Source organism: Metopolophium dirhodum, chromosome 1 (genome assembly GCF_019925205.1).
Source record: "Metopolophium dirhodum isolate CAU chromosome 1, ASM1992520v1, whole genome shotgun sequence".
NCBI lineage: Eukaryota > Metazoa > Arthropoda > Insecta > Hemiptera > Aphididae > Metopolophium > Metopolophium dirhodum.
Genome location: NC_083560.1, coordinates 56,747,097 through 56,819,185, shown reverse-complemented (window position 1 = coordinate 56,819,185; position 72,089 = coordinate 56,747,097). Strand labels below are relative to the sequence as shown.

At 28.4% G+C, this 72,089-nt stretch overlaps 4 protein-coding genes and 3 non-coding genes across 10 annotated transcripts; 3 read left to right on the top strand and 4 right to left on the bottom strand.

The window, feature by feature from the left end:
* The first annotated feature begins 10,551 nt into the window (after positions 1-10,551).
* Positions 10,552-19,821, top strand: LOC132935319 (probable RNA helicase armi). Of its 4 annotated transcripts, none has more exons than XM_061001837.1 (16): positions 10,552-10,672; positions 11,020-11,228; positions 11,308-11,570; positions 11,653-11,815; positions 11,958-12,118; positions 12,415-12,558; positions 12,620-12,766; positions 13,578-13,695; positions 14,970-15,132; positions 15,463-15,979; positions 16,351-16,547; positions 16,717-16,884; positions 16,945-17,231; positions 17,314-17,559; positions 17,629-17,974; positions 19,694-19,821. In XM_061001837.1, the coding sequence occupies exons 2-15, from the start codon at positions 11,115-11,117 to the stop codon at positions 17,959-17,961; spliced, it is 3,021 nt and encodes a 1,006-aa protein (XP_060857820.1). In that variant the 5' UTR covers positions 10,552-10,672; positions 11,020-11,114; the 3' UTR covers positions 17,962-17,974; positions 19,694-19,821. The 4 variants fall into 4 exon arrangements, with proteins under 4 accessions (XP_060857820.1, XP_060857819.1, XP_060857818.1 ...); XM_061001836.1 differs by having other exon boundaries at positions 10,605-10,853; XM_061001835.1 differs by having other exon boundaries at positions 10,605-10,890.
* On the top strand, positions 19,390-23,202 carry LOC132935320 (E3 ubiquitin-protein ligase RNF185-like). The gene is made up of 6 exons (XM_061001838.1): positions 19,390-19,850; positions 20,159-20,319; positions 21,607-21,738; positions 22,235-22,289; positions 22,355-22,466; positions 22,555-23,202. The coding sequence occupies exons 2-6, from the start codon at positions 20,165-20,167 to the stop codon at positions 22,650-22,652; spliced, it is 552 nt and encodes a 183-aa protein (XP_060857821.1). The 5' UTR covers positions 19,390-19,850; positions 20,159-20,164; the 3' UTR covers positions 22,653-23,202.
* A 6,366-nt stretch (positions 23,203-29,568) lies between these two features.
* On the bottom strand, positions 29,569-37,757 carry LOC132935795 (uncharacterized). The gene is made up of 6 exons (XM_061002414.1): positions 36,607-37,757; positions 32,654-32,827; positions 32,378-32,519; positions 31,957-32,306; positions 30,171-30,366; positions 29,569-30,029 (listed from the first exon to the last, which is right to left on the bottom strand). The coding sequence occupies exons 1-6, from the start codon at positions 37,387-37,389 to the stop codon at positions 29,713-29,715; spliced, it is 1,962 nt and encodes a 653-aa protein (XP_060858397.1). The 5' UTR covers positions 37,390-37,757; the 3' UTR covers positions 29,569-29,712.
* A 9,879-nt stretch (positions 37,758-47,636) lies between these two features.
* Positions 47,637-47,830, bottom strand: LOC132937638 (U2 spliceosomal RNA). The gene has a single exon (XR_009663750.1). It is a non-coding gene; the product is annotated as a U2 spliceosomal RNA (small nuclear RNA).
* A 5,607-nt stretch (positions 47,831-53,437) lies between these two features.
* Positions 53,438-53,630, bottom strand: LOC132937644 (U2 spliceosomal RNA). Its single transcript, XR_009663752.1, has one exon. It is a non-coding gene; the product is annotated as a U2 spliceosomal RNA (small nuclear RNA).
* A 4,838-nt stretch (positions 53,631-58,468) lies between these two features.
* LOC132937637 (U2 spliceosomal RNA) lies at positions 58,469-58,662 on the top strand. Its single transcript, XR_009663749.1, has one exon. It is a non-coding gene; the product is annotated as a U2 spliceosomal RNA (small nuclear RNA).
* A 4,541-nt stretch (positions 58,663-63,203) lies between these two features.
* Positions 63,204-71,017, bottom strand: LOC132936469 (NHL repeat-containing protein 2-like). Its single transcript, XM_061003203.1, has 12 exons — positions 70,846-71,017; positions 70,471-70,757; positions 70,194-70,360; positions 68,621-68,780; positions 68,163-68,542; positions 67,899-68,063; positions 67,475-67,806; positions 66,566-66,836; positions 66,161-66,418; positions 65,385-65,510; positions 65,058-65,253; positions 63,204-64,535 (listed from the first exon to the last, which is right to left on the bottom strand). Exons 2-12 carry the CDS (start codon positions 70,709-70,711, stop codon positions 64,003-64,005), a joined length of 2,829 nt encoding a protein of 942 aa, XP_060859186.1. The 5' UTR covers positions 70,712-70,757; positions 70,846-71,017; the 3' UTR covers positions 63,204-64,002.
* Positions 71,018-72,089: the final 1,072 nt, after the last annotated feature.

The window sequence follows — 72,089 nt, the reverse complement described above, 5'->3', positions numbered from 1 at the left end:
TTAATATAAAATACGAAAACAGGAATACATCAATGGCGCCTGGCCATCTGTCCAGTAAGATGAAATTAATTTTCCTGGCCTAAGTCGGATAATACGAAATACAAAAAGAAATAGCCTAATCAATTTATATAATAATAAAAAAAACCTTAAGAGTTTTTCTGTTCATACGATAAATAAAGGAGAAGAAGCACAAACGCCGATATAGAATTGTGTATGTGCTAAGAAATTTCATATTTAGTGCTTGTTGATTTTACAATTCAAATGGTTTTTCAGGTCGAGTTTCGATCAACGGAAAATATTACAGAAAGATTATTATGTTGTTATAAATTTAAAGACCGGGTTTTGCATAAAATGCATGTTGCTATTTTCAACATCATAATATTATACAAGCATGGAGTGTCCATAAATCATTACTTGATTGATTAAGTATCAAAATTGTACACTGCATATTTTTGCATATTCTGACGTTAGTGCATGGTCTGCATATTTTTGCATATATTAACAAAAAAGCATAAATATACACTTAACGGTCCAAAAAAGTGTATAGCACAAAAAAAAAAAGATTAAAATATGTATACTTTAAACGTTTAACTATCAAATATTATATGTTTCTAAGAATTAAATTTGTCTAACTCGTAAGTACCTATACTTACTAAAATTTTATTTACTAATTTTGAAATCTATAAATGAATAATGATAAAAAACTAAATTACAATTTAACAAATTACATTTTTGTTAAATTACATAGCATGCATATTTTACAATTTAAAAAGCATATCAATCCGTTCTTTAGTTATAACTAATATCTGACTGTATAGCACAAGTATAGACAGTCGAGGTGTCTGCGTCGATTCACGGGGATCACATTTTTATGGGCGCGGTCCGTTTCTAATGTTTCTATATTATATTATTATTATTTATTATATAAACAGCCCCGGTGAGTACTATTATTATATTATGCACCTACTACCTTCAGTATATTATTATTATTGTTTTATTTTTGCTTACCCATATACAGGTTGGCCATTGGGCATGATACTTAAAAAAGAGTATCACGATACATATGCATTATTTAGTATTTTAGTGTATCTAGATTCTAGATATAAGATATTATACCTGTTGAAAAATACATTATACTCCACATTTTATACTTAAAATTACTTTTTAGTTTTTATTAACTATTATACGTCTATATTCTATATTATACATAATTTTGTCAATTTTTAAAAATAATATAGTTGAAATATATTTACTTATAAAGTCACAAATATAAAACGCAATACGTTAATACACATACATAATAACTAATATACATTATTCCTACATTACTATTAATATATATCATAATATATATTGTCATAAACTCATAACTCTTAATTTATAGGTACTTATATTATACATACGGTAAAAATTAAAATGGAAATTAAATTTGTTATTGTTTGTTTTTTTAAATTAAATGTTATATTTATTAATGAAAACTCGATTATCCTTCAGAAAAATTAATTTTTCAAACATTTTTCTGATAGATTAGATCTATATATAGGACATAGGCTATTTATTAAATTATTCTATAGCTGTATAACCCAACTTCGAGGGGAAAATAAAAATTACCAACGAACAGAATGATGCCAGTGACAACCTGAAAATTAAATAATTATATAACTGTCAGTTTTTTTCTGTATAACCGTTGTCAATCTGCAGAATTAAACAAAACAATTGAATTTTTGTATTTTAAGGACAAAATGCCATGCGTAGGGGTAAAAAGTAGCCTGGACCACTCATTGCCTATAATAGTCCTTTACCTGTCTGTGCGGAAATCCCGTCAAAATCGGTTAAGGAAACTTCAATTTTATTTATTTGTATGGATTATGGAATATACATATTATTATATTACATTATATTTCTGACATTTGTGTGTTATATTCATATTGCATATTGTATATTGTATGCGTATACATATTATATTATATTAAATTATATATTATATTTCGTTATGGCAGTAGGCATATTAATAGTATGCGTAGCAATGTATAAAGTATAATGTATTATAAATTATAATATATTAATATATGTAGATTGTAGAGGAGAAAAAGGACGGAAAGAATAAGTTGAGTAAAGGACAGGTGAAGAAAAATCTGGAAAGCGACGGGCAAAGAGAAATAATAATGGCGGCAGTAATGCAAAAAAAAAAATAGAGAAATAAAAGTTCTAACGGCGCGATAATAATAGTGAGTACATATATTAAATATAGTATGTATATATATACATATCCGAGCTTTGTGTGATGGTAGGGGGTGTATTTTGGGGTGGATAGAATGGTTAGTGGGTCGAGGGAAGTATAAATAATAAATATAAACGGATGATGGTAGGGACGAAAAAAAAACCAACGATTATGATTATTAGCCGCGTGAGTTGGGATGTGTGTTATAGAAGAGGCGGATAGAAAAAGCGAGGAGAACACGTCAAAAACATAAGGAGAGGGGTCCATTTCGGAGGTATATATATTATAATGTGCACGCAAAACAACGACAATATTGTTGCTGGCGCTTTGCCGATGAAGGTTTATTATTATTATTATTATTATTATTATTATTGTCATTATAAATTATAATAATCCTTTATGCGGGCTTTATGTATTTATATTTTCATAAAGGTTTAATATTAATAATAAAAAAGTCGTTTTATTGAAATAATAATTCGAACAACATTTGCGGTTCAACCAGCAATCAACATTACCTCTTCCGATGAAATTAAATAAAATTACCTACTTTAAAAATATAATAATAAACATACTTGTTTTCATAAAAACGTGTTTTTCTAACGTCACTTTTAAGAGCAGTAATAAAGCTTCAATCTTCAACGCTGAGGTTTCTGGTACCAAATTGCATCTATAGATGGTACTTTGGGAGGTAAAAAGTAAAAAGTTTCCAGTATTTTTCAAAATAATCAGGAGAAACGTATTGTTATTATTGTAATTTTTATTGTCATATGATATTTGAACAAGCATTATATTCAAACTTAACAACAAAATATAAACTTAAATAAAATAAAGTTGAAATAAAATAAAATAGGATACAATAATTGTATTTAATTATTAATCAAAACATAATATGGTAATATGGTAGCTTCTAAAGTAAGTAGTATGGTAACTTTTCTATAAGAGAATGTCAAGTGATTTAAGCTAGGTTAAAACTGCTTAAAGACTTAGTGGATTTCGTTGAATGGTTTGGTTAGGTCAACAGTACTATACAGCAGAGCGGCTTCTCCGGTTTTTTTTTATTGTATCTTTATATTAACGTCAAATAGTTTTTATAAAAATATTTTGGGCCAAATATACAGTTATGCAGAAAATATACGTTATTTTTTATCTATATTTTCATTTTATACATTTAGGAAGTATAAATTTGACTAAGACTTGAAACTGCGGTACCTACAAGCTCTTTCTCAAATTCAATGTCTGACAATTAACTATCTACCTATAACCAAGATTAAATAAACCTAATATATATTATTTTCATTTGGTGATTAACTTTTCAACTATGATGAAATTGATTATACTGTGTATCTGTGTGTGCATTGTTTTATTTATCTAGTGTTTTGAAAACTATTTTTTGTGGTAGTAAAAATGTAAAATGGATCAAAAGATCCCATGTTGCACCGATTTCTAATTTCTCCAATTTTGGAAACTCAACACTTGCAGATGGTCGAATATAGGTACGGTCGAATATAGTGTTTAAACTGTTTAAGGAGTATGCAGTAATTTTTCTCATTGCCCAGTAGCTTTTTTTCGAATAACGTTCAAGAGAAAAATATTATTAATGAGTGAACCGTAAACGCCATCTGTCCAATACCATTTTACATAGTACCAAAGTACCATACAACAATTTCTTGTTTAAACAACAATTAGGTAGGTTTATATTATTATTATTATTATTATTATTATTATTATATTATATTATTACCTATCTAATTGTATATATAATAATATTTTGTTGTTAAAAAGTAAGAAACATTTTTTAGTGACCACTGTATTATTGCAGCCCTCAACCAACCTTCATTGGACTTGGTGATAAAAGTAAATACGTAACCAATAACTGTATGAATTTCAATCACGATATTCATTGTTTACTTTATTTAAAATTCATTAATCTGAACAATTACAATAAATCACTCATCCCCTTTAATTTAGTGGTAATGCACTACAGCAACAACAATTTTATACTCAAGCCACCTTTATATTAAATATACTTACACTTATACATAAACATTGTGTTATGAAAATAAAACAAATTTGATAATTCCCAATAATTAAATTAATGTCTATGTGCCCTTTCAGTCCAAAAATTTTGGACACCACACAGCTATGATTTCAACAGTCTTGTCTTTCTATGCACGACTATAAATAGCTCTTGTCTTGAGTGTATAAAAATGTACTTTCAATTTACAATTTAAAAATGCTAATAACTTGTTTTAAAAATAAAATTTCAAACTATTCGTACGTGGACACAATATTGTTACCTTTAAATTTGGTAACAGGTCAAATATTGCTCTGATATTAAAATCAACATATTAAAATAAATTATTTTGAACGTAACATTTTCTATGTTATGCATACCAAAAAAATAATATCAATTTCATTAAAACGCGGGTTTGCGTAAAAGTTCCAATTTGTCATTGTTTTTCTCGGTTATTTTGAAAAATACTATAAATATTTAGTTTTGACCTCTTAAAAGTACCAACTAGATTCAATTTTCTATCTAAAATCACCCTTAAAGTTGGAGATCGAAGAATTTTTATTTTATATCGTGTACTTACACTGTACTTACAGATATTCACAAAAAAAAATAGAAATACTTACATCATTGTAGAATCAAAAGATTTATTGTTCCGCTCAGAATCTGCATAATTATGCCTAGTCAAAAACCTTGACAATTTATTACCAGGTTCCTCATAAGTTGTTAATACTAAAAACAAAAAAAAAATAGAGAAAATTAATGTTCAGGTATTAGAAAAATATGTTCAGTTTGTGTATCATCTTACCCCATGTCAAAACAGGAAAAATTACTTTTTTTAATAATTGTTTCGTTTTTTCCTTTAAACTGAAAAAAATTAATTTTTAGGAACTCACATTTATATTTAATATACAAATAAAAAGTTTTTTATTAAAAATATCAACACGAGTATATTACTATACTATACTGTTGTATTGTTTAAATTGTATTTTATTATTTATTGTTGTTTATTGCGTTGACGAGTCGGAGTTGTCGGTACCAGGGTTGCAACAACTAGCCGCTACTCTTTCTTCAGTTTTTATGTCGGCGGCTACCGTACAACCTTATAATAATATCATAATATTAAAATATGATGTAAACCGTTCAACGTAGTTACCACCATCGCAATCGTGACATATGTTCCTGTTACAAATATTCTGATATTTCGTGGTAAGACTACAACTCAGGTTTGTAGCATTATTAACATTATACTAAATTTTTTTTCAATCATCAATATTATAAAAATATTATTTGATTTATTCCATTTGGACCAGGCTTGCAAACGTTTTAATAAGGTTATATTTGACAAAAAACGATTGAAATTTGTAAACGTAATTGTAACGGAAACGGGAAAGCGATAATCAAAAATAATTAAATACCGCAAAACAAAACAACAATTATTAACAAAATATATTATATATCATTAAGCAAAACATTTGATAACGATATTCCTCATTCAGAAACTGACCAAGTGTTAAACAATACAAATAAAAGAGAAGTGTTGCTTGTTTAATGTAGGAGTGCATATTCCTGGTCCTATACGTTTACCTAGTTCGCAAGGTTCACCACAGCCTTATGTTTTTGTTGGTGATGAGGCATTTGCCCTTTACAGAAATCTATTAAGGCCGTATCCACAACTCATCGACGAACGTAGAATTTTTAATTACCGTTTGTCCAGAGCTATACGCACTGTGGAATGTGTTTTTGGAGTACTTGCCAACAAATGGCGAGTATTACATACTACTATTTTAGAAGTCCCGAATTTGTCGACGATATAGAAAAATCCTGTTGTGTCTTACATAATTTTGTCCGAAAAAGAGATGGATATAATTTTGAAGATATGGAAAGTGAATGCAACTTAGACGACATCGAGGTAAGAGGAACGGGTTCTCGGTCCAATGGGATTGAAATACGAGAAGCGTATGTGGAATATTTTGTACAAGGTGCCGTGCCATTTCAAAATCGCGTACTTTAATCTATAAGTATAGTAGGTATGCTAAATAGTTAGTATTTTTATTTATAGTTAATTTTAATTTTGGTTGTTCGTTATTACTTTAATTTTATTTTTATGTATGATTTACAATTTTGATTAAATAAGTAAAGCCCACTTGGTAATTATTACTAAATAATTTAACTGCTCAATATTTGTTATTATTTTAAATAATTAATTAAATGACCAAAATACTTTAATTATTAATCATTATAATACGTACCATGCGAAGAAAAATAAAACTAATATTAATACATTTATTTGTGTGTATTATTTTAGATTCTGAGCGAAGCGATGATGAATGTATTGATTTTACAATGATGTGTGTTTTTTTTTTAATTTTTTTTTTTTTGTGTCTGTCATCGCCTTTTAGGACAGTAAAAGTGCTTGGATTTTCTTCAACAGTAACTTTTCTGATAGGAAAGTGAATCTAGTTGGTACTTTGGGGAGTCAAAAGTAAAAATTTACCAATTACCAGTAGTTTTCAAAAGTGCCGTGAAAAACCAAAGAAAAGTTTAAAAAAAATTTACATATAAATATGTACTATTATATATTATATTTATTTATACAACATAATAGTAGGTACCTATAACTTAATAACCTATAGTACCATAATTTACAGTTGACATGCTCGTAATGAAAAATTAATTATATCTAAGTAGTAAGTATACCTGTATTATGTGAGGCATTTTTACATTTTATATTTAAAATTTTATATTACCTACTTACCTGACCTACCAACCTATTTCTATACGCTGTACCAAAAGAAAAGACATCAGATTTTCATATATTTTATAAGCCTCGGTAGAATAGATTTGATCAAAAAATTTTTATAAATTTTATAAATTATATTTTAAAACATCAGTTTTTTTACAAACAAACAACAGTGTAATTTTGTGTTATGAAAGTTACTAGAAATTTTAGGCTCCACTATTGGAATTCTTATTTTTGAATGCAAATGATATTTGAAAAAATGAACCGCGGTTATGAATCGCGGCTATGTGTGAACGGACTAATTCAAAACAATGCGTTTTGACCATTTGGGCGGTCGAACTGCACGCGGGTAAACCGCGACATGTTGCGGTCGATTTTTCAATTGTGGCAGTTTCCGCGGCTGAACCGCGTAAGTGTGATTGCATTTCAAGCGGTTTCATTTAAAATCAAACAATTTGAATTTGTTGGGCGGTTCAACCGCTTTGTGTGGCCCGTCCCTTATTGACTATTGTTAGTTTCATGATGAATACTATAAATACAAAAATATCATATTTTTATTCTTGGATATCACAGCTGAAAAAATAAATATTCAAAATCGCCTCTGCCCTCCGGCATAACCTAATAAACTTGTTAATCAATCATAATCCGTTTTCAAAAAGAAAATCCGTCAAACCAAATTCCTTAAGTTTTGTCTAGCTCATTGGTCTACAAGTCACTTTTTTTTCATTGACTGGAGCCTCGTTATTGTTATTTATTATCATTTATCAATTATTGATAAAGTTGTTGGTAAATATGAAATAATAATATGTATTATTAGTTATTAGTATTTGGTATTTTGGGCATGACTGCCAATACGTTATTCAGTTTTATTGAGACCATGTCTACATTTTATTTTGCTATTGGCTATATTTGGATTTATTTTATACATTAATAAAGTAATAAATTACCTAACCTAACCTATTAGGTATAATAAGATTTTATTGGATTTTATTTTCAAGAAAATAATTATTGAATTTACAAAACTACCAAAAGCTGTAGTAAATTAAACATATTATACTTCCTGAAGTTAGATTGTAATTTCGAAAAAAGGGTTGAATTCGTAAGCTCCTAGAATATACTTTGTAGAAACCACTTTTTTTTATATAAGCCCAAAATAAATACAAATGTAATGTAATTATTTCATGAGATTTTTTAAAAAAAAATCCAAATTTTATGGTTCTTTAAAATTGAAAATTGAGCGATGAATGTATTGATTTTACAATGATATGTGTTTTTTTTTTTGTGTCTGTCATCACCTTTTAGGACAGTAAAAGTGCTTGGATTTTCTTCAACAGTAACTTTTCTGATAGGAAAGTGAATCTAGTTGGTACTTTGGGGAGTCAAAAGTAAAAATTTACCAGTAGTTTTCAAAAGTGCCGTGAAAAACCAAAGAAAAGTTAAAAAAAAATTTACGCAAAATCTGTTTTCGAGAAAATTTTGGTTTTTGGTGCAACTCTAAAACAAATTACCGTAGGTACCTACATGAAATTTTGACTGAATGTTTATATTAGCATTTTCTATACACCATAACATTTTCCAAATATTTTGACATATTTTGAGCTGTTTACGGACATTTTCAGTTTCCATTTTTTAAATTTTTTTTTCTATAAATATCAATAAAATTTTATCTGTTGGGTAAAAAGCTTGAAAATTTAATAAAAGGCTCCTAGGTTATTGTTTCAAAGGCAGATGAAAAAAATTAAAAATCCTTAGTCACAGTTTTTATTTATAAGCATTTAAAGTTCAAATTTTGACAAAATACGGAAAATTCACGAAAATTAGCAAATTATTTTGAGTTGAGAATTCATAAAAATTTTCTTTTTACATCTAAGATTTGAAAATGTAATACAAGATTATTCATAAGTTTGTCTACCTTTATCAAAAAAAAAAATGTCTTCAAGAAAGTCAAATTAAATTTTTATGAGCGTTTGAAATTCATATTTTTACAACATTTGATATTTACTCGATATCTCATGTAACAATTTTCTTATTTTGTTGTAATCAACAAACGTATGATTGTAGATACTTGAAAATTTCACTGAATGTTTATATTAGCATTTTCTATACACCATTACATTTTGAAAATATTTTGACTCTTTTTGAGCTGTTTACGGACATTGTCAGTTTTCAATTTTTTTAGTTTTTTTTTCTATAAATAACAATAAAATTTTATTTATTGGGTAAGAAAGCGTAATTTAATATAAGGCTCCTTATTAAAAAATATTAAAAATACATAGACACAATTTTTTTTTATAAGCATTTAAAGTTCAAATTTTAACAAAATGTATCAAATTTATAATTTAATAATTATTTTGTAGTTAAAAATGTATAAAATATTCAACTTTTATAGCTAAGGATTGAAAATTGAAAACAAGGCTCCACGTAAATAGGTTATTTATAAATTACTTTATTTACAGTAATATCATCAAGTATACTTGGTAATATCATAGGCTGACTGACTGTTTTCGCTCAGAATCGTTTTTCTTATACAATTATATTATATCATTGAATTCAAATGTAACACCATCCATTACAGTAACCCACTTGTAACCTACTGTACAGCAGAGCGACATCCACTTACCCACCTTTTAAAAAATTGTTCTTTTTTACCGATTACCAGCAACCCTAGCGTACTCAGCGCAGTCTGTGGCAGTCACAGATATATATATTAAAATATATATCTCTGTATATAATATGCAGCTCTCTCGTGCGACTCATTTCGGGACGTTATCACAAGCAGAATACCTGCCATAGGGGTTGGGGACAATTGTCCGAAAAATGATAAGGCAGTTTATACCACAATACCATACCAGCATATACCAGCATATTACAGTGACACCAATTTGAAAAAATATGGTACAGTGATGCCATGCTAGCGGCATTCGTCGCTACGCTCCTCGGCGCTGTCGCTCCGCGGCTCCGCAAATCGAAAATATCCCCCGACTTGCTGTGCAACACCACCTCAAGTTGGTCACAGGGTAACCACAGGTTAACCACCGTACAACCATTCTTATCGGTCTTTATTCGGACAACACTGGCAGCCACCGCTTCCATAGAGCACAGAACAAGTAATAATACTACAACCGTGGTCTGGTGGTCTCCTTAATTTAGTCCACTGACTAAGATGTACATAATAATATATATTAATAATAATATATTAATCCGTGTCTTCATGGTATTTGGTTATTGCGCTCATAGAAATAAGAAGTATGTTCTACACGAACCGTATTTTCGTCGTAGTTCGCGCATGTGCATCGCCTTGTATTTTTGTGCATACTGCATTGCATAAAAATTAATGTATACGCGTGCCGTCACCTACATAGTGTTTATTGTTGGTTACCTATATAAATTATACGTTGCCCCTTAAAAAAAATGTGTAGTCTTATCATAGAGCATACTTGTACGGTTATATCCATAGACCTTATGCTTAGTATAAGCAGGGGCACGATGTAGAGATCCATCTTCTATACATCGTGAGCGGTACAAGGTCTATATATCACAGAATATTCTGTGGTTATAATACCATAGAACAATGATAGCGCTCATTGTGCAGAGCGACATCGCATATGGCGGCAAAGCGCACATGGCTCTTGTATCATGGCCCACTATCTTTAATCGTGGTGTCATTATAGTTTAGTATTTCAGTATTTCACATCAGGTAATTTATTAGTTTCGGTTTTCTATTAGGAATTGTAGTTATTTATGTCACCAGTCAGTGATGTAAACATCAATAATTACTGCATTTTATTCCAGTGCCGTTAACGATATCAATATAATAGTATTATGTAGTTATAGTGGTTAATCAGTAGGTTCTTTCCCAGTAATCTGCGGATCGTCGCGTAAATAATAGATTATCAATGTTAAAACCCGAAAACCGTACGTTGTAAGTCTCTTGTACGGTGTGAGTGTGTGACTGTCAGACACTCGGACGTCATTCATAATCGTACACTGTGCTCGACGACGTCCTACTGTCCTAACCTGCGAATAATGTATTAACTTTTTCAGTGTGTTGCTGACACAAGGAATTGCTTAGCCACTGGTTGCCCAGAACGGCGCTTTAAATTGCCATACCACACCACGCTCCGGGTTCTCGTGGGATCATGGCGTCCGTGTTGAACAGCATCTGGAGTTGGGTGACCGGAAAACCCGAAGTGCCCGAGCTGCCAAAAAATATTGTTTTTGAAAAAGATGTGACTGCGGATAATGACTTTTGGGTGAGATTCATCGCCTTACAAAATACTTATTGGTATATTACCAATGTAATGTTCACTTCTTACAATATGATATGTTTAGATATCGTGCATTTTGAACCCGTCGTTGGATATCACATATGTAAATGGTATAGTGACAAAGATATTGGACACTGACAAATGTATCATTGACAACAAATACCATTATCAGCCAAAAACCGAGAAGGAAATTCGGAACTTCCCATATATAGAACTCAACAGTTCTGTCAGAGTATCTCTCTACAGGGAAAAGAACTCTAACAATGCGGAATGGAGGGTTGCAAGTTGTTTCCTATCCAAAGACGGCCCTCGTCATCAGCCCAATATGTATGTTCTGTAACTGCGTGTTTGAATAGTTCAATTACATACGACATATTTTGTTAATCATGCATTAATATAATAACCTTAGGATCAGAGCAAATGAATCTATCCGTGTTCTCCTCGATGACAATGAACCAACATACCGAGTTGATGATATTAGCGAAAATGATGATAACGAAGATCAAATGACTGTTGAAGTATTGGGTGACATGCCTAAAGTAATTGTTTTTGAACAGGAATCAATAATACAGGTATTAATATTTAATTTCTCTTTTATGAACCTGGTTATTATTAAATTTAAAAATCTTATTATTTTACTTATAATTAAGAAAAAAAAATATTTATGTTGATCCAAGATAGATATTAAAATTTATATTTCACTTTACATTTTAGATATTATTTAGAAATAACAGCTATGTTGAGGAGAAAATATTAAATGATTATCAAACTATGCAAGGAAATAAAGTACAATTGTCAATTGTTGATAAAAATAAATTGCCTATAACAATTGGAGTGCAGTCAGAATATATTTTTGACATTACTCTTAAAGGAAAGTATGTTATTATCCTTGTGCACATTTCTATTGTAACAACCATTAACCACAGTGGAGTAGCCTGGGAGCCTTGGGGGGCTAAAGCCCCTCTCCACATTGACTGTGTTGACCTTAGAATTTTATCAAGATTAATAAAAAAATAAAAAGTGTAAATAAAAGACATATTGTATTTGTATACTTAGCCTCCCCCCCAACATACAAAATTCCTGGCTACACCACTGATTAACCAAAAATAATAGTAAACAAATGTTGTTATAATATGTTCTCGTGGTAGTAACAGATAATTTCTTTTTCAAGGTATTTAGGAAAATCTACCGAAAAAGTTGAATTTATTTTTGAAGACATCACTTACAAAGTAGGCATAAACATTGATGTCACTGATTCAAGACTAATTCTTTCACAAAATTCAGATTTTTATTCTAAGAGAGAAATTGATATGCAGTAAGTATTAATGTTTCAAAAAAAAATGTATACAAGTTTTCACTATATTTTAACTATACAGGAGATTATTTGAACTGCAAAATGATCCAATAGTTCGTGGTGTTCATAAAGGCATTAGAGCACAGTTTCCATCAGTCCGTTTGGCAAATTGGAATATTCCATCTCAGTTAACAAAATGTTACTGGTCTGAAAATGGAAAATTCAATCAGTAATACAAATTTAATTTAATCTATTTTTCCTAAACTGATTTAAAAAATGTTCATTGTTAAATTGAGTTATAAGGTATATTTTAGTGCCTGACATTTTTAAGTTTGGTGGTCTTCAAGTTAAACTCTGGCCCAAAAATCTATATTTTTTGTAATGAAATAATATAAAAGTATCTCATATTTTGAAAACCTAGCAAATTATAAATTTTTTATTTTTTTTTTGATCTTTTTAAGCTCAACGATTAAGGTCATTCGCTTGCTAGTAGGGTTATGTAGTAGGGGTTGGAAAGGTAGGTCTTTAACTCGTGTGTTTGTTTGGCAGAATTTTGATTGGGCACCTGTAGGTTTCTGCCATGCCTGGTCGGCAGCATCTTTCCAAACAGATGTCTGCCCGGAGAGAAGTGCCACCAGTGACCAAGATTCGAACCGGCGATGGTGCACGTCGCATCTAACGTCTTAGTCCTCCGTCCCCCATGAAATTATAAATTGTAATATTTATAACAGGTATTTTGATTGTAAAATTGTGTTTATTTTTTAAAAAATATTACTTCAGACTCAGAGCTATTGTCTAGGAAGGGTTCACAAATACTATGGGCCACTTTAAATTCAGATCTCTTCACATAGATCTAATTATAATAATTTAGTTGAACATTTAAATTTTTGATTAATCATGTATGTCAACATACTCAAACATAATTACATATCATTTTCAGCTAATACAACTACTGAAATTTAAAAATAATAAAACCATTGTTTGAAGTTAATCTAACATAGCAGTGCTTACAAATTATTTTATTTTATTTTTTAATTTAGAAACAGTACTGAAGTTAAAAGTAATATTCAAAAATTATATCCAGCTGCTTTTGAAACTCTTACCTACCAAAATTACAAAGCAAAATATCATACTCTTTTATTCATGGAAGAAATAGAAGTAAGTAATAAGTATACTTATAAATTGCTTATTAAAATTAAAGTGTTTGTAATTATCAATTGATGTGTTGTACCATAATTTAAATATCAAGTTGATCTTAATATGTAGTAATTTGTTGCAAGCATTTATTTTGTATGCTATAACTCATTGTTCTAGTATATTATGCAATATAATTAATAAATTACTATTGCAATTTCTATTAATATATAAAAATTAATTACTTAATGAAAAATATCGAAAATATCATTAAAACTAACTATGTATTATTTCATTATTAACCAGTTTTCTTGTACTTGAATTAAACTTTTTGATAAAATACTAATACATCTATATTTTGGTATAAATCATATTTGATATGTTTAACTATTTGTTCAAAGCTTATAACTCAATTATATATAGAAAATAATAAATATACACTGATATAGGAAATTAACATTGCCACAGTTAGATAAAATAACAAAAATTTTCAATATCATAAAAAAATAAATTAATAAATACATCACTGATTTTATTACATGTTTCAAAATATATTTATTAAAATTATTTTCATATTATCATATTTGTATGTAATAATATACTTTAGAAGTTCAAGTGTTCTTTGCTTAAATATCTAATTTTGTAAAACATTTGAACATACAATTTCTATAAAAAAAAAATCACTTGAAAACTACTGGGAATTTTAAATTTTGACCTCCCCAATGTACCAATTAGAATCAGATACTGAAGTTGAAAATCTATTCATTTTTGGTGGCCCAAAAGGTGATGACAGACGCAAAAAAAAAACCACATTGTAAAACAAATACATTCATAGCTCTACTCAGAATCTAAAAATAATGAACAATTTTGATTAATTTTAAACATAAAATAAGTGTAAATATAATGAATTAATAAAAGATTATTACTAATTTAATGAGACTTGCGCATCATATTGACACTGCAACTCTTAGGTCTGCTTCTATGATCAATCTGGATTGCCTGAGAAACTAAACAATGGTGCCTGTAGGCTGTAGGGGAGAAAAGGAGCCCTCACCCACCCCCTGAGAATTTTTAACTGCATGTATCTACTTGTATATCAACATCACTATAACTAATATTAGATAATAAATTATAAGTAATTTTCATCTTGCCCTGGGCGGGATTTTATCCTGCAGACATACTTGAAACTAAAGTATAATATTATAATAATTTCTATTTTCTTAGTATTTATTTATTTACTTAAGTTGTAATCATTCTCACTATAATCTTCAAATTATATAATTTGTTATAAATTTTAGATTACTGCAGCTCTTCAAAAATATGCACAAGAAAGAATACATTTTGAGCATACAGGTGAATATCTAGTTCTGAAAATACCCAATCTTTCTGAGCAACGGCCTTCATTAATTACTGGTGATCGAGCTGCAGTTACAGATCCACCAAACTGTACTAAAAGACTAGGTAAATGTTTTTCTAAACAAACTAATATCTATTGACTTAAAAATGTATATATTATAGTAATAACTATAAATAGAATATTATGAACTTTTTTTTTTAGTACTTGTTGATTATAGTACTATTGATTAAAATACATACATAAATATATTATATTTGTGTATTTAATCAAAGATAGTACTAAGTGACTTAACTATTTAAAATAATTTCTAAAATCAATCAATTTTTATCATATTATTATATTATTAAGCTTTTGAGTCAGTAGAACTGATTAAATTTGATTAGAAATTGAACATTTTAATAGACATTACTTAAGGTGATTCAATTTGAAACTAGGTGAATGTGGAGTCTATGAAGGCATAATCCATAAGGTTTTGGCAGATGAAATATGGTTAAAATTTGATCCAGAGTTTCATAGTATGTGTGGCCATTGGGATTATAGTGTGAATTTTTTTAATGCCAGAAATATGTATCGAAAACTACACGAAGTAGTCAATGAAATGTGGAAAAAGAATAGACTAGGTGAATCATTTTTATTTCCATACAGGGATTCCTTAGAATACCAGCCATCGAAATTGAAGATTCTAAGCTATGATAAAATAAACCCAGACAACAGTTATGAGGATAATTTAAAAAAAGATGGCAATACTCTGTTACCACAGCCAAAGGTTGTGCAAAATATCAGATGGTTTAATAATAAATTGAACTCTGAACAAAAAATTGCTGTCATTAACATTATGAAAGGTGAAGGGAGACCAATGCCTTATATTATTTACGGACCCCCCGGAACCGGTAAAACAATAACAATGACAGAAAGCATCATCCAAGTGTATAAAGAATACCCAAAAAGCAAGTTAGTATTTTTAATTCTTTGTCGTTCAACTTATTGCGAACGTGACTGTTCTATGGTAAATACTGCTGAATAGTGACCCAACCAGAGTGATGTATCTTAGAAGCCTTGTAGAACTATATTTAAAGTATTTATATCAAATTGTATTCACTATTCAATGTTGATGTAAATTGAGATAATAATATTTATTATTTAAAAATAAAATAATAAAAGTACAAAATAAAAAATATTTTAGGTTTTTATGGGCCACCTGGAAAATTTCTGGTTGCTCTATTACTACTGATCAAACTGCTATAACTCACATGTCTTTTGGGATAATGGTTGGTTAACTTTTCATGCTTTCCTTAAACTCTCTCATATTTAAATGTTTTTAGATTGTTAATTTGTGCTCCAACCAATTCTGCTGTTGACATGTTACTGTCTAAACTTGTAAATTCTGGTTTATTTGATAAAACTGTTATGAAGCGTTTAGTCAGCTATAATCATTTTATTGGTTCATCTTATAACATGGATTATGATGAATATTGTGTTTTACCTGAACTTGAGAGTTCATATCACGGTGGTGAATCAGGTAACGGGAAATAATTATATATTTGATAATATAATATAATAGTAATTTATTAATTTAATGTTAAATCACTTGTATTATTTACATTAGATGAATCACTCCAGTGATAAAATTGATCTATATTGTAAAAATTTAAATAGTTATAATAATTAAAAAACTTACTTTTTTTTAGACACTAGGTTAATTAGAAAACGCAATATTCTCAAGTTACGATTAGTTCTTACCACTGAAGGTACAGCTGGACTACTGTATATGATGGGCTTAAATAGTGGAACCTTTACTCATATATTTATAGATGAAGCTGGGCAATCAACAGAACCAGATATATTATTACCACTTTGTATGTGTCTAGTAATTAGATTTTTAAAAAATATTTTTATTATTACAACTGACTTTACAGCATTTTTGGATCCATACAGAGATGGACAAGTTATATTGGCTGGCGATCCCAAGCAGTTGGGACCTGTTGTCATGTCATTATTAGCAAAGCACTCTGGTGGTCTGGGACTTTCTATGTTATATCGTTTTATTAATTACCCGTCATACCTGAGAGATACTGACATGTTTCCAGAACATAATGGTTATAACCCGAAACTTATTACACACTTAGTTCAGAATTATCGATCTTTGCCGGAAATTATGTTAAACTACAATAAATTATTTTATGAATCTTTATTAGTGTCAACTGTAAGTAATGACACCTCTTGATGTATTAGATATCAATATGATATTCATATAATGTTCACACTTTAAATGCTTCTTATTATAGATATTGAATGATAATGCACAGGAAAGAATATTATTAAACAATTTGAACGGAAATACTCACTGGGACATAGGTTGTAAAGGACCAGTTATTGTGCATGGTATCGTTGGCGAAGATTGCCAAGATCCCAATAGTCCTTCATGGTTTAATCCCCACGAAGCCTTCCAAGTATTATTGTACTTTACAAGGTTAATGAAATCTGGAATATCTGTTGATGACATTGGAATTATCACCCCATACTCTTCTCAAGTAAATAATGATAATGTTGTATTCCATACCAACTTTTATAATATTCTCTTTTTTCTGTGTGTGATACAGGTCTCCAAAATTAATGAGTTACTGAAAATGTACTATCCAGATATCAAATTACCAAAAGTAGGCTCGGTAGAAATGTTCCAAGGCCAAGAAAGGATGGTTATTATCATATCTATAGTCAGGAGCAAATCCACAGCAGGACGCGAAAAAGATAAGAAATTTAGTCTTGGTTTTCTTGTCGCCAATGAACGCACCAATGTCGCATTATCCAGGGCAAAATCGTTGCTCATAATAATTGGAGATCCAACTACAATGAAAATGAATAAAAATTGGAAGTTTGTACTTTCACAAGCAATCAAGAATGATAACTATATTGGGTGTAATGTCCCTGAATAAAGCATATTCTGTGGTAATGCTACCATATAATTTAAATTGTATTGTTAAACTACTTTTTATATAAAATCAATTCCCAATTTGTTTAGCTTATGCTATTACCATCCATAAGAGTCAGGGATTAAGTTTACCAAATGCTTTGTTAGATGTTGGCAACTCAACTTTCTCGTGTGGTCAAGCGTACGTGGCCCTCTCCAGGGTGACGAGCCTCCAGGGAGTTCACTTAATTAATTTTGATCCCTGTCAGGTGAAAGCCAAGAATAGTGCCATTGTTGAATATAACCGTCTAAGAGCTTTGTATAGGCCAGACAGGGCCTCGTAAAAGTGTATTGTCCTGGGCCTCGCAAATCCTGGCGCCGTGCCGCCGTCCCTATGTAAGACTAGGTACAAATTATTAGTTATTATTTGCTCATCAAAATACGTATTAGGTATGTAGTGTTTGAAATATACATCAAAATAATCTTAAAACGGTTTTAGCAAAATTAATTCAATTGATTCATGCCTCATGGGCCATGGCAATATTATAAAGAACGATTATTGACGAATTAAATTACTTATATATTATAATTGTTATTACCTAGTTAAAGGTTTTGTTAAACTATTCATGAAGTCATGAATAAATAGAGATATTTTAATTAAAAGTTTCATTATTTTTTAAAAATCTAAATTAGAGGTTAAATTGCTCTCCATTTGATTTACCAAAGCGATTTGCAATGAAAATAAAGTGCCTAGTCCATATATTTCACCATTTTTACCCCACGGTCCACACTTGTAGGTTAAGTGGACAAATTGTTGGCAACATTAAATGTAGGTATAAAAACCCTTTTGATTAAACGTCGTATATTATATATTCCTCGTTTCATTAATTTCAACATATCGATATCGTTATTTTTCATTTAAATATGTATGCAAATTAAAAATCAAATTTTAATTTTCAACAAATGCACTTCACTATAAAAATATAGTTAGCCATTCATTGCTCCACTTTGAATCTAAAAAACGTCGTCAACCGATTTAGAATTTTGCAATTTGTATGAAATAAGAAGTATGCGCCTTGTGTTTTAACTTTTTGTGCATACTGCATTACTGCCATAGGCCGAAATCCATTAAAATTTCAGGGTGGCTAACATTATTAACATCAATGTAAGTGGGGGGGTTTCGATTCTACAGAACTAAAAAAGGAGAGAGATTGACGGACTTAAATAAGAATAAATATATACGCAAGACGTCGCCTTATGTTTATTGTTGTTTGCCTTAAAATTATACATCGCCCCTTAAAAAATATGTGCACTCTTAACATTGAGCATACTTTATACTATGTAATTACTAATTTCTTGTAATTTATCGTCATAATGTCACATCGAACTTGTGCCTTGATATAAGGCTGATGGTACGTCGGTACATTAGTTGTTTATTCCAAGTCGAACTCATATAATTTTCCTCTACCATGATATACTGATATAAGCCGTTTATTTTCTAGTCTAGTGATAGCTGGTATAAACCGCTTTTTTCTCAGTGAAAGGTACCCAATATTTACTTTTTGTTACCTATATTACTACGGCGCATATATTATTATTATTTATTGGTTAGTACTTCGTAAACTTTAAAGCACTGGTGGCTGCCGGCTGGTGCAAATGGTGCATTGGCCATTGGTACCAACAGCTGGCTACAACGGCGGTATAATTCACTATTAAATACTACAAAATATTTATTTTTTTCAATTGCTCATAACTAGAGTCGTAACTCAGAACTCACCAGCCTGTTGCCGCCTGTCTGAGACCTGAGTGCATGTCCGGCGTAAACCATATTTTTCCAATTGAAATTATTACGGACCGTATGAAGTGAGAACAGGCTGTGCATAATATTTTCACACATTCTTCAACCCGTAACTCGTAAGTATTAAAAAAACCACATTATTACATTATCATTCTTTGTTGATCGTGTAGGACATGATGTACGTAAATAGTGTCTTAGGTTAATATAGACACATTAAAATAATAGAAACTATAGTTATAATATTGTGTACGCCAATTACCAACAATTAACAAACAGTTAATGTTAATTGGCTGAAATCATGTTATTGGTACGTGTGCGACTCGAGTGTCTAAACTTTAGACTCTTAAGTATGAAATATTACATAAGCCTGTTGTTACAATATTATTATATTTTTATATAAAATGTCTGTTTTTGAACCTTTTAGGATGCGATGGCTACCACAAGCAACGAGTCAGATTCTACGCAAAAGAACACAGGTAATGAAGAAAATGATGGCAAAGATGATCAGAATAACATGTTTGAGTGTAACATATGCTTGGAGAATGCAAAAGATGCGGTTGTCAGTGTCTGTGGCCATTTATTTTGGTTAGTACCATTGTTAAATTCAAATTATAGTGACAAGTACATCTGTTAGTTTATGTGTTTTGTATGTTACCTATTTATTTAAACAATTTATTTTTACTATTGGCTGTGAAAATAATACAATTAAAATCATAAATCATTATCTGCCATTTAGGGCATGGATTTTAAAGTAAAAATATTTGTTATTTTTGTAAAAATACATGAAATAAATATTTAACAAAATGTAATCATGTAATAAAAAAAATACTGTATAGAAAATCAAACTAACCAACAAGAACAACTAGTCATTAAATCAATGGTTTCCAAAAATTTTTTTCTATCGCAGCACTTTATTATATTATCTATTTATCAAAAATAAGTACTGTGATACACATCCACGAATACGGAGATATCATGGCACCTCTTTAAAATTTCATGACACACCCTTTGGAAAACACTAGAGTAATAGGTTGTATATTAAGCATATAGTAATATCAAAAATAGTGAACTTATTTCATTTTATTTATTATGAAGTTTTTTATCATGAACTACGACATTGAACATATTATTTCTCTTAGAATAATGAATATTGTGTATATTTTGTGAATAGTTCAATAAAAAAATACAAAATACTTAGGTAGGTAATTATTGGTAAAATGTTTAAGAAAATTAATTTAATTCAAAAAATGTGAACACATAAAAATTAATACATATTATTTTATTTATAGTGTTACGAACTAAGCTCATTTGTAATCTGCATTCAATAAAATAATGTATTAACATATAAATCAGCGTCCTATTCATGACCAAAATTAAGTGTTTTAAAAATAGTAATTGATAGTTACCTAATTTGATACATTTGTAGTTTTCATATAACTACAAAACATTTAATTAAGTATTCATAAATTTGATAATTAATTTATATTTCATATTATAAATATTTTATAAACTTTTATAAACTAAAATATCAAAAGTAAAGGATAAATTACATTCTCCTAATAATATGCTTTCTAAAAATTAAGAAAATAAAATAAATTTCATATTGATATTGTAGGTAATTGATTAATTAATATTAAGTATACCTAATTATAGTCGAATCGCGATAACTCGAAGTCAAATCGTGATTAAAATTTTCTTTGAGTTAATTAACTCAAATTAAACCACATCTAACCGCGAGAAGAGTAGTAAAAAATTGATGTTTGAGTTATTGCGACTCGACTGTATTAGAAATTAGTAAGTATTATTGTTCAATAATTTAATAAAATGTTAGCAATATTATTTAGTTCAAACCTAAAATGTTTTATGTTATAGCTGGCCATGCTTGCATCAATGGTTAGAAACTCGAACAGGTCGTCAAGTATGCCCTGTATGTAAAGCTGTTATAAATAAAGATAAAGTAATACCAATTTATGGACGTGGAAATTCCAAACAAGAAGATCCTAGGTATGGTTTACGCCAATTTAAATGCATTTTTTTAAAAATTAAAATTAATATTTGTTATTCATACTTCATATTGTATATTCTATAAGAATACAGTAATATACATAATAAATAAATTGCAGTATTGGGTAAGTTACTTTAGTTATCAACATTTTCACTTTCACATAATAAAAAAAAAATAATTCAGAAGTAAAAATAATAGGTACAAGGTTAAGTACCTATAAGCATTTCTTATATTATTATTTTTTTATTAATTTTTTTTTATCCTCAATACTGAAACAGTAACACATTATGTTTTAGAAATAACTTATTAAAAATAATTTCTATTACAGTTTTAATACTTTTTAATAAACAAACTCACAATTTTAAGTGATTGTATTAACTATTAAATATTTACATGCAATAGTTGTTTTAATTTCAACATGTTACTAGATACCTCATTTTGAAAATAATACATATGAATTCAGTGTTTACTATTAAATATATTTTTATGTTTCAGAAATAAAGTGCCACCTAGGCCTGCTGGTCAAAGAACTGAACCGGATGCTAATTCTGTGAGTTATCAACATACACATTTTTATTTCTCATGTTCATGTGGAACTGGTTTTAATTCTTCCAGGGTTTCCCTGGTTTTACCTTTGGAGATGGCGGTTTCCATTTGTCGTTTGGAATAGGAGCATTTCCTTTTGGATTCTTAACATCATTTAATTTTACTGATCGTCCTCGTGGAAGTAAGTACATAACAGTTACATTTTTTAATTCTTAATTTCAATAATGGTTTAAACTAGATGAATTTAATTAATTTCTAAATTTAATTAGTTCCAGTTGGTAGTCAACTACAACAAGATGATCAATACTTATCAAAACTTTTCTTATGGATTGCAGTAATATTTATTATTTGGCTTTTGTTAGCATGATTTACTCGATGAGTACATTCTTTTTTATTATTATTATTATTATTATTATTCTATCATTCAATGAACTACTATAGTAAGCACTCCACGAGGGCTTCTTTTTATATATTAATTTAATTTGCTATTTTATCCTAATCTGTTGACTGTATAAGTTTCAAAATATATACTTAAATTTGTATTGTTTGGAGTTTAGTCTGGAATCTTAACTGTTATTGTTAGTTATATTATTTTTTATGATATAAAAACTTTAAATGTAGTTTAATATAATAATTTTAACGGTTTGACGATTATATTGCCTATGATTTCATCAAGAATATTTTCAAAACCAGCAATAATTTGAACAGTTTTGTCTTTTGAGTTTTAAACTACTAAATTTTCAAATATTAATTTGTATATTGTATTATGTTGTAATATTATTGAAACAATTATTTTAAATGTCACAATTTAATTGTGTGTTTATGAATATTGTATTATTAATAGTTACCTATGGTTTATTTGTGACATGATGGTTTTGTTTTGACTTAATTAAAATATAATAAGTCTTTATGATTAACTATGTTAAAACATTATTTGTTATTATAATTAATTGTGTTCATCCCATCCATTATAAGATTATTTAACACACAGTCAATTATATATTTGAACTTTACCTAGCTACTTAATATTATTTTTTTTTCTTGTCGCCTAATTCAACCTTATGAGAATGTAATGTCTTACTAATATAAACATTATGAATTTTTAAATGCTCAAATCTTGCTTAAAAATTTAATATTTACTAATTATATATCAAAATAAACCTATGTAGTATGTGAGGTGCCCTTGAGAATATTCTTACTTTTAAATTTGATATTAAGTCAACTCACTCAACTATAAAAAAGAAGGATTCTTCTGAATGTAATATTAGTCATGTTATTTAAGTGTCAGTAAGACACAGTACATGGGGGTATAACAACATCTTAAGAATGACTTGTGATTAAATAAACCGAATAAGCATTAATGTTGAATACTTGAGAAATTAAAATCTAATCATGAGTATTATGAAATTAAAAAATATTATCTAATGAATATTAATTACTTTTGGTTAATAAATCATTATTAAAAACTGGAAAGATTTTATATTGGAGCCTGGAGGTGTGTATATTGAATCATTTTTTAATGATTTATAATATCAAGAAGTCACTAGGTGATTTATTGGAAAACACTCCATATATTTAAAACTTTATGTTCTCGAAAATATTGTTTTACATAATTTATGTCATTATAAAGCAGCGGTGTACACAGATATGTTCAATGGGAGGGGTTATATAAAACAATTATATATATGTATATTAATTATCAAAATGTTTTTTTAATTTTATTAATTTGCATGCAATACAATTGTTATTTTTCAAATGAAAGCTAGTATTTTTACTCTAAATCAATAAGCACATATTTATTTTTAATTTTGGTTGTGGTATACCAGCATTTTCATATAAATCATTTGCTTAAAAATGTACAATAAATAGAAATAGTTCTCATTTGAAAAAAAAGTTTGTATTGCCTAATGGAACTTTTTATATGATATAAACTATTCAAGTATTTTTGATATGGTCTTTAACTTTTAAGTATACTTAAAATTACCAAATATCAAACTTAATAAGATTGAAGGGGAAAATAGGGATGAGTATGCTTGGTGAATCACTGTATACATCATAACATTCATTGGTCTTTTAGAAATTTATTTAATGCCAATTATTTATTTCACACGTGTAAATGATCAAATTTAACAGTTGACAACCTTAAAATATTTTACTTTACAATACCATATATAAAATGTACCTTAAAATATTTTACTTTACAACACTATATATAAAATGTACTTTTTATAACAAACAAATTTTTGTGCAACCAAGGCCCAACTATGATACTAAGATTACAAAATGATTTTATTGAGAAATTTAACAAAGTAAAATTAATTTTGTAATATGATTATATTTTATTTGAGTAATTACAAATATAAAGTTTATATTACTTTGATAAGTACTTTTTTCTAGTGTGCTAAAATCCCGTTCTACGGAAAAATTCAACCAAGCAATGTTTCAAATGACACTGCTTTACTGTCTTGATGTATATACCAACTGATGACATGTGCTAGCTAGGGCGAACCATGCTGCCAGTCAGAATACTCTACACTGACTTCTATGAATATCTGAGCTAATAAATGCTTATAATATAAAAAATTCAGAAACCGATCTGTGGTGGGGTATCTCCTATAAAAATATTCTGTCTATTACCTTATGTCCTTATTACTTACTCTGTATTTAATTATGTATTTATAAATACAAACTTGCGCCAAGTTTTACCATATAATTATGAAGCAGTATAGTAGTATGACAACAATTTACAACTATAACCATTAGAGGGTACCCGGTAATTACTCGATAGCCGGGTACTCGATATCATATTTAAGACTCGGCTCTTACTCGGTACCGGCGTAATACCTACATTTTTACTCGACTCATATCCAATGCAAACGCTGATAGTCTATATATAAATATATGCATACCAATTAATAAACGGAGAAAAACTAAAATTCTAGGGTAATAAATTATAATTTATTTTGGTACATATTGGAATAACTGAACCGATTTACAATAGCCAGTTGATTATAAACAAATCATGTTTTTTTTCTACGAATTACAAAAATAAATCTCGTGTTTACTGTCTAATGTTTATATAGTTGATACTCGGTACTTCGACAGTAGTATAATACCCATTTTGTATTTACATTTCTACTCGGCCTATACTCGATACCTGGTTAGTACTATGAATTTTACTCAGCCAATACTCGATACCCGGTTAGTGTAACAAATTTTACTCGGCCAGTACTCTGTACCCGGTGTAATACCAGATTTTCTACTCAGAATATCTCTAATAACCATAATTGATAGGTTTTTTTAAAAATTGTAAACAATTAACTAAAATATTATGATTTGTAATGTCATATAGTACCTTGTACCTACTATAGTATCATAAAGACAATAATACTAATATTTTATTACAAAATAATATATTATAGCTAATAGCTACATCTTTACCAAGCATGTTCACAATTTATTCATGGTATATAACTATTTCATGAACTTACATGCACTAATACCCTTTCTATAGTAAATAGGTATTTTATTTATTATATATTTATAGGCATGAAAGTTATATTTTATTAAAAAAAAAAAAGAATAAAATAGTTAAAAATTAATTAATTTAATTTTTCATTTTATCGTCTATGGAATTCAATATTTTTATTGGTGTACGCCTTACTAATCCATGGATCAAAAACAAATAGTCACCTCCATTTTAATTTTGTAAATGTAATAAATAATAATACAATACATATAAATTTAAATTAACTAGTTGCTATAATAAATACTATACAACGGGATTCCACCAAGCTAGATGTTTTACTTGACATGCTTAACCTGGTGTAAAGTTTAAATAATTTCCTATTAGGCATTGATTATAATATGATGAAATTAGTTTTAATTTTGAATACCTAGTTCAAATGATAATTACTTCAAATACTAATGTTCTGTTATGTGTTTAATACTCACTATATGTAAATGTATCATTATAAATGTTAGTTTCATAGTTAATAGGTTTACTTCATTAATGATGTGAATACCATGTTTATTGTTCAATATCACTTAAATTAGTATCTCCAACATGAAAAGAATAATATTATGTCTAGACTTTTAGTTATTGTTTACTCTATCAAATAATAATTTATAATTTATACATTACTAGCTGATCCCGTGCACTTCGTTGCCCGTTAAATGTACCAACTCTATATGACTCAAACTTTGTTCAATTCGTTATTTAATATTCGGTGTATGGTGTTCGAAATGTATCTTATCTTTCTGTTTCCTGGAATAAAAATTCTGATTCGCAGCAGTATATTGTCAGGTAGGCAATTTACCTGTGGTAGGTCGCGGACCCAGTGCTGTTTGTACGTAAGTGTAGGATTTAACTCTAAATTATCGAAGTTATACCAAGTTAATTTTGATATTATAATATAATTCGAATTGATGCCAGCTTGTACCTGATCCACCCGAATAACCAATGGCAACCAATAATAAATAATTACTAATTTCTACTGTAGAGTGTAACCAATGGCAACTATTAATAAATAAAAATAAAATTTCCAATTTCCATCTTGAACCTCAATCTCCCTGTTTGAGCAGCTATTTAAAATGCGAATTTCGAAAATCCTTTCTTAGTGCGCCTATACATAGTAATAAGTACATTTACTGAAAATTTCATATCCATAGCTTCAGCAGTTCCGGCTAGGCGATGATGAATCACCCAGGACAAGTCTTTTTATATATATAGATTAATATTTTTTTTTTACAGAAAAGCTGATTTTGGTTGAAAATCAGTTCATTGAAGAATTTTAACAGTACATAAATTACTTCACGGTAATTTTTCAAATTATTATTATTTTTAATAAACATTATTTATTTTAATATTGCAGTTGAGTAATATGCAATTGTATTTACTTTTATAGATTAAAGATCAGAGGTAGTACATCAATATCTGAATGACAATATAAGAAAACATGTAATGTTTCTGAACAGAGACAGTGACTATGGATGTTTTTTGGAGAACTGGTCACCAACACAGCACCATAATGATAATGATTTATATTAAACAACATAATGGACTATATCCTAGAGTATGTTGCTCATACTATATTACGTATTAATATATTATATGTAATTAATTTAATTCACTTTCCTCAATGGTAATAAATAATCAGGTGGTACAGAGGCAATGGAATCAAAAAAGCACCTAACCACACAAACAATTAAAACAGTCGTGAGTGGCTTCTCCATCACCCATGCCCCCTATATCCCCCTAAATTCCTAAATATACACAAGGACCTCAAAATTCCAAATCTTTAAGACCACAATAAAAATACAGCCTTAAGTTTCTTCAAGTCTATTCACAAGTATGCTCAACCACCTAAACATAATACCACTAATCATTAAGTCACTAATCCATTATTATTTAAAATTCATATATCTACGAATATTTTTAAATTACAACAAAATTTTTAAAATTGTTATTCTTGGTTTTAATATGTAACTTTGCCCAAATTAGAATTAAAAAAATAACTGTGTTTATATATTTTTGTAAACATATTGTGTACATTTCAAGTGTCTACGGTTATTCATAACATTTTTTTTTTGATAAAGGTAGAAAAACTTATGAGAAATCTTGTATTAAGTTTTCAAATTGTTGATTTAAAAAGAAAATTTCTCATGAATTTCTAACTCAAAATAATTTGCACATTTTTGTGATTTTTACGTATTTTGTCAAAATTCGAACTTTAAATGCTTACAAAATAATTTGAACTATGTATTTTTAATATTTTTTAGTTGTAACAATTTATTAGGAGCCTTGTATTAAATTTTCAAGCTTTTTGACCCAACAAATAAAATTCAATTGACATTTGTAGAAAAAAAAAACTAAAAAAGTTAGAAACTGAAAATGTCCGTAAACTACTCACTTGGTGTATAGAAAATGCTAATATAAATATTCAGTAAACATTGCATGTATCTACGGTTATTTGTTTTTAAGTTCACAAAAAACCAAAAACCAAAATAATTTTTGTTTTTCCCTTTGCTTTTGAAAACTATTGAGTTAAAAATTTTGGATTCCCAAATGTACCAACTAGATTCACTTTCCCATCAAACAAGATACTGTTGAAAAAAATCAAAGCAGTGTTACTGCCCTAAACGGTGATGACACACTAAAATAAAAAACACATCATTGTAAAATCAATACGTTCATCACACAATTTTCCATTAATGGTAACTTTTTAAACTATTTTTCAAATTATTTATAGCCATGATGATTTAGCAAAACAATATAATTATGTACAATAATGTCAGATTTAATGTTGTTTCATATAATGGTATAATATTATAAAAAATGTTTTGTGTCTTAAGATAAGACGCAAGATGCATGAGTCTATGATGCGAGATGCATGTGACTCCCAAGTTGAGGTTTGGCCACAGTTGTTGTACAATAATAATTTTGTTTAATGATCTGGAAAATCAATATTTAAAATTTAAAGAATAGTTGTTTCCAAATGTATTTAAATTTTATATGTTACTTGAATTAATTAAAAGAGACTACTAATGAAATTTTTCTGCTATAAATGTTTATTTGAAGTATGATATGAAATTATTGTTCAATACGAAATTGCAACAAAACAACAATTAAGTGATTAACATTGTAGGCACACAAATTAAATCAGTTTCTAGTAATTATTAGTATTGATATTAAATAGGTATTATTTAAATGTATCTAAAAAGGGTAATATCTCTGACATATTATTTATATTAATAAATAATTTAGTATTGTAATTATATGTAATATTATAAGTAATAAAGAAACAAAATAATATATAATTTGATTATTTCAGTAATTCAGTCCTATTTAAATAGGGTCAAGTATATTTATAAGTTGAAAATTGTGTGATGCACTAACTCTATTTTTTTTTTATAATTTTGCAAATATGTTATACTTAAACTTTTGCACAAATTCAAAATAGTATTTGTAGAGATCCCATGACCGGTCGTCATAAATTTATATCCGCAAATGTTGCACCCATGGGGCTTATTACTTAAATATGAATCATGATAGTCAATTAATGTAAATAGAGCGAGAAGAGTGCTCAAAGTTCAAGTTGCTACAGAATCTTGTCTGGCAATGTTGCATTTGTAGTTAATGAACACAAATCACTGCTTGTCATATTATGTAATTCACAAATATATTATGAATGACTATTTAATAACTAAATGTTATTATTTACGATTATTTATCAGACTATTTTAACAGGAATGAAAGAATAAATACAATTAACAAAAACTAGTTAATTTAAAAATCTGTCTTTATTGTTATGTTCCTTTAAAATAATTTGATTCTTAAGAATGATTTTAATACTTATCAGTTACCTGTATAATCTTTTAATAAAATATAATACATTTATAGTATTCATAAACCTTTAATTTAAATCTTAAAATAATTGCTTGGCTAATGTGTAAGCACAACGTCTGTTAATTGCCTTGGTTTTCTTGTTAATAAATGTATACCTTAACCTTAGCTTTAAATTTTCCTCTGGTCCAAATCTATTACAAGTACTTTTATTGATAGTATCTTCTCCAACCAACATAGTTTTTTGACTTTGTTGAGGACCACGCCACATACGGAACTCATTAATTTTAAACTTGTCACCTTGTTCAACAAGCAACTGGTCCCTTAACAATAAACCAGTCTGTCTAAATCTAGTATATGGTGAAAAAGATGATGTGGAAAATCCTATTTGTAGATCATCTATAAACATAAACAAATTGATTAAACAATTAGGTTTGGACAACTCTGTATTTAAAGTACAATTGCAGCAAAATCACAAAAAATAGAGTTGATAATTTGTAAAGAAAATATCCAAATTACTGAAAAAAAAATTAAACTTACCATCGACAATTTTTTGACCATTAGGAAAATCAACTACCATAAACAGCTCTAACATATGTGCATAGTCTCCTCCATTGGCACTCGTATAAGGTGTAGTACACTCTAAAATTAAGTCTTTACTATGCACATGGCGAACTTCATCTATAGTACATTTATTCATATCAAACTTCTTTATTAAGCAAGCATTAGACACTACCTGAAAAAAATTACTTATTAAAATATACAGTTTTTAATACTGCCAAAAAATAAAAGGCAATCGTTTAAAATTATATAGGTAGAGATTTGTGATTTATTGCTCTAATTAAAATTTAGATTTGGACCCAATTATTGATCATCACTAAACTACTTATAATTAATATAATTTGTATAAAGTAAATTTAACTATGAAACATCTAATCAACATTTTTTTGGTTGTATGAATATGTATATAATATCAGTATAAATAAAGTATTTAATATTTTATTTATAAAAGAAATTTTATAGTTGAATATCATTATTTATCAACAATAGGACTAAGTAGCTGCAGGTGATGTCTTTGGCTTCATATTGTATGATATAGTAAATTTTACACTCAGAAGAATCCATACTTATTTGTTATTTTTCATATCAAAATGAATAAAATTGGACAGTTAATAAAATTTAAAAGTAAGAATATTATCTTAAGCTCCAAATAGGCATTTTATATTTTAATTGTAAAGCAAGTTATGAGCATTTTAAAATTTACAATGACAAAAAATAAAAGCAAAAATATCATAATAAGCCTATATATTTAACATTTTATTATTCAGCGCTAAACGCTAATAATTGTTTTTTATGTTTTTATTAATAACAAAGTACCTAGTTTTAAAATTGTTATTCATATTATCCAGCACAACGGTAGTAGCGCGAAACTAAGTTAAAAAAAAAATAGAGAAGCCGCTAACGTATATTACAGGAGTAGAAAAACCATTGAAAAACTGTGCTAATCCATCGGCTTGCTTTACATGGCAAACAGCTGAATATAAAAGGTCATGTAAGGTATCAATCAATCAGAAATATTGTGTAGATGCGTACTGGGAAACTCGTAAACAGATTGGTTGAATGACTTAAAAGTTACAACCAAAAAATGTTCAAGTACTTTTAAGTCTGATTTTTCATACGTATGTGACGAAAATATCGTAAATTATAATATAGTCCACCTGGTCCATTGCTTATCCATTCCACTATATATATATATATATACTCTCATTGCTGAGGCAATTAGTAATACAATATATACAATATAAATATTAAAAGTAATAATGACTTACAAATAATAAGGTATCAACAAAAAATGAGTGATAGCCCAACAAAAACACTCCCGTGTAAAAAAAACGCTTAGTATAAAAAAAAATGGTTCTAAAAGTTGCGATATCATTATAGAATAGTTACTATAGTTACTAGTTAACTATAGAATATCTTTTATGTTAAAATAGTCTGCTAAATAATTGAACTTAGATTGGTGATTTAAATTATAAAATACTGTTTTAAGAAAAATGATAACTATAGTTCAAATACTTAGCTATAAAATTATATCACAACTTTTAGAGCAGTTTTTTTTTTTATACAGTGTTTGTGTTGGATATTATATACATAAACATTCTAATACATTAACAGTTGGATAGTCAAATAAGTTAAAAGCATAACATCTTTAATACAAATAATAAGCTTTACAATAATTGTAGTCATAACAGAATATTTTGTAAATAATATTGTGTTATGTTTTATTTTTTATTTTCAAAAAAACAAATATAAATTAATTATTTACCTTGCACGGATCAAAAAATGTAACTAGTGGTTCATCCATCATGAACCACTTATCTTTGGCTGAGTCAGGACAGTCAACACTTTCAGAATTACAACCAACTACAATTTCTGTATTTGATCTCATATCAAATCCATAAACATTACTCCACCATGAACACAATGTTGAATCTGATGAACTGTCAGTATCACTAGACAGTGTTTCAGATTTCCCAGACTTGTTTAATTTTAGGCAATTATCACATTTTTTATATGTTCTTTTTTTAGTACTTTTACGTATACGACAATTTCCAAAAACTCGCCTTTGTTCTAATAACTGACCATATAGAGTAACGCACATAGGAATCATTAAACCTATACAAATTTATGAATAAAAATCTGAATATAAGGAAAAATACTTGGTAAAATATTATATTTATACAGACCATTTGAAACAAGAAAACGATCTCTAGCTTCAATAACCTGTTCCATTTGATCACCTTGACTTAAAACACAGTCTCCTAAACAATCAGCTAATATAACATCTACCTTCTTGAGTCTGTGTGGCAACTGTTTTAAGTCATGAACCTTAAAATACAAAATTATTTAAATAGGATTCAATAAAAAGCTGTAACACGTGTACATTTAACGTACTATAAGATGTATAATACTAGTAATAGGTCATATAAAAAATAAAATTAAAGTAATGACATTTTTCTTACATTGCTTTGAACTAAGGTGATCACAGTACTATACCGATTGTCTGTGATTATGCGACGAGCATATTCAATACAAGCTGACTGTTCTAAAGCAATTACTTTTTTGGCTTTTCCATCCCGAGCACATAACAATGGTAATAAGCCAATACCACAGCGGACAACTAAAACCACTTTATCCTGAAAAATAAATTCAAAACAATTTTAATACAACATAATTATGTGAAAAAAAACATGAGACAGTAGAAAAGTAGTAAAAATAATTCATATTTAATATTTTTTATTTTACTAACAAAAAATGTATATAATTATATTTTCGTTATTTTGAAATAAATATAAGGTCAGGTGGAGTAACAGCCTAACAGGGCTAGTGCCTATTGAGTTATAAAAATACAATTTTTCAATTTAAAAGTTGAATGAGTGTTGCATAATGTTATTTACACTGTAGGATATTAAAATTGCAGATATTCATTAGTTTATGGCACTTGTCCTGACCAAGAAAATAGGCTGTATAAACAGTATTAAAATAACCGGTTTTGCACTTACCAGGTAATTGGAAAAGTGCAACATTTTTTAATTATTTATCTTTAACTAAAATATTATTAAGACATTATTTTCAACACAAATTTTAATTCCTGTAACGTTCATTAATAGGTATTATCAAAACTATGTTCTTCATAGGAATATGTGCAGTTAAACTACGATTTTGCAAAACCGCTTCGCTGTAACTCCACTTAACCTTAATTCTATATTAACATCATGTCATCATAAGCTCATAACACATAAGAATTTTCAATATTCTTTATTAAAATAAAGCATATTAGGTACTTGTAGCATTAAAATTAAATATATTTCAAAATAATATGTTGGTTTATTTTTTATCCTGTCATTGGTATCGACTATCGGTGTTAGCATTTGGCCAACATTTAACTTAAACCACAATATAGCATTAAAATTCAATTATATTATATTTGAAAACAATAGGTTAGTTAATATGAGACACTAAAAAACTAAAATTTTTGTTTTTCTAGGCTCAGCTCATCAAATTATTCATAGGAACAAAAACCCGACCACGTGATACACACTAAGTTAAAAATCAAAGCAATACTTACTTACGACGGGTTAATAATCTATAAGTATTTAAATTAAGAAAAAAATATAAAAAATATGTTAACAAATAATAATACCTTAATTAAGGTTTTCGCACACTGCAACGGTGGCGGTAAGTTTCTATTGGCTTAGCGGTGCTGTTGCGGTAAATTGTGTAGGGCTGCATTTTACCTTTTTCGCTACCGCCGCAGTGTGTGCAGGGCTTTATATTTATATATGCTGAAAATTTTAAAAAGATAACAGCCATTCAACAAAACATTTATTTTAATTTATTCTATTATATACAGTGGGTGATTTAGCTTTAAGGAATCAGTCACCTAGGGCTGAACGCCTGAACATTTTACTAAATCAAATAAATTTGGTGGTTATGGTGTGCAATTCAACTTGAGGAATGTTCAATTACTGTTTAAGTTTGTACAACCCTTTTGATGTTATACAGGGTGTTCCAAAAATTATATAAATTGTACAATTTGAGTAATATTACAAGTTAGAATAAAATGGTTGACATCTAAGTTATGTTCAAATTTCCCTTAAACCTGTTGAAGCAAGTTGATTGGTATCATATTGATAGCGTCTATAATTTAACTTTTCAGTTCATCAAGGTCTCTTTGATGAAAGGGAGGGGGGGGGGGTTACATTAACATTATCTTTTATGTACCACAAAGAAACAAAAATGCATTGTATAGTCCGGAGATAAGGGTGGCTAAGATCTAAGTGGCCCTTCTACTGATTAAAATAGCTGGAACAATTTTTTTTTTTGTATTTCATTAAGTATTTTTACCCAATCTATAGGCATTTTAATTTTAACTTTTATTAGTTTACTTTTACATTTATCAGTAAAAGGTTCCTCATAAGTTGTTATTTCAATGGTTTAAAAATATCTAAAATACGGTCACAATATTTTTTTATAAATGTCTGATATTCAAATCTTGACTGTGTTGGATATTCAAATGTAAAAAAAAACAATTTAATAATTTTAAACACTTGACATCTTTTTTTCCAATTTAATTTTTCTTCCTCTGTCAAAATACTATGAGTTACATACCCATAATTAGATTGTCCAAGTTTCAATAATATCAAATAATTATAAACAGGGCTGGACTGGGCCAGCAAGGTTTTAATTAAAAATCAGAGAGCCGTTTAAAAGAATTGATTTATAGGCCAATTCAAAAAACCTAATACATTTTTTTTTAATGTTCCTATTTTCGATTATCAAACAAACAAGTTTAAATATCACTGATGTCTGCCATGTTAGTAATAATAATTTACATTTGACATTATATGAAGACAATTTGGAAGTTGAACCCAATCACATATTATCAGATCATGATTTTCCTGGGTCAGATAGTGAAGATTGAATAGCATTTTTGTTGTTTCAAAGTACTTTATCAATATCGTGTTTACATATAAGTAGGGTTCTGAACTTATTACACTAAAATTGTTAGAAATATGCATGCATATTGTACATATTAACTGAAATTTCGCAAAAATGTACTAACATTTTATAAAATAGCTTTAAAAAATATTGATTTATTAAATTTTAAGTTAATATCAAGTAACTAAATGTCGACAATCTGCATCTAGATAAATTTCACAAAGATTACAAAACAAAAAAACTCTGTTTTGACTCATATGTAGGTCCTACTACCTATTATATTTATATTGATTGACACCTAACCAGAAAAAAAAAATGTTAACTATTAAAATGTATTTACTTAAAATAAAACATGAAAATGCATAAATATACTAAAAGTAACAATTAAATTGACAAAATGTTTCAAAGACATATGTACAATTAGCCTAAAAAATAGAAAAATATGCAAAAAATATGCAATATACCCATGAAAAAATATAGAGGTACCTATGTTAAAAACAATATGTTTTTTAATTTCGTTTGCGCATCCCCACTTTTTTGTATGTTAAGTTCTGTATGTTATGCTTTGGGATATGCAACCAATGAGTGGCAGAGAACATAACACACAGTAAATAGTAGGTGATATGCACATCACAATGTTCATGATATACTTTGTCATGAATATGCCTACATTTTTGTATTTAAGTTTGTTGTCTGGAAAATAATTTCCATCTTACTTTTATTTCTTTCTACTTTGATTAATATTTTACAGCCATAATTAAAAAAATGCAAATGCAACAAACCCTGCACATGAGTGCATTCAAAATTTATATTTGGTATATAAATATTTACATGATAAAATATACAATATAATTTTACATTATATTGCACACAGATTAGTTGACGTCAATTTTCTTTTTTCTGTGTGAGTTTATGAAGAGTACATAGTAGTAATAGTACATTTATACACAATAAACTGAATAGAAATCCTATTTTATAAAATTACATCGGGACAGTCCAACCCCAATTATAAGAATAAGAATTGTAATCCAAACTTTTATTTATTCTACTGAAAAGTTGTAAAAATGCAGTTAGTGCCTTCCTTATTTTTTATGTCTATAATATGTGCAGATTGTAGGTATCATCTTTTTGTAAAATTAAAAAAAATCTATCTAATTAAATAAACATAGGTACATTAGAATAAGTAATAACTATATCTGGGCCTATACCTAACACACAAAGTTGAAAAGTAAATTTAGGTACATAGGTAGAACAAATAGGTGATTATAAAAAAAAAATACGAGAATGTACTATTACCTATACCAACCATCAGTATAATATCTATAATGTACATTTGTAAAATATACAAATTTAAAGACTGATATCACAACATTATAAGAAATACAAAATAATAATAATTTGTTTTAAATATTGTTGAAAAGTATATTAAAAACCATATAAGTAACTTAATCAAGATAATATAATTTATATTTACCTTAATATATCCTTGTGAACAATATTCTATACAGTTTTTGTAAGTAATAGTGCGTACATAGTCTTTGATTTCTGACTCGTGTATCCCATAGCGAGCATAACGATCATCATTAAAATCTGCAGCTGTCATCATACTCATTTTCTCTAAATCACCAGGGTCAGATTCACATTCTGAATCATATTCAGAATTTTCAAGGTTGTCCAGGAAAATATTATTGGTTGAAGCATTTTGATTTAAACCCGCCTCTGTACAAGCAGAGTCATTTGTAGAACCGGGCTGGTAATTTCTAATAGGTGTATCGAGGACATTGTTTGCTGAAATAAATTCATTGAATCCGCGGTTACTCGCCGAGAAATTGTTTTTGTTCTTCCGATATTTGTTTGGGTACTTCTTGTTGTTCCACTGCTGTTGACAATATGAATGATACTGTCCGGATTTTTTATTGTTCATATTCTTGCTTGCGAAAAAGTTTTTTCCGTTTTTGGCGTCTACCGTTCCCGAAACAGGGTTTGAACTCAAAGGCGATTTTGTGGACACAGTCGTTTTTGATTCATCGCAAATTTTGTGATCGGAAAACACAGATAATTCGACGGGTTGGACCACGTTGAAATATTTCAAATACGCAGTGGTGTTACGAGTAGTATTTCCGGTGTTGTTGTTGGCGGCTACCTTGCCGTTCGGATCACGTGTTTCGTCGGGTTGTTGCTGTTCATGGTTCATCGGCTCATTTCTCAAAATTGGAGGATTATTATTGCTCGCATTATTACCGTCGTTATTCTGCATGGTGATCGACCGCGATTCGTGGCAGGCTGCTTGCTAAATTAACCGGGACATGCACTTTTATCGGACAAATGCCGCAAAGTAACGAAACGATCACGGACGGATTACAACGAGAAGAACGAAACGTGACTGGTGACTGAGACGAACGATCACTCGAAGTATCGAATACCGAATGGCGAATACTCGAACAGTATTGCGGCAGTGAGGTCTGCGACTTGCGAGCAAAGCCTTGTTCACACCGTCTGACGAGTAAAACAATTTCACAGTTACCAAACGATATTCGACTTGACCGTGTGGTTACATTAATAATTATGTGTAGAAATGTGATAACTGAAGTATAATTTTATTATATTATTATCAGCAATCGCCAATCAGGTACAATATTCATATCATTGTTACTGCATTTTGGTATAAACATAAAAATACGAAATCACCAATCACACGACACGGTGTAGTGTGAAGTGAACCCGGCTTAAATTAGAGCTGATGTACTAAAGGGGCCAAGGTGGTAGTGGATACTATCATATTATAGTAATAAAAATTAGCTGCATAAAAAACCCGACGACCGTCGTATTGAAAACGATATAATAATAATAATGCCATTGTTTGTCGAATATAATATTAACATTGATTAAATATAATATGTTGTACCTATATTAAAATCAATGATATTAGTTATATAAATATGAATAATCACTGTTCGTTTAATGAACTTCATTATCATAATATTGTACCTTTGTTCAGATTTTTGGTGGCAATAATAAACAAATTGACGGAAATACAGAAACGAGACGATTACGCGGACCACGATGGTCTACGGATAAAAATAAAGTAAAATTTATTCCAAATGTCGATTTATGGTACATGTTTGTTTTTTTAGGCACATACCACGAATATTTAGATATACATCTAACATCTTAATTCGTAGTACATACTAATTAAAAATATAAAAAGTTGGGCAAGTGGGTGTCGCTCTGCTGTACAGTAGGTTATGAGTGGATCACTGTAATGGATTGTGTTAAATTTTAATACAATGATATAATATCATTGTATATAAGAAAAACGATTCTGAGCGAAGATAGACAATCAGTCTATATGATATAACTAAGTAGTATCATTGAGTATAGAATATCATTTATCTAAACTAAATGATATTATTTTGAATAAAGTAATTTATATTTTATATTATATATTTTTTTTTTTTTTAATTGATTTTGAGTCCGGCAACTAAGGTCATTAGCTATTATATTATATAACCTATTTACGCGGATCCCTGTTTTAAATTTTCAATTCTTAGCTATAAAAGTTGAACATTTTATAAATTTTCAACTACAAAATAATTATTAAATTTTAAATTTGATAAATTTTGTCAAAATTCGAACTTTAATTGCTTATAAAAAAAAATTGTGCCTACGTATTTTTAATATTTTTCAACTGATAAAGAAACAATATATCAGGAGCCTCGTATTGAGCTCCAAATGAGAAATGTTATAGGTAGTGTATAGAAAATAAAAATATAAACACTCAGTGAAATTTTTATGTATTTATGTATAATCGTTTTTGATTACAACAAAATAAGAAAATCGCTAGGTGAGAAATCGAGTAAATATCCAATTATGCAAAAATATAAACTTCAAACGCACGTAAAAATTTGATTTTCTTGTAGACATTTTTTTTTTTGATAAAAGTAGTCAAACTTATTAGGAATCTTGTATTACATTTTCAAATCTTATATTTAAAAAGGAAAATTTTAAATAATTCTTAACTCAAAATAATTTGATCATTTTTGTGATTTTTCCGTATTTTGTAAAGATTGAACTTTAAATGATTATAAAAAAAAAATGTGACTACGGATTTTTAATATTATTTTCAAACGGCATTGTAACAATATATTAGAAGCCTTGTAATACATTTTCAAAAATTTTTAGCAAACAAATAACATTTTATTGACATTCTTAGAAAAAAAACTAAAAACTGAAAATGTCCGTATAAACAGTTCAAAACAATATTTTTAAAATTGTATTGTGTATAGAAAATTCTAATACATATAAGCAACCAGTGGAAATTTCTTGTACCCCCGGTCATTAAACCAAACTAGATTTTGTCAAAAACTGATTTTGCGTAAAAATTTCCGTTTTCCCTAATTGTTTGTTTGTATTTCCTTTGCTTTTGAAAACTATTGAGAATTTTAAATTTTCACCTTCCAAATTCACTAACTAGATTCACTTTCCCATCAAAAAAGATACTGTTGAAGAATATTGAAGCAGTGTTACTGCCCTAAACGGTGATGACAGACACACAAAAAAAAGGTGGATAAGTGGATGTCACTCTGCTGTACAGTAGGTGATAAGTGGGTCACTGTAATGAATGGTGTTAAATTTGAATTCAATGATATAATATCATTGTATAAGAAAAACAATTCTGAGCGAAAACGGTCAGACAGCCTATTATATTACCAAGTATATTTGATGATATTATTGTGAATAAAGTAATTTATACATAACCTATTTACGTGGAGCCTTGTTTTCAATTTTTAATCCTTAGCTATAAAAGTTGAACATTTTATAAATTTTCAACTATAAAATAATTATTAAATTATAAATTTGATAAATTTGTCAAAATTCGAACTTTAATTGCTTATAAAAAAAAATTGTGCCGACGTATTTTTAATATTTTTCAACTGCTATTGTAACATTATATCAGGAGCCTTGCATTAAATTTTCACGCTTTTTTATCCAACAAATAAAATGTTATTGTTATTTATAGAAAAAAAACTCTCAAAAAGAGTTAAATTATTTTCAAAATTTTATCGTGTATCGAAAATGCTTATATAAACATTTAGTGAAATTTTCAAGTATCTACAGTCATTCATTTTTTTATTACAACAAAATAAGAAAATCGTTACATGCGAGAAATCGAGTGAATATCAAATGTTGTAAAAATATGAATTTCAAACGCTCATAAAAAATTAATTTGACTTTTTGTAGACATTTTTTTTTTGATAAAGGTAGAAAAACTTATGAGGAATCTTGTATTATATTTTCAAACTCTAGATTTAAAAAGAAATTTTTTTATGAATTTCTAACTAAAATTTTTGTCATTTTTACGTATTTTATCAATATTTGAACATTAAATGCTGATAAAAAAAATTGTGACTATGGATTTGTAATTCTTTTCATCTGCCTTTGAAACAATAACCTGGAAGCCTTCTATTAAATTTTCAAGCTTTTTTAACCAACAAATAAAATTTGATTGATAATTATACAAAAAATAACTAAAAATTATGGAAACTAAAAATGTCCGTAAAAAGCTTAAAATAAGTTAAAATATTTGGAAAATGTTATGGTGTATAGAGAATGCTAATATAAACATTCAGTCAAAATTTCATGTACCTATGGTCATTTGTTTTAGAGTTGCACCAAAAACCAAAATCGATTTTCTCAAAAACATTGCGTAAAAATTTCCGTTTTTCCATAATTTTTCTTTTGTTTTTCACGTCGCTTTTGAAAACTACTAGGAATTGTTTACTTTTGACCCCCCAAAGTACCAACTATATTCACTTTCCTATCAGTAAAGTTACTGTTGAAGAAAATCCAAGCAATTTTACTGTCCTAAAAGTTGATGACAGACACGAAAATAAAAACAAAAAAAAATAAAAAATAAAACTAAAAAAACACACATCATTATAAAATCAATACATTCATCAGAATCTTCGCTCAGAATCTAAAAATAAATACACATTATTGTTTGTATACCTACCTAAAATGCAAAATGTCTTATTTCTTTAGATTTTTATTAAATAATTTTGTTCTAGTTGAAGGAAATAGACATTTTAATAATACAAACACAATGAATGAAGAAATACACAAATAAAATATCCTTATCAAAAGTCAAAACACTGCCTGTTTCGCAACAGAATGTGAATGTGGATTTAGTTTAATGAACATAATATGTTCAGATCTAAGATCCAAATTAACAATAAAATATATAGGTATTGAACCTTATTCATCAATATAAATAGGTCCCCGTCCCCTCTTAATATTATACGGGACCCAAATAGGTACCCAATCAAATATGTTAGTTGTTAGCTGTTGCTGGTCGTTCGATAAAAGTAGAACCAATATTAGAAGTGTCAACAGGAAAAATTGTGGAATATGTTATAAATTATAAATTTATAAATTGTTTTATTAAATTTGTTATATGGAATAGGTGCAAATAAACAGAAACGTACTATAATATAACATATTATTATTTTTAAAATACAACACATTTAAAATTTTAAATATTTTAATAAATATAAAATAGTAAATACATTGATTTAAGTTAATCGGTAAATGGGTAAAGCCCCCCATGTGTCATATATTTTCCAATTTATGTGTATAGCCAAAACAATATCTACGACTACACCACATGTATTACGGAACTTTATTTTTACATAGACTATCTGTAGCATTATTCAAACGATAGGTTAAGTACTAGAGTCATAATTTGGCGGTGGAACTTAATTTCGAACTATATACATTTTAATATTTTATGATATTTTATAATATAGCCGTTTTCATATTATATTATTATGTTTATGTATTTTGACTTTTATATTGTACGTATATTAATTGTTGTTGATTAAATCCATGTTGAATAATGAATATCTATAACTGATACGTACAAAATCTGTTTAGCCGTTTTTTAATCGAGATAATTAATAACTAATAACATTGATTTAAAAATTAAAAAGGACAAATATGAAATAGGTACGCAGTGCCGTGGAAATACCCGTCCGCAACTGTCAGCGGGAGTGTACATGCCTTAGTCCATCATAGATTAATGTAGGTACTCTCCGATTAGTGACATAATAAAGTATATGGTAAATGAAATCGTTTTCTTCCTTATAATATATTATGTAGATAGTTATTTAAAACTTTATCTTAAAAATGGCACTTTTAATTGTAATTCACCGTTGTTTAGGTAATTTTAAATTAATAACTATATATTTTTTCAAATAGGTACTGCATAAAATGATGTACTACATAAAATGTTACTTAGGTACTATTGATTTAACTGTTTTCGGATTATTTATTAAACGATATGTTCGTAGGTTTATAAAAGTCTTTATAATCCATAATATAATTTATTTATTTATCATATTATAATCATTATATTACAATTTTCAGTACATAATCACAGTTTTGTTTCATTGTATTTTTTCCGTACCTAGGAACAATGTTATCTCGTAAATTAAATATTGTTATTTTACATAAAACTTTTTATATTAAAAGTAAGCAATGGATACCTAATTTAGATTTGTTAATAAATAATTCATACATGTTATTATTATCAATATTATTTATTCTAAACTTGAAACTTAGAAATATTGACCACAGATTTTAGCTTTAAAGTTTAAATACATCATTAAGAAGTGCTTCTAAAACTATTGATTAGCTTAAAATTTAAAATGTTTCATTTTTAAATTAAAATTGTTTAAACTATCTGTGGTAAACAAATTATTGGTCCAGTATATTGCAAAAAGTTTTGTAAATGTTGGTCCTCACAATACTGTGTAAGTGTGCTTGACTTTTCGTAAAAAAAATATTAATTCTGGTAATCTCCCAGAGATGGGTGTATTTTTTAATTTTCCCCGGGTGTTAAAAAGCTAAGATCCGGCCCTGATAATAGGTACGTAATAACTTATCACTAATAAGTAATAACATATATTCGGAATGAATTGCGTACGTTATGTGTTCACTATTTAGAATCATTACCCGGCCACTCAGGCACTCTGCTACTTGATTTAACAGTAAACCTTGTAGCTTGTGTAGGCACCTAGTATGTAATCACTAATCAGTCATCACATATAATATCAAAATATATAATTTTACTACCTATTCAAATATTTTAAGCTGAACTACAAAAATATCAAGTATCGACGGTTATTCATTTTTGATTTAGGTACGCCATAAAAACAAAATTGTTTTTCAAATCTTACTTACATTATACATACATACATATTAGTCTAATATAATTATTACTGATATACATTGCAGTCAGCAGTTATATAGTAATATAATAATAATTCTGTAGATTTTTAATACGGAATATTGTTAGTGGCTCTGTAGGAATACGGTGAAGAGAGTCCAGCAGAATGAGATCCTGGTGGTTTAGGATGGAAAAACAACAGACTCCATCAATAATTTTCTTTTTTTTTTAATTGAATTAAATAAAAAAAAAAAATAATAAAATTAATAATAATAATATAATTGTATATTAATACTATAATATTTATCCTAATTATATAATAATTTATAATATTATAATATTGTTATTATAAGAAAACAATCGACACCAACGACCTACCAGTGTGGTTATTTATTTATATTTGTGAAAATTGGTTTCACGTGCATCATGTAAAAAAATCCAATGAGTGTTTTTTGACAATTAACACATGTTGTAGGTTATTTGAGAAATACTGACTAGCTTAATAGATTTAATTATTTAAATAAAGATATAAACAAGTGAATTACATAAAAATTGCCGGGATTTTCATATTTTTTTGTAATAGAACTTGGGAGCTATTAGAAAGACTAATGAAGTGGCTTTTATTCGTTTACTGACCCTTGAAAACTATGTTGAAACTATTGTTGTAGTACATCTCATCTATTCTGTGGTAATAATATTATCTTATAAATAATAATAATAATAATAATATTAATCGTTTTCGGTGACAAATAGACATTTATAATTTATATAATATATATTTTATTTAAGGTAAATGGACATTTTCCAACGGTTGCTTTCGTTGTAGTAGGCCATTTCTCCCCACTTATGATATAACTAACAGTTAGTTAACTAACGGTTAGTTATATCATGCCCCCGCCGATACATGTATTGATGTGGACATTTCCTCCCCATTTTTTTAAAGTTTTTTCAGTTGATTTTAGGTTTCGGTTTTTAAAGGTTTTACCGCTATTCAAAATCGGTATCCAATATCTGGTTTTGCCAAAGTGTTAACAAAATTCATTGTGTTTAAAAATTAACGGAATATATATATATTCCTAAAGGTAATACAAAATGAAATTAAAATATATGATAATTGTATTTCTAATATTAAATAAAAACCAAAGCCCCAACGCTACAGTTAAGAATATATAACATTTTGTTTCTGTTCTCCTGAAAAGTAGTTAAACTGTCTCTTAGCCCCTTTTACCTTACTATGATAATATAATATAATTGTTTACAATACGGATCAAAATATGCCCATGGAAAAAACGGATTAGTCTTTACAGATCAAAATGTACAAAAGACAATTGGATAGATCATTTTGGGGACTTTTTAATCAGCTCAGAAAATTTAATTTTTTTACAAAACGGATCAAAATGTAACCAACATTGATCCTTAGCGCAACAAAATATCCCCAAGACGGATCAAAAGGTCCTCGTGGATCGATATGTCTTGCCATTACAAATTTAAAATATTTCACATAAATATGATGTTGGGCTGGATAAAATGTTTTTAATCGATTTTTCGTAAAATACTATAATGATACCAGCTATACATGCTTCATCGCTACATGAGAAATCGAGTGAATATCCAATGTTTACAACATTTGAACCTCAAACAGTCATACAAATTTAATTTGACTTTCCGCCCTTCTTGCATTAAGATAATAATGAAATCTATGCGATGTCTGTTTTTGCTCTCAAATTTTCTCCCCATTTTATTTAGACTAACCTACAGAATACAGGTACCAGGTGTGTCATCATTTATATTATAAGATCCGCATATTATGAGAAATTTTAGGTCCGTATCTTCACTAGAGTCTAAAAGCAAAAACATTACTTATATTGGAATTTATTTTAATTTACAAAAAAAAATAATATTAGACTCGATTAAAAATTTGTTTGAATTTGCATATGTCTCACAAAATCGCCCTTCGGCGTAGAAATAATATATTATAACTTTGTGGTGGTAACCGATCAACGATATTCGAATTATATTTCGAACGATTCTTTAATAATGTTGATGTTAAGGGGGCTCCAGCGTATCATGTTGCAAGGAGTAATATTTAGGCAATTCACATAACATGAACATTTGGGATATGTCTATGTGTGAGTAGTAAATGACATAAGTGTGTGTAATCCATTATCGCGTGTCACGAACTATCGGTCGACGGTATTACGAATTCCCAGAACTACGTATAATTAAAATGCAATAAAAATGACAATATATGTTCAATTGCGCGCTTTATCTTTTACTATTATATTACCTACTCACTACTCGGCTTTCGCTGCAATTCGCAAAAATGTATAATTACATTATACTACACAAGAGAATCACTTTGTTATTTCATAGTTATTAACTATTACATTACTTAACTTTTTTATACAAATACAACAATTTAAAAAAGTAGTATTACAAACCATCCCCGATAGGAAAAGGAAACTCACGTTCATATACTAAATTAATTAATTCTAAAACCATGTAACCAAGAAAAAAAGTCAAAAATAAATTTTTCTTACCATAATATTTACCACATTATTTTACCAATTTTAGAAATTTCAAATACTATATATTGAAACACGAAGTTCAATATAAATATATATATTTAAGTATATTACTATAATAATATTTTTAAAAATTCAACTATAAACTGTATTATCGTAATTATTGATAATACGCTGTCTTGTATATGAATTTAAATTATGATATCCATGACGTACTATCGTATAGGTACCTAGGTAGATAATATAATTATACAACAATACTATATGTATATGATAGGTACAATTTAGAGTAAAAGTCAGCGAGATAAATAAGAAATGACAAACACAATTAGTATATTCACGGGTATAAATTATAATAATATTATGAAATATAATAAATTACGAACAAAATATTAAATATTTTATAAGTTACATCTTTTTGTCTGTTATTATAGCCGTCGATAATAATAATATAGGCATATAGAATAGTATATATCACTACTACCTACGTTCTACAACTGTCGTCTGTCATTTTACAATGAATAATATCCATAATAAATGTTTTACTTACCTAGCCACAGTAGTAAGTTCTATATTGTTATCTGTCAAAACATTTTCAGATTCTGGTAAATGTGTATTTTCCTGTCGCAATTAAAATATAAGAATATAGTCTGAATAATCTTCAAATATTAGAATATTCTTCTAAATTTTATATTTATATAATTACCTGGCCACCGCAGTTATTATGTATATCACTTTTTTTATTCTGTACATTTTGCAATCGATGTTTTTTTATTAGAGGTGCACTTAACTTACGTCTAGCTTTTCTTCCATAACGCCAATCTTTATCCATTTCGTAAAAAAAAAAATTAAAAAGAACATAAAATCTACAGACAACCTTACTGATCGGCGTGTTGGGTTGAAATCAAATGATTCATAAATCATAGGTATTATTATACTTTGTATTTCCTTAAAATTTAAATATAATAGTATGTGGGTTGTATTAAATTTGGAAAAATATAATTGTTATTACTGACTATTATTATTGACACCCATTAGTAATGTTCTATACCTATCCAATAATCCTTATCGGCTAGTTGTTTCCGACTTTCCGAGAATCTATCACGGACTGTCGGCAGCCGCGAGCCGCCGCCGTAATAGACTTTCGCACGCACAGGCACATGTCAATACTATACGAAAAATGAAATATATTCATGTTTGCAATGCTATAAAAACTACTAAAAGCGGTAGTAAATTAAACATACTTCCTGAAGTCCGATTGTAATTTTGAAAAAATGGTTGAATTTATAAACTTCTAGACTATGCTCTTTAGGAATCTCTTTTTTGATTTAAAATTAGATGTGCCCAAAATAAATACAAATGTAATGCAATTATTTCATGCGAATTTTTAAAAAAAAAATAGTTATTTTAAGGTCCTTTAAAATTGAAAATCGACTTCCTAAATAACCTAGATATTTTGTCAAAGAGTTCATACATGTATGCAAATTAAAATCAGACATTCCGAAGGATGTGTAATTTGATTTAACGCATGAAAAATACGTCTGCTGCGATCCCCTTAATTGAAATATTAAACGCAATTTCTAATATCATAAAGTAAGAGCGTCACCGAAAAACTAATTAGAGAATCTAAAATGTTATATTTCAATCTAGTAAATCCAAAATTTTGAAATTGATAAATTCCAAAATTCAAAATATGGATTTGTCAAAAAATATTTTCAAAACCTAAACTACCTATACTATACGATCATGTTTACTATATGGGCCGTTCCCGGTGGTACTGCAATACCGGGTCAACCCGCGGTGGAGCAGGAGCAAGCCCCAAAATCTCCACCAAGCTTGAAAAAATTAGTTTAACATTTGAACCTTTCAATGAAAGGTGTATCAGATGTTAAGCTGATAAGAACAGATACTACACTTTGATCTTAGCCGATAGGCCGAGAAGCGATACATTGCCGACATCACTAAGGTATCTTAAAGATAAACACAATTCTAAGACGATTGCAGTTTCAAATTTGAGCGTGTTCGGAAAAGCGAAAATATCGATTTTCGAAAAATCGCATCTTCAAAATTGGCCGTATACGTCATTAATTTTATGTGTTGCACCTCGCAGGTCGATGATAATTGCATTGAAATAGATGATTTTATAGATTAATTGTCGAATTTACCATCAGACAAATAATACAGCTCAATTGCGCTATCTACCGTCAATAAAAAACGAACGCATACGCGAAATATTCTTCTTCAAAATCACGTATTCCGTTGTCTATTTCTACACGACTTTGTTTTTTCTCATGTTTAATAGTTGTAAAATACGTACGAGTTTGCAAATAACCGTTTGAATACAATACGATCAGTATCGTAGCGATGGAATAATAACAAACGACGTTTCTACATACGAAAATTCGACAACGGCGGACGCAGATAGCCGCCACCGTCGCGGTCGATGGGAATGTTACCTACGACGTGTAATAATGACGTGCGGCGAAATACGGCGGCATCGTGTACCAATAGCGCCCTCTCGTTGTCATACTATCGGCTCATGTATGTACATAATATTCTGAATAGTATTTTATAACGTATAATGTGAGAAATAACAACAATAACAATACAATAATATTATTGTTGTTCTTTTTAAAATAATGTTTACAAATTAAACTTTATTACTCAAAATCAATTAATATTTTACATTTATAAGTAGTTTAATGTTATGTAAACATGTAACCCACGAGCTCACCGCACAGGGGCTATAGTCCATATGCGTATTTTACATTTCAGTCATTACTTGTGCAACAAAAGTGCATTGTAAATTCCACCGATTGCAACCATTTTAAACCTTTTTTCATGTAAATTCCACCGGTACTTTTTACTACCTGTAAAAACCTAAATTAACCTAAAAATTAAGATAAAAATAATTTATAAATCCATAGGGAATTTTACATCAATCTAAATATGACACATAATTTCAATTTTTATTCACATATATTCACACATGCTAAATTGCCTAAACACATTGCATTTTTTAACGCAAACCGCCCAAATAAAGCAGTACATAAGTATTTATTAGATAAATTATTTATATTTAGATACAACAATTTTAAAAATCATGTATATATAAAATCATGTAATATTATCAATTTTGATCAATAGCGAAAAACGGACGCATACACGAAATATTATTTTCCAATAACATGTATTTCGTTGTCTAATTCAACAAGAATTAGTTTTTTCTTTTGTTTAATAGTTGTAAAACACGTACTAGTTTGCAAATAACCAATTGAATAGGGGGTGCTATACCCCCCTCCCCATGGTTACGCCACTGAGTCACCACGTAAAGTGTACATACGAATATAGTTCTGCCCATCGTACACGCAAAATAAACTCGGTTAAACGTATATTATACATTTATACCAACAATATACATATTTTAACAACATATATGGTATAAGTATAAGTATATTATACCAAAATTATCCTTTTTATAGACGTAGTTTATGTTTACTGGGACTATTCTTAATTTACCATCAAATATGTATTAATGTTAGATGTCTGCAGTTAACTTGGACCAATCGGACCAAATATTTATTATTTTAATAAAATACAATTTAAATTTATTAAAATTTTTACCTAATACATGTTATATTATATTATAATATTTTAAATAAAAATATTTAATATTTATAAGTTATAACTCATTCAATGTTTAATGTTACCTATATATTGTGTAGGTACCTCACCGTACACGGGCGCATACAGCTTAGTCTATAAATCATAATACACGTCTTTTACATTTTCAGTCATTATTGGTTTAGGCTTAAGTATGATATATAAGTATATTAGTATATAACATTATACTAGTTGTCTAAATATGACTTATTATAGTTATTAATTATTACCTACTTGGCTTTGGCTACTTACTAATCAGTGTAAAACATAGATTGATATTTTGCAAACAAAATTTGATGTCTGTTTAATTTTTATACGAAATTCAGTATTTCAGACTTCATTACTGTATTAAACTATCAAGTATTAACTACTATTTATGAAGACGTGAACCAACTATCTACCATCTAATTAAAATTATTAAAATCTGTGAGTTTTTTAGTATTTTAGGTACAGTTTACATTTAGATACTTAACTAAACATTAGTACATAATATATTACACGTTTTGATGTTTTGATTACAAAATTAAACACCAATAAACTGTATATTTTGGTTTTATACATTTTTGAATGTTTCGGTTATGGCAACACATTAACACAATTGATTTCATATGTATATTGTATATAATTATGAAGTTGTAACTGACGTTTTTTGCACTCACATGTCATGTTTACACCCCTCTACACAGTGGTGGTGTTAAGGGGAAAGAGGGCCCTCCCCCATTGGTCTATCATCTAGGTTAATAAATTGGTCCATTTTTATAAATATTTGTGTCGTAAAACTTGGAAAATTATAGACCCACCACTGCCCTTACCGACAAGGTTGGGCTGTATCCCGATACAATTATAAGTATAAAATGTAATTCAAATGAATTATTTCGGAAAAAATAAATTTAACCTACTGTTGTAAAAGTAAAATAAATTACTTTAATCAGTTTAATCACAATTATACCATCAAACCAGCTGATCCCGTGCACTTCGTTGCCCGTTAAATGTATCAACTCTATATGACACAAACTTTGTTCAATTCATTATTTAATATTCAGTGTATGGTGTTCAAAATCGATCTTAACTTCTCCGTTGCCCGGAATAAAAATTCTGATTCGCAGCAGTACATTATCAGGTAGGCAATCTACCTGCGGTAGTTCGCGGGCCCCGCCGTGTTGTTTGTACGTAAGTGTATGATTTAACTCTAAAGTATCAAAGTTATACCAAGTTTGTCGTTTTTACTTAATTCCACCTACGATGGATTAATATAATCAATTTATACAAAATCCTATCCTAACCTAACCGTACCAAAATCTGATGAATAAAAAAAAACAAATTTAACCCTTTGTAAATTAATCTATTTTCTTCCCAGAGATCTAATCTACCCACAAACATTAATTTATATATATATCTAACAATATAAATACAGAGACTATAACTGTACAGACTAAACTCTAGAACTACTTATCAGATCTTCTAGTATATTATATTATCCTCTTCATGCACGACTTTTTAGATTTTCAAAAAAAAAACATCTATATAGAATTTGGGCTAAATAGGCTCATGGGATAGATTACAACCCCGTTATCATATGATACCTCTGTGCATATTTGGAACAACTTTTTTTTTAGATAGGTTGTTTTTAGACTACCTGAACTGGTGGAGTCGATACTGGCGGAATGGATGCTACGTTGGCGGAATCGATAGGCCCCCGTGGGTAGTACCATTGATTAAAAAAATACTATAATATATTATATATTATACTATTATTAATTATGTATTTATTTTTCATAGTCACAGGTAGTACCTACTGTGATCGCATTAGTGTGTGAGTGTGACTGTAGTGTAAAAAAAATAACAAGGCGCTCCACGCAAGTCAATAAATTACGTGCTACACAAATATCTATAGAATATTTTGAGTTTTATGGTAAAAAAATATACATTTTTTGCAAATTGTATTACCTAATCGTTAGTTATCTGATACAATTTCTGAAAACATATTTGTACTTGTCATGAAATTTACTTGAAATCCACTTTCTTACAATCTTAAATTAATTTTTTAGTTCAATATTTATATCGTATCTTTTTAAATGTGGTAAATGATAATTATAGATACTAATTAACGTTTAAAAAATATATTTGTTCGACCATTTGCATATGGTTGTGAGTAATATTGTAGTCTGGGAATTTTTTTTCCTGGGAATTTTTATTCCGACTGCCATTACTGTAGGTATACTTATAAAATTTATTATTTCTTAATTTAAATAATCGGTCGACGGTATTACGAATTCCCAGAACTACGTATAATTAAAATGCAATAAAAATGACAATATATGTTCAATTGCGCGCTTTATCTTTTACTATTATATTACCTACTCACTACTCGGCTTTCGCTGCAATTCGCAAAAATGTATAATTACATTATACTACACAAGAGAATCACTTTGTTATTTCATAGTTATTAACTATTACATTACTTAACTTTTTTATACAAATACAACAATTTAAAAAAGTAGTATTACAAACCATCCCCGATAGGAAAAGGAAACTCACGTTCATATACTAAATTAATTAATTCTAAAACCATGTAACCAAGAAAAAAAGTCAAAAATAAATTTTTCTTACCATAATATTTACCACATTATTTTACCAATTTTAGAAATTTCAAATACTATATATTTAAGTATATTACTATAATAATATTTTTAAAAATTCAACTATAAACTGTATTATCGTAATTATTGATAATACGCTGTCTTGTATATGAATTTAAATTATGATATCCATGACGTACTATCGTATAGGTACCTAGGTAGATAATATAATTATACAACAATACTATATGTATATGATAGGTACAATTTAGAGTAAAAGTCAGCGAGATAAATAAGAAATGACAAACACAATTAGTATATTCACGGGTATAAATTATAATAATATTATGAAATATAATAAATTACGAACAAAATATTAAATATTTTATAAGTTACATCTTTTTGTCTGTTATTATAGCCGTCGATAATAATAATATAGGCATATAGAATAGTATATATCACTACTACCTACGTTCTACAACTGTCGTCTGTCATTTTACAATGAATAATATCCATAATAAATGTTTTACTTACCTAGCCACAGTAGTAAGTTCTATATTGTTATCTGTCAAAACATTTTCAGATTCTGGTAAATGTGTATTTTCCTGTCGCAATTAAAATATAAGAATATAGTCTGAATAATCTTCAAATATTAGAATATTCTTCTAAATTTTATATTTATATAATTACCTGGTCACCGCAGTTATTATGTATATCACTTTTTTTATTCTGTAAATTTTGCAATCGATGTTTTTTTATTAGAGGTGCACTTAACTTACGTCTAGCTTTTCTCCCATAACTCCAATCTTTATCCATTTCGTAAAAAAAAAAATTAAAAAGAACATAAAATCTACAGACAACCTTACTGATCGGCGTGTTGGGTTGAAATCAAATGATTCATAAATCATAGGTATTATTATACTTTGTATTTCCTTAAAATTTAAATATAATAATATGTGGGTTGTATTAAATTTGTCCTATTAAAAAATGTCCTAAATAACCTAGATATTTTGTCAAAGAGTTCATACATGTATGCAAATTAAAATCAGACATTCCGAAGGATGTGTAATTTAATTTAACGCATGAAAAATACGTCTGCTGCGATCCCCTTAATTGAAATATTAAACGCAATTTCTAATATTCATAAAGTAAGAGCGTCACCGAAAAACTAATATTAGAGAATCTAAAATGTTATATTTCAATCTAGTAAATCCAAAATTTTGAAATTGATAAATTCCATAATTCAAAATATGGAAATGTCAAAAAATATTTTCAAAACCTAAACTACCTTACTATACTACGATCATGTTTATTATATGGGCCATTCCCGGTGGTACTGCAATACCGGGTCAACCCGCGGTGGAGCAGAAGCAAGCCCCAAAATCTCCACCAGATTTGAAAAAATTAGATTAACATTTGAACCTTTCAATGAAAGGTGTATCAGATGTTAAGCTGATAAGAACAGATTTTATTTAATAATATTTATGGTGAAACAGTAAAATGGGGGCCTACAAAAAAAAAACCACAAAAATTAGAGAACAAAAGGGGGGACACATATAAAGGGAACATCAGTATTTTAGCAATAAATATAAGTATATATAGGGCCGTCGAGTGTGCCGCCGCCCACGCGGCCTCAACGCACTTTTTGAAGGAGGGTGACTTCACGAGGTTCGCCGATTGGCGTTTTGTCCATCGCGCTAGGCTGAACCTCGTACCGCTAAATGGCTCTTCGTCATGGAGGGTCGGTGACCGCAGGTGTCGACGGTGTGGGTATACAAATGAAAGCCTAGCCCACGTCGTCGATCACTGTATGCGTTACACCGGCCTGTACATGGCGAGGCACAATAGCGTTGTCGCCCGAATCAAGAAGGCGGCGTCCGCGAGGTTTGAGGTCCTCTCCGAGAACCAAGCCCTGGGTGACCAGGGTTTGAGACCGGATTTAGTTCTGAAGAAGGGCCCAAACCTCTATATCGTGGACGTAACAAAATTGGTAAAATAATGTGGTAAATATTATGGTAAGAAAAATTTATTTTTGACTTTTTTTCTTGGTTACATGGTTTTAGAATTAATTAATTTAGTATATGAACGTGAGTTTCCTTTTCCTATCGGGGATGGTTTGTAATACTACTTTTTTAAATTGTTGTATTTGTATAAAAAAGTTAAGTAATGTAATAGTTAATAACTATGAAATAACAAAGTGATTCTCTTGTGTAGTATAATGTAATTATACATTTTTGCGAATTGCAGCGAAAGCCGAGTAGTGAGTAGGTAATATAATAGTAAAAGATAAAGCGCGCAATTGAACATATATTGTCATTTTTATTGCATTTTAATTATACGTAGTTCTGGGAATTCGTAATACCGTCGACCGATTATTTAAATTAAGAAATAATAAATTTTATAAGTATACCTACAGTAATGGCAGTCGGAATAAAAATTCCCAGGAAAAAAAATTCCCAGACTACAATATTACTCACAACCATATGCAAATGGTCGAACAAATATATTTTTTAAACGTTAATTAGTATCTATAATTATCATTTACCACATTTAAAAAGATACGATATAAATATTGAACTAAAAAATTAATTTAAGATTGTAAGAAAGTGGATTTCAAGTAAATTTCATGACAAGTACAAATATGTTTTCAGAAATTGTATCAGATAACTAACGATTAGGTAATACAATTTGCAAAAAATGTATATTTTTTTACCATAAAACTCAAAATATTCTATAGATATTTGTGTAGCACGTAATTTATTGACTTGCGTGGAGCGCCTTGTTATTTTTTTTACACTACAGTCACACTCACACACTAATGCGATCACAGTAGGTACTACCTGTGACTATGAAAAATAAATACATAATTAATAATAGTATAATATATAATATATTATAGTATTTTTTTAATCAATGGTACTACCCACGGGGGCCTATCGATTCCGCCAACGTAGCATCCATTCCGCCAGTATCGACTCCACCAGTTCAGGTAGTCTAAAAACAACCTATCTAAAAAAAAAGTTGTTCCAAATATGCACAGAGGTATCATATGATAACGGGGTTGTAATCTATCCCATGAGCCTATTTAGCCCAAATTCTATATAGATGTTTTTTTTTTGAAAATCTAAAAAGTCGTGCATGAAGAGGATAATATAATATACTAGAAGATCTGATAAGTAGTTCTAGAGTTTAGTCTGTACAGTTATAGTCTCTGTATTTATATTGTTAGATATATATATAAATTAATGTTTGTGGGTAGATTAGATCTCTGGGAAGAAAATAGATTAATTTACAAAGGGTTAAATTTGTTTTTTTTTATTCATCAGATTTTGGTACGGTTAGGTTAGGATAGGATTTTGTATAAATTGATTATATTAATCCATCGTAGGTGGAATTAAGTAAAAACGACAAACTTGGTATAACTTTGATACTTTAGAGTTAAATCATACACTTACGTACAAACAACACGGCGGGGCCCGCGAACTACCGCAGGTAGATTGCCTACCTGATAATGTACTGCTGCGAATCAGAATTTTTATTCCGGGCAACGGAGAAGTTAAGATCGATTTTGAACACCATACACTGAATATTAAATAATGAATTGAACAAAGTTTGTGTCATATAGAGTTGATACATTTAACGGGCAACGAAGTGCACGGGATCAGCTGGTTTGATGGTATAATTGTGATTAAACTGATTAAAGTAATTTATTTTACTTTTACAACAGTAGGTTAAATTTATTTTTTCCGAAATAATTCATTTGAATTACATTTTATACTTATAATTGTATCGGGATACAGCCCAACCTTGTCGGTAAGGGCAGTGGTGGGTCTATAATTTTCCAAGTTTTACGACACAAATATTTATAAAAATGGACCAATTTATTAACCTAGATGATAGACCAATGGGGGAGGGCCCTCTTTCCCCTTAACACCACCACTGTGTAGAGGGGTGTAAACATGACATGTGAGTGCAAAAAACGTCAGTTACAACTTCATAATTATATACAATATACATATGAAATCAATTGTGTTAATGTGTTGCCATAACCGAAACATTCAAAAATGTATAAAACCAAAATATACAGTTTATTGGTGTTTAATTTTGTAATCAAAACATCAAAACGTGTAATATATTATGTACTAATGTTTAGTTAAGTATCTAAATGTAAACTGTACCTAAAATACTAAAAAACTCACAGATTTTAATAATTTTAATTAGATGGTAGATAGTTGGTTCACGTCTTCATAAATAGTAGTTAATACTTGATAGTTTAATACAGTAATGAAGTCTGAAATACTGAATTTCGTATAAAAATTAAACAGACATCAAATTTTGTTTGCAAAATATCAATCTATGTTTTACACTGATTAGTAAGTAGCCAAAGCCAAGTAGGTAATAATTAATAACTATAATAAGTCATATTTAGACAACTAGTATAATGTTATATACTAATATACTTATATATCATACTTAAGCCTAAACCAATAATGACTGAAAATGTAAAAGACGTGTATTATGATTTATAGACTAAGCTGTATGCGCCCGTGTACGGTGAGGTACCTACACAATATATAGGTAACATTAAACATTGAATGAGTTATAACTTATAAATATTAAATATTTTTATTTAAAATATTATAATATAATATAACATGTATTAGGTAAAAATTTTAATAAATTTAAATTGTATTTTATTAAAATAATAAATATTTGGTCCGATTGGTCCAAGTTAACTGCAGACATCTAACATTAATACATATTTGATGGTAAATTAAGAATAGTCCCAGTAAACATAAACTACGTCTATAAAAAGGATAATTTTGGTATAATATACTTATACTTATACCATATATGTTGTTAAAATATGTATATTGTTGGTATAAATGTATAATATACGTTTAACCGAGTTTATTTTGCGTGTACGATGGGCAGAACTATATTCGTATGTACACTTTACGTGGTGACTCAGTGGCGTAACCATGGGGAGGGGGGTATAGCACCCCCTATTCAATTGGTTATTTGCAAACTAGTACGTGTTTTACAACTATTAAACAAAAGAAAAAACTAATTCTTGTTGAATTAGACAACGAAATACATGTTATTGGAAAATAATATTTCGTGTATGCGTCCGTTTTTCGCTATTGATCAAAATTGATAATATTACATGATTTTATATATACATGATTTTTAAAATTGTTGTATCTAAATATAAATAATTTATCTAATAAATACTTATGTACTGCTTTATTTGGGCGGTTTGCGTTAAAAAATGCAATGTGTTTAGGCAATTTAGCATGTGTGAATATATGTGAATAAAAATTGAAATTATGTGTCATATTTAGATTGATGTAAAATTCCCTATGGATTTATAAATTATTTTTATCTTAATTTTTAGGTTAATTTAGGTTTTTACAGGTAGTAAAAAGTACCGGTGGAATTTACATGAAAAAAGGTTTAAAATGGTTGCAATCGGTGGAATTTACAATGCACTTTTGTTGCACAAGTAATGACTGAAATGTAAAATACGCATATGGACTATAGCCCCTGTGCGGTGAGCTCGTGGGTTACATGTTTACATAACATTAAACTACTTATAAATGTAAAATATTAATTGATTTTGAGTAATAAAGTTTAATTTGTAAACATTATTTTAAAAAGAACAACAATAATATTATTGTATTGTTATTGTTGTTATTTCTCACATTATACGTTATAAAATACTATTCAGAATATTATGTACATACATGAGCCGATAGTATGACAACGAGAGGGCGCTATTGGTACACGATGCCGCCGTATTTCGCCGCACGTCATTATTACACGTCGTAGGTAACATTCCCATCGACCGCGACGGTGGCGGCTATCTGCGTCCGCCGTTGTCGAATTTTCGTATGTAGAAACGTCGTTTGTTATTATTCCATCGCTACGATACTGATCGTATTGTATTCAAACGGTTATTTGCAAACTCGTACGTATTTTACAACTATTAAACATGAGAAAAAACAAAGTCGTGTAGAAATAGACAACGGAATACGTGATTTTGAAGAAGAATATTTCGCGTATGCGTTCGTTTTTTATTGACGGTAGATAGCGCAATTGAGCTGTATTATTTGTCTGATGGTAAATTCGACAATTAATCTATAAAATCATCTATTTCAATGCAATTATCATCGACCTGCGAGGTGCAACACATAAAATTAATGACGTATACGGCCAATTTTGAAGATGCGATTTTTCGAAAATCGATATTTTCGCTTTTCCGAACACGCTCAAATTTGAAACTGCAATCGTCTTAGAATTGTGTTTATCTTTAAGATACCTTAGTGATGTCGGCAATGTATCGCTTCTCGGCCTATCGGCTAAGATCAAAGTGTAGTATCTGTTCTTATCAGCTTAACATCTGATACACCTTTCATTGAAAGGTTCAAATGTTAAACTAATTTTTTCAAGCTTGGTGGAGATTTTGGGGCTTGCTCCTGCTCCACCGCGGGTTGACCCGGTATTGCAGTACCACCGGGAACGGCCCATATAGTAAACATGATCGTATAGTATAGGTAGTTTAGGTTTTGAAAATATTTTTTGACAAATCCATATTTTGAATTTTGGAATTTATCAATTTCAAAATTTTGGATTTACTAGATTGAAATATAACATTTTAGATTCTCTAATTAGTTTTTCGGTGACGCTCTTACTTTATGATATTAGAAATTGCGTTTAATATTTCAATTAAGGGGATCGCAGCAGACGTATTTTTCATGCGTTAAATCAAATTACACATCCTTCGGAATGTCTGATTTTAATTTGCATACATGTATGAACTCTTTGACAAAATATCTAGGTTATTTAGGAAGTCGATTTTCAATTTTAAAGGACCTTAAAATAACTATTTTTTTTTTAAAAATTCGCATGAAATAATTGCATTACATTTGTATTTATTTTGGGCACATCTAATTTTAAATCAAAAAAGAGATTCCTAAAGAGCATAGTCTAGAAGTTTATAAATTCAACCATTTTTTCAAAATTACAATCGGACTTCAGGAAGTATGTTTAATTTACTACCGCTTTTAGTAGTTTTTATAGCATTGCAAACATGAATATATTTCATTTTTCGTATAGTATTGACATGTGCCTGTGCGTGCGAAAGTCTATTACGGCGGCGGCTCGCGGCTGCCGACAGTCCGTGATAGATTCTCGGAAAGTCGGAAACAACTAGCCGATAAGGATTATTGGATAGGTATAGAACATTACTAATGGGTGTCAATAATAATAGTCAGTAATAACAATTATATTTTTCCAAATTTAATACAACCCACATACTATTATATTTAAATTTTAAGGAAATACAAAGTATAATAATACCTATGATTTATGAATCATTTGATTTCAACCCAACACGCCGATCAGTAAGGTTGTCTGTAGATTTTATGTTCTTTTTAATTTTTTTTTTTACGAAATGGATAAAGATTGGCGTTATGGAAGAAAAGCTAGACGTAAGTTAAGTGCACCTCTAATAAAAAAACATCGATTGCAAAATGTACAGAATAAAAAAAGTGATATACATAATAACTGCGGTGGCCAGGTAATTATATAAATATAAAATTTAGAAGAATATTCTAATATTTGAAGATTATTCAGACTATATTCTTATATTTTAATTGCGACAGGAAAATACACATTTACCAGAATCTGAAAATGTTTTGACAGATAACAATATAGAACTTACTACTGTGGCTAGGTAAGTAAAACATTTATTATGGATATTATTCATTGTAAAATGACAGACGACAGTTGTAGAACGTAGGTAGTAGTGATATATACTATTCTATATGCCTATATTATTATTATCGACGGCTATAATAACAGACAAAAAGATGTAACTTATAAAATATTTAATATTTTGTTCGTAATTTATTATATTTCATAATATTATTATAATTTATACCCGTGAATATACTAATTGTGTTTGTCATTTCTTATTTATCTCGCTGACTTTTACTCTAAATTGTACCTATCATATACATATAGTATTGTTGTATAATTATATTATCTACCTAGGTACCTATACGATAGTACGTCATGGATATCATAATTTAAATTCATATACAAGACAGCGTATTATCAATAATTACGATAATACAGTTTATAGTTGAATTTTTAAAAATATTATTATAGTAATATACTTAAATATATATATTTATATTGAACTTCGTGTTTCAATATATAGTATTTGAAATTTCTAAAATTGGTAAAATAATGTGGTAAATATTATGGTAAGAAAAATTTATTTTTGACTTTTTTTCTTGGTTACATGGTTTTAGAATTAATTAATTTAGTATATGAACGTGAGTTTCCTTTTCCTATCGGGGATGGTTTGTAATACTACTTTTTTAAATTGTTGTATTTGTATAAAAAAGTTAAGTAATGTAATAGTTAATAACTATGAAATAACAAAGTGATTCTCTTGTGTAGTATAATGTAATTATACATTTTTGCGAATTGCAGCGAAAGCCGAGTAGTGAGTAGGTAATATAATAGTAAAAGATAAAGCGCGCAATTGAACATATATTGTCATTTTTATTGCATTTTAATTATACGTAGTTCTGGGAATTCGTAATACCGTCGACCGATAGTTCGTGACACGCGATAATGGATTACACACACTTATGTCATTTACTACTCACACATAGACATATCCCAAATGTTCATGTTATGTGAATTGCCTAAATATTACTCCTTGCAACATGATACGCTGGAGCCCCCTTAACATCAACATTATTAAAGAATCGTTCGAAATATAATTCGAATATCGTTGATCGGTTACCACCACAAAGTTATAATATATTATTTCTACGCCGAAGGGCGATTTTGTGAGACATATGCAAATTCAAACAAATTTTTAATCGAGTCTAATATTATTTTTTTTTGTAAATTAAAATAAATTCCAATATAAGTAATGTTTTTGCTTTTAGACTCTAGTGAAGATACGGACCTAAAATTTCTCATAATATGCGGATCTTATAATATAAATGATGACACACCTGGTACCTGTATTCTGTAGGTTAGTCTAAATAAAATGGGGAGAAAATTTGAGAGCAAAAACAGACATCGCATAGATTTCATTATTATCTTAATGCAAGAAGGGCGGAAAGTCAAATTAAATTTGTATGACTGTTTGAGGTTCAAATGTTGTAAACATTGGATATTCACTCGATTTCTCATGTAGCGATGAAGCATGTATAGCTGGTATCATTATAGTATTTTACGAAAAATCGATTAAAAACATTTTATCCAGCCCAACATCATATTTATGTGAAATATTTTAAATTTGTAATGGCAAGACATATCGATCCACGAGGACCTTTTGATCCGTCTTGGGGATATTTTGTTGCGCTAAGGATCAATGTTGGTTACATTTTGATCCGTTTTGTAAAAAAATTAAATTTTCTGAGCTGATTAAAAAGTCCCCAAAATGATCTATCCAATTGTCTTTTGTACATTTTGATCTGTAAAGACTAATCCGTTTTTTCCATGGGCATATTTTGATCCGTATTGTAAACAATTATATTATATTATCATAGTAAGGTAAAAGGGGCTAAGAGACAGTTTAACTACTTTTCAGGAGAACAGAAACAAAATGTTATATATTCTTAACTGTAGCGTTGGGGCTTTGGTTTTTATTTAATATTAGAAATACAATTATCATATATTTTAATTTCATTTTGTATTACCTTTAGGAATATATATATATTCCGTTAATTTTTAAACACAATGAATTTTGTTAACACTTTGGCAAAACCAGATATTGGATACCGATTTTGAATAGCGGTAAAACCTTTAAAAACCGAAACCTAAAATCAACTGAAAAAACTTTAAAAAAATGGGGAGGAAATGTCCACATCAATACATGTATCGGCGGGGGCATGATATAACTAACCGTTAGTTAACTAACTGTTAGTTATATCATAAGTGGGGAGAAATGGCCTACTACAACGAAAGCAACCGTTGGAAAATGTCCATTTACCTTAAATAAAATATATATTATATAAATTATAAATGTCTATTTGTCACCGAAAACGATTAATATTATTATTATTATTATTATTTATAAGATAATATTATTACCACAGAATAGATGAGATGTACTACAACAATAGTTTCAACATAGTTTTCAAGGGTCAGTAAACGAATAAAAGCCACTTCATTAGTCTTTCTAATAGCTCCCAAGTTCTATTACAAAAAAATATGAAAATCCCGGCAATTTTTATGTAATTCACTTGTTTATATCTTTATTTAAATAATTAAATCTATTAAGCTAGTCAGTATTTCTCAAATAACCTACAACATGTGTTAATTGTCAAAAAACACTCATTGGATTTTTTTACATGATGCACGTGAAACCAATTTTCACAAATATAAATAAATAACCACACTGGTAGGTCGTTGGTGTCGATTGTTTTCTTATAATAACAATATTATAATATTATAAATTATTATATAATTAGGATAAATATTATAGTATTAATATACAATTATATTATTATTATTAATTTTATTATTTTTTTTTTTTATTTAATTCAATTAAAAAAAAAAGAAAATTATTGATGGAGTCTGTTGTTTTTCCATCCTAAACCACCAGGATCTCATTCTGCTGGACTCTCTTCACCGTATTCCTACAGAGCCACTAACAATATTCCGTATTAAAAATCTACAGAATTATTATTATATTACTATATAACTGCTGACTGCAATGTATATCAGTAATAATTATATTAGACTAATATGTATGTATGTATAATGTAAGTAAGATTTGAAAAACAATTTTGTTTTTATGGCGTACCTAAATCAAAAATGAATAACCGTCGATACTTGATATTTTTACAAAATTTTATACAATAATATATTATGCATAATAATATTTTGACTCTTTTTAAATTAAAATAACAAATCTTTACAATTTTGATTTTCCTAATTATTTATAACAAATAAAATAAAAAATGAGAGATGGAGCTGGTTATGAATCAATATATATTTGGAACATTTTAAAGGAAGTTACAGGGAAGAAAAGTAATAAACATAACATAAATGGCCATTATTATTGTTATTAATATATACAAAAATGGTTGTTGTATCGAAAATGAAAAAGACATTTGTTACTTTTTTTCAAAAAAACGCACTTAAATTACAAATATAACAAAATATACACTTAGAACTTAAATCAATATAAATAAAAGACTTGTTGGAATATGCATATGATGAAATATTCGATTACTTATAGGAAAAATCAAAAAAACTATGTATGTAAATTATTTATTACTTAAAATGAAAAGTTTTATTTTAAAAAGATGTTTTATTATTTATCAATAAATAACACATTAAACATTCATTATTTTAGTTTTAGATGTTAATTATTTATGCACAATTTAAACCACAAAAAATAAGAGAAATAATAAATCTAATTCTTATCAATCTATAGTTACTTTTTTAAATATTCTTTAAAATCATAAAAAAAATTGAAAAAATTACAAAAAATAAAAACTTTTAAAATTATTCCATTTTATTATGAACACAAAATATGAAAGATTATTAACTAAGAATTTAAGAATCAAAAATAATGTAGAATCTATAGACATAACTAATAGAACGTAACATACACAATAATTCAATGTTATTCATAAACAAATACAAAGCTCATAATATTTATGCAACAGAGGGTAATATATAATATAGTCATAATATAATTATTATAAAATCACATTAAAACAGTTAAATTAAATTAAAATTGCGTTAAAGAATGAAAAATTATTTGTGAAGTATTTATTAATATTTAGTTTAAGACTACAATTGTAAATATAATATTTAATTAATTGAAAAGATTAGTTATTAGAAGTAAGAGAAGTTGTTGATGCAGACATATTATTTGCCAATTCCATTGGAGAATCCACACTATATGTTGGAGCATGAGAATTAATTTCAGAAGATGCTCTATTTAATAATTTGTTGCCACTTTTATTATATGGAAGAGTATAAGGGAAATAAGTATCAGCCGCTTGAGGAGTATTTTCTTCATCACCATACCGAACACGCACCACAAAATCAAATTCTACAGGAACACATTTATCATCATCTTGACAAACACTTGTTTGACATCTTAGTATAACAATTTCCTCTTCATCATCAGATTCATCTTCTGAATCTTCATCAGATTCATTTTCAAAATCTTGATTATATTTATCATTCCACCGTTTGTTCCCATCTCTAGATGTTATATCATCAGCATTTTCATCATTTTTGTCTTCTTCCCATTCTTGTTTTGGTATACGAATTAAGTACTTAAAATCAGCTGCTGCTCCTACTACAGCTGATATGGAGGTATTTGATTTAATTTCTTTTGACTCCCATGTTGAATCTAAATAATAGAGATATTTTATTAAATACAAAATGTTATTAAAGTAATTAAAATATTAAAATAATTTAATGAAATGAGTAACAAGATTTACAAAATCTATCAACAGTACATTTTCAATACCGAAAATATATATTAATTAATAAATAAAAAACTTGGTAGTATAACTTTCTAAAACATAGGAGTATGCAGGCATGTTTAGATATGATTTAAACATTTTACACTTAAGTAATGTATCAAAAGTAGTGACTAAAAAAAAAGATACACAATTATCCATATTTTTTATTCATAAAAAATGTATTCATAAATTAAATAATTACATACATGATTGACGTAATTTGAAAAATAAATTTATTTCCTAGCAAATTATTAGTGGTAATATTTTTTTTTATGTTTCATTATTTAGAATGTATTTCCTACACTTAAGCTCAAATATCTGCATATTTCTTTTTATTTTATCTGATTTCTTGGCTTTAATATAAGTTATTGTGAAATCAATAACTTGATTTATATGATAAAATATACCTGGTAGTTGAAGGGTCCAATTCAAATGTGGTTGATCTTCTAGAGTTTGCAACGCATCGGTTCCAGAACTGCTTCCAAGGATAACGCGTCCGCGTAACATAAGTTGCCCTCCAGTCCGTCTATTTAATCTAATTTGGGCTGTTCCAACCACATTTGATGGTGATGATTCTAGAATTTTTGGAAATTCCAACTGTAGCTAATTTTTAAAATAAAAATATTAATGATTAATACTATCATCACTATAAAAATTCAAAACATAGTTAAGATGAAATATGAGAAAAGATAAGATATTTAGATGTTTGTTAAACTTAATGTGTATTATTATACCTTCTTAATAACATAAGTATCAAAGTTATACACCCAAACAGAATGATTATTTGTATCAGCAATCAATAATAGACTGGATCCATCTTGAGGGTTTTCAATAAAATGCAATCCATTGGGTTCATTTAACTGTAAAATATAAAGATGTAATTAACATTATCTATTTTACATACTTTCTATATTACATTTTAGAAAAATAGTTAACTTAGTTAAACTTTTAAAATTTAAAATAAGATAAAACTTATATTGGGGTTTAGTGTGGCTTGGTGGTTGGCTTCAGCCACTAACATATTGTGAGGTCCAGAAACGGCCGACGTGGCTAGTTCCCGGATAGATGACCACCCGGGTTTTTTGAGACAATTTTTCGCTCCACATACACATGTTCCTCAACCAACCGTAAACCCCTTACAAAATGTTAATAGCCATAGTTGCCGATGTGTAGGTTCACAAAAAACAAAAAAAAACTAATATGCATAACATAAATAATTATTTAATGATACCAATATTATTTTTAATTAATATTAATTTGTTCGAAAATGAAATATTGTGTTAATATTATTGTTATTTTACCATAAATATATTTACTACTTTGTACCTATGGCTATACTGAATATTATTTATTAAAAAAAAAAATTTTAACAAATATAAAATGAATTCAACATAGATAGTTAATATTCAATTCAAAAAGTCTGGTGTGACTGGGGAAATTTATATTTTAAAAGCTTTCAAATTATTCAGTCAACATTATAGTAATTATTAATCTTATATATGCAACACACCTTAACAGGTAATGGTAATGTGTGTACAGATCCACCTGTAGAGCCAGGAATGCCCCCAGTTGTTGTGTTTCCACCACCGTTATTATAGTGATTTTGCTTATGACTGTCCGATAACCCAGTAACATATTTAATTTTATGGTTGTATGAATCAGCTACATACAGGATGTTACGTTTATGATTCCATGCAACATCCATTGGATGTTGTAAACGTGAATTGGCACCAGCTCCACCATCAATGTCACCATAGCTGAAAAGATCCTATAAAATATATGTATATTACTTATAAAATTAGTATTTTTACATTTTTAGAAGCTTTGACTGATATAGATACAAAATGTTCTAAAATTATTTAAATAAGACTACTTGTTCAAACAAATTCTCATTACAAAATTTGAAACAACTCACGGTTGGATCAGGACTTCCACCAGCTACATTCAGTACCCTATATTTTCCCATTGAATCTAAATACATACGCCTGACTGATGAACTTTCACTATCAGCAATATATAAAGAAGGATCGGACCCATTTGATCCAGACCCAATACGAGACGATGGCTTAGTTAAACATAATCCAGAGGGTTGTGCAAAAGAAGCACGTTGACCATTGTAAGAATTGTTTCTATTTTCTTCTTTGCCTGTTCCGGCCACCATAGTGCACAATCCTTTGGAACACCATCTAAAAGTTAAATTAATTTTTATAATTTCCAGTTCATGTTCACTCAAAAAGAACTATTAATACCAAAACAAATAATGTGTATTATAAAATATATAAATATGTTATATGTGAAGCAACAAGACAGGTACATTTTTTTTCATTTATAAAATTATTATATATTTCTTTGTAATTTACATTACATATTAAGTATTCTTTAAAATGGTCCTATGTGTATTAAGACTATGGGTCAAGGTTATACACGAATAATAAATAGGTAAAAATCACGAACCCAGATATAAAAGACTGATATCGAAACAATTACTGTGACTTAATGTATATATATTTATTATTTATTATAAAATGTAATCATTTTTTTTGTATATCTATTACTAATTTATTTATTTTTAGTTTAATAATGGCACAGAAATATACCGCAACTCATATCCAATAAATAGATATACTTGTGTATCGTAACTATTTCATATTACTATATCAGTTAAGAACACAGGTACATACCATAGGTAAGATGTATAATTAAAACTTATAATAAATTGTGAAATTGTTAAGTATTGCATACAAATATATTTGTTTGTTATAATATAATATATACAGTTGTAGATTCAATTCAATATTAAATATTAAGATGATATGATTCTTACTTTGATTTCATGCTTGAGCAAGTACTAGTACTTGTCTTATCTAAATAAAGGGCCCATATTTGATGCAAACCAGCCATTGCAATCAACAAACAGCGCACTGGGGACGGTGTTGGTCCAGAAGTAGACTGTTGTAGTTGTTGATAATTTTGATTTGGTGTATATGGCTGTGGCGTGTATTGCTGTTGATATTGAGGACGTGCTTTACGCTTGTAATATACTACATCCCAAGGGGTATTCAGGATTTGAGAATTCCACATTTGGCCTCCATATTTATCATGGCCTTTTTTCCCATTGCCCGCTACAGTTTTAACTGTCTTTTCTTTTAAATCGATCTGTAAATAAGTTAGTTTAGGTAAATATCGTTTTTTAATTTTAATTATGTTAGAAATATTAAAAATCTTCGTAGAAGGCTTAGTAAGGTTACCATACGAATAGCATGATTTTCTGTGTCACACACAAATAGAATATGAGAATTTTGGAAGCATATGCCTTGAGGACTGTGAAATAAAGCTTCAGTGAAATTTCCATCTTTGAATCCTTTCTTAGTAGTAGATGGGAAAAGACCAATTCCACCGCCGCCAATAACATGCTGTTTAAAAATTAAAAAAAAAATTAATTTATGTAGGTAATATTTTTATTTTTTTCTATTAATAAATCATTGTACTATAAGTTTATAAATATATATTACCTTAACACGACCTTGTATAGTACTAATCACTATTCTATGGTGGCCACTATCAGCAATAGCTATTAATATTTTACCATGATGTCGGTAATTTAAATTAGAACTGTTCAAAGTTTCATTGCCATTATTCTTCCTCTTCTTCAATTTTTTAGTGTATGCAAACACCTTACCGGGATAAAGAAGATGTTGTTTTGTAACAGATGACTGTTTACTTGTAGCTAATGACTGTAAAGTTGTACGGCCTGGAACAATTTCTGGTATGTTATGTGAGCTTATCATAGATGCTTGACGGAGAATTTGTAAAGCTGTTTCAATAAACGTAGGCAATAGTTGTGAGTGAAATTCTTCTCCTTGAACCACAAGCATGGGTTCCCCATTAGGTCCTTTAAATAAAATTATGATCACAATTACTTATTAACGATAAAAAATGTCTTTTTTTTTTGTAATTAATTATATATTACCAATGAGTACTAAAGTAGGCCAACAGCATACAGCTAAATCATTCCACATTGTACCATCTGTGTCATTTACAACACAATGTTCAATTGAATATTTCTCAATAGCGTGATGTACATTTACAGATTGTTGTTCATTTGGAAATTTTGCACTATGTACACCAATCTGCAATGATTATTAACAATTGTTTATGTAATTAACATTTATATGTATAACAATAATCAGCAAAGCTGGAAATTGCATGATTTTATGTATTTTTATAATATATTAAAATAATGTATTATAAACAGTGTTAATATTTTATTTTGAAAGACTTAAGATTAAACATTTGACTAACTTTTATGTAATATTTAAATTTATAAAATTTACTACACATAATATTAACATTTTTAAAGAAATTAAACTACATAATTAATTTTTATTGAAATCTAAACCTTTAATTTAATAAAACCATTGCTATCTAAATTCATTAGAACTTAAATAATTAAACTAATTTGTTTTTATATAGTTAAAAATGAAACTTAATTACAAAAAAAAAAAATTGTGAATAGAAAACTTTCTAGTAGTTTTCAATACACCTTATAAGAGCTATATGTAAAGATTTCCATACCACGGTAGACAAATACAGTATTGTTTTAAGACTTAAAGTAATATTCACACAAAGTTATTAGTATCAAATAAAAATTTGATAAAACATAAAAATAAAACAGTGGGACAAATCTTTTTTATTTATTTTTGTAGAGATTATTTAAGAGTTGCACCAATAAGAGAGCATAAAAATATTTAATGCAGATAAATAGGTAATTACTGAATAATTTTAGCCTTTGGGATTATTATTTTTTGAAATTAGAACAAAATAAATTTTGTTAAAAACAATCTGGAACTATATAATCTGGAAAGATTGGTACTACTAATTATTATTATATTAAACACATGAACTCTTGTATTTTTTAAAACTTTTATTAAGAAATTTAGCAATTTTTATCGCATAATAGGTACAAACTGGAAATTATTTATACCTATTTAGTAAATTAGAAGTAATATTTTGATTTAAATAAATTATTTCATCGGTTCTTTAATTTAAGCAATATCTAAGTATAAATAACAAGTAATTTAGTTTGTACTAAAATGAATAAGTTAATAATTGAAAATGTAAAAGTTTATAACTTTTTTCAATTAGGTACCTAAATAAATTCTATTTATTATTATCAATGATTACAACAAGTAGTGATAAATTACAGGTTACATGTTTCAGGATTTACTAGAGTGCTTATACTTATACTCTATTCGGAATAAAAACAGGCTTCGGCAGGCGAGTTGTGCGCATGGACATGGCTTTGTTACGTGGCAGCGCGGAACAAAAACTGGTCGCTGCTAAGGCCTGTTCTTATTCCGAATAGAGCATAGTGTATTACATTTTGAGATGTAGAATTGTAGTAATTATTATAGACTAATGATTATTATGTAAGGAATAAATAATACAAGCTCATAAAAAAAAAAATTAATGTTTGATAGTTACTTGATAGGTATTTTACAATATTCATGGTATTTTCTTTTAATAAAGAGTATTGTACTTACAATCACCAAACCATCTTCACACGTAAAACGCTGTTGTAAGCTATGTAGAACAGGTAGTATATGCAAACAATTCACACAGCAATAAGTGAAAAAATCCAGTAGAACAAGTTTGCCTTTAAGATCTTTATTGAATAATAAAGGTTTTGTACAATTGAACCAGTCAAGATCTAAAAAAACCCAAACAAAATTATGTTTGTAAAATGTAGTATAAACCAATACCTAGTAGGTACTTATAATAATTACATTTTATTGGTAATTATGATGCTGTTATACTTACTGGGCTTAAACTCATTAACGCGCAATCCTGATGAACCAACAACCGACCCGCTCTGAAATCCCGGGATACCTGCAGATTGTTGACTACAGCATGCAGTCAAGATTTTCTGTATATAATCTTCGGTTATCTCCTGAAGTTGTACGGGAATTGACAAATCAGATTCGTCAGTGGAGGCTTGGTTGCCGGCCGAGCTGTTAAATAGATCAACAAACACTGACGATATCTCAATAATCCTGTCCATGTTTCGACTGGTGCGGCAATTATGGACTCTGGGCGTGGAAATTTATCTGAACAAAAACCAAAACACCGAATTGCTCAATATTAATATCACGAACATAATCGTATGAATGCACATTGAATTTACAAAATACGTACCTAGTACCCGCCTACGTGATTAATTAATAATAATAAAAAATCACGAACTGCAAAAACAATAAAATTCTTAAATATCTGTAACGAACATGAGACTCGGCAATGAATGCGGCATAGATTAACGAATCCGTGTTCCGTTGTAAGTTGCGGGTGGTAATTAAACCGTAAACACGAATAATTTGTTGTGTACACATAATAATATGATAATAATGATAGTGAGACCGCGACCGGGATCACTACTTTTTGTTCCATGATATATTTCTTCCAAAGTATATTTGTAGGGAATATAATATTAGTAAACCACCATTAGATGCTTCAGATAGATGTGCATAAAATACTGAAATGGTTTGAACTAATAAAAATAAAAGACATTTTTCCTAGTATTTTAATTGCAGTTACGTTATATTTAATAATTTATTCTTATGGCAAATTGTTTTGTTAAACGAAAGTTTTCAAAGTAAGTACGTCAAACTTAACTCTCGAGAATGGAGAATTGGAGAATCTTTAAATTAATTTAAGATATTATCTTAAGAACATGATTTGTTATCATCGATTGATTTCAATCAAACAGTATTGACTTTTGTTAAAGATAAATCAAGAAAAAAAATGTTTTTTAAATAAGACAAGTACCCAAGCGCGATTCTAAGACTACATTTTCGTATGGGAAACTGTACATTTATAAATTTATAATTAGACTTTAGGCCTTAACTGCGAATAACATCCTTCATTCCTTTCTCCCCCCTCCCACAAAATGTTTTTAATAAAATATTTATGCTTATAGCCTCCACAAATACTTAATTTATTTATAATATTAGCAGTAACTCATGTACCTATTAGTATGTGCATTTAGTAACTTAAAAGCTTTATAATAATGATTATAATGGGTATTATAAAGATTTGAAAAAGATCATTTTCTACCTTTAGAAGATTAAAAAATTACACGCCCTCTACAATGACTGAGTCTAGACTGTACGACTTAGCAGTTTACTCTATTAAATGTCCATGTAGAAAAACATAATGATATTGACTTAATCAGTGCTCGAATTGGAATAATAAAAGAAATGGGACTTAAAAATTAGCGTTCCTGACTATGATTAATCTTAACATAACCCGTGGGGGGCTACGCCCCCCACCCCCTCCTACCAACCACCATCAACATCATTATACATATAATACACCAATATCAATAACATTTACCAACAATCAATTAATATTATTTTACTTCTCATTTTTTAAAATAAAAATAA

What these genes read in the sequence shown, in the direction of transcription:
- LOC132935319 (XM_061001837.1), top strand. Translation starts at nt 11,115, where the DNA reads ATGGCGTCCGTGTTGAACAGCATCTGGAGTTGGGTGACCGGAAAACCC. An exon ending in AACAGGAATCAATAATACAG is followed by an intron (nt 11,816 to 11,957) that starts GTATTAATATTT and finishes TTTACATTTTAG; the next exon opens with ATATTATTTAGAAATAACAG. An exon ending in TATTCATGGAAGAAATAGAA is followed by an intron (nt 13,696 to 14,969) that starts GTAAGTAATAAG and finishes TATAAATTTTAG; the next exon opens with ATTACTGCAGCTCTTCAAAA.
- LOC132935320 (XM_061001838.1), top strand. Translation starts at nt 20,165, where the DNA reads ATGGCTACCACAAGCAACGAGTCAGATTCTACGCAAAAGAACACAGGT. An exon ending in TCCAAACAAGAAGATCCTAG is followed by an intron (nt 21,739 to 22,234) that starts GTATGGTTTACG and finishes TTTATGTTTCAG; the next exon opens with AAATAAAGTGCCACCTAGGC. An exon ending in TACTGATCGTCCTCGTGGAA is followed by an intron (nt 22,467 to 22,554) that starts GTAAGTACATAA and finishes AAATTTAATTAG; the next exon opens with TTCCAGTTGGTAGTCAACTA.
- LOC132935795 (XM_061002414.1), bottom strand. Translation starts at nt 37,389, where the DNA reads ATGCAGAATAACGACGGTAATAATGCGAGCAATAATAATCCTCCAATT. An exon ending in GTTCACAAGGATATATTAAG is followed by an intron (nt 32,828 to 36,606) that starts GTAAATATAAAT and finishes TTTATTTTTCAG; the next exon opens with GATAAAGTGGTTTTAGTTGT. An exon ending in CATTTTTTGATCCGTGCAAG is followed by an intron (nt 30,367 to 31,956) that starts GTAAATAATTAA and finishes AATTTTTTTCAG; the next exon opens with GTAGTGTCTAATGCTTGCTT.
- LOC132936469 (XM_061003203.1), bottom strand. Translation starts at nt 70,711, where the DNA reads ATGGACAGGATTATTGAGATATCGTCAGTGTTTGTTGATCTATTTAAC. An exon ending in CTATACAAGGTCGTGTTAAG is followed by an intron (nt 68,064 to 68,162) that starts GTAATATATATT and finishes ATTTTTAAACAG; the next exon opens with CATGTTATTGGCGGCGGTGG. An exon ending in TTGGACCCTTCAACTACCAG is followed by an intron (nt 64,536 to 65,057) that starts GTATATTTTATC and finishes TCTATTATTTAG; the next exon opens with ATTCAACATGGGAGTCAAAA.